The 72,089-nt window shown below is 38.4% G+C and overlaps 2 protein-coding genes across 2 annotated transcripts; both read left to right on the top strand.

The window, feature by feature from the left end:
• The first annotated feature begins 18,721 nt into the window (after positions 1-18,721).
• On the top strand, positions 18,722-48,921 carry LOC147826853 (putative zinc finger protein 705G). Its single transcript, XM_087216725.1, has 6 exons — positions 18,722-18,973; positions 32,719-32,800; positions 34,470-34,596; positions 35,285-35,383; positions 48,682-48,764; positions 48,859-48,921. The coding sequence occupies exons 2-6, from the start codon at positions 32,783-32,785 to the stop codon at positions 48,919-48,921; spliced, it is 390 nt and encodes a 129-aa protein (XP_087072851.1). The 5' UTR covers positions 18,722-18,973; positions 32,719-32,782.
• A 777-nt stretch (positions 48,922-49,698) lies between these two features.
• Positions 49,699-52,292, top strand: LOC147826852 (uncharacterized). Its single transcript, XM_087216736.1, is given in 2 exon segments — positions 49,699-51,293; positions 51,295-52,292. Coding segments are annotated over 2 exon segments (1,749 nt in total). The 5' UTR covers positions 49,699-49,775; the 3' UTR covers positions 51,526-52,292.
• The last annotated feature ends 19,797 nt before the right edge of the window (positions 52,293-72,089 follow it).

The raw sequence follows: 72,089 nt of genomic DNA, 5'->3' as shown, positions 1-72,089 counted from the left end.
AAAATGGCTTTCCACGTGACAGGAATCCAGAAAAAAGCAGGGGTGGCAATCATATTTGCAGAAAGAGTAGATTTTAAGCCAAAACTAATTAAGAGAGACAAAAATGATCATTACATCCTTGTGAAGTTAACAATCCAAGAGGAAAAGATGACAATCTTAAATATATATGCACCAAAAGATGATCATTAAATCCTTGTGAAGGGAACAATCCAAGAGGAAGAGATGACAATCCTAAATATATATGCACCAAATACGAATGCCCTTATTTATACAAAACAAATAGTAATGGATGTGAAAACCCAAATAAGCACTAATACAGTTGTAGGGGGGACCTCAATACCACACTATCACAAATAGACTGATCAACTTGACACAAAGTTAATAACTAAATTCTAGATCTAAACCAAGCTATTGGACAAATGGACTTAATAGATATTTACAGTGTTCCAACTCACAAACTCAGAATACACATTTTTCAGCTGCACACGGGTCATTCTCCAAAATAGATCACATGCTAGCTCATAGAACATATCTAAATAAATGTGAAAGAATCGAAGTTATCTCATGTATATTATCAGACCATAGTGCAATACAATTGGAGATCAATAACATAAGAAACTGCAAAACTCAAACAAATACATGGAAAATGAAAAACACCCTCCTGAATGACCAATTTGTGACACAGGAAATTAAAGAAGAAATTAGACAGCTTCTATAAGTAAATGATAATGCTAGTACAACATGTAGGAATCTATGGGACACAATGAAAGCAGTTCTACATGGTAATTCATAGCAGTGAATGCCCATATTAGGAAAACACAAAGAACTCAGATAAATAACCTAACACAGAAACTCATGTTCCTAGAAAAAGAAGAGAATAGCAAACCTAAAGCCCGCAAAACAGAGGAAATTATACAAATCAGACAGAAATCAATGCAATGGAGACTAAGAGAATGAAACAAAAAATTAATGAATCAAAGGGTTTGTACCTTTAAAAAATAAATAAAATCAATAATCCTTTAGCCAACCTTACCAAAAAAAGGAAAGAGAAGACTCAAATCCATGCAATTAAGAATGAAAAAAGGGAAGTCACAACAGAACCAGCAGACATCCAGAGGATCATCAATACTCTAGAAGTATTAGGTACTTCAAGAACCTGTACTCTAATAAAATGGAAAACACAGAAGAAATGGACAGATTCTTAGATACATATGAATTGACAAAGTTAAATGAAGAAGATTTAAAAATTCTATACACACAAATAAAAATGAGTGAGGTTGAAAATGTAATAAAAAATTTAGAAACAAATAAAAACCCAAGTCCTGATGGCTTCACTGCTGAATTCTACAAGTCATATAAAGAAGAACTAACACCATTCCTCTTTCAACTCATCAAGGAAACTAAAAGCAAAGCAAGGCTTCCAAATTCATTCCTGGAAGCAAGTGTTACTTTGATTTCAAAATCAGGGAAAGACTCAATCCAAAAAGAGAACTACAGGCCAAACTCCCTAATGAACATAGATGCAAAAACTTCAACAAGATACTGGCAAACAGAATACAGAGTGTCATCAAGAAGATCATACACCTGACCAAGTCAGATTTATCCCAGGGATGCAAGGATGGTTCAACATACGTAAATCAATAGATGTAATACACTATATAAACAGAGTCAAGGACAAAAACCATATGATCATCTCAATAGATCCAGAAAGGGCATTTGACAAAATCCAACACCCATTCATGATAAAAACCCTACAGAAAATTGGAATAGAAGGAATTTATCTCAAATGGTTTAAGGCTACCTATGAAAACCAACAGCCAACATCATAGGAAATGGTCAAAATCTTAATACTTTCATGGTAAAATCAGGAACAAGAAAAGAGTGCCCAATATCACAACTTCTGTTCAATATAGTTTTGGAAACATTAGCCACAGCAATTACACAAGAGTAAGAAATAAAAGGAATAAAGATAGAAAAGGAAGAAGTTAAACTCTCATTATTTGCTGATGATATGAACCTTACATAGAAGACCCAAAAATCTCTACCAAAAGACTTCTAGATGTAATTGAAAGATTCAGTAGAGTAGCTGGGTGTAAGGTCAACACTCACAAAACAATAGCCTTCTTAGACAAAAATAGCAGACTCATTGAGAGAGAAATTAGAGAAATGATTCCTTTTACAATAGCATCCAAAAAAAATGAAACATCCAGGAATCAGTCTTACAAAGGAAGCAAAAGACCTCTACACTGAAAACTACAGCACCCTGAAAAAGGAGATCAAGGAGGATATAAGAAAATGGAAAGACATCCCTTGTTCCTGGGTCGGAAGAATCAACATGGTGAAAATGGCCATACTTGCAAAACTGCTATATAGATTCAATACAATGGCAATTGAAATTCCAACAATATACTTCACAGAACTAGAAAAAAAAATCCAAAAATCATTTGAACCAGAAGAGACCTAGAGTAGCTAAAGCAATTCTGGGCAACAGAGACATGGCTGGGGGTATCACAATACCCAACTTGGAGCTATACTACAAAGCTGTTGTGATTAAAACAGCATGGTACTGGCAAAGAAACAGACCCGAGGATCAGTGGAATAGATTGGAAGATGCAGAAACAACTTCAAACATACTCAGCCTCCTCATCTTTGATAAAGAAGCCAACCACCCTCATTGGAGGAAAGATAGCCTATTTAATAAATGGTGTTGGAAAAACTGGATTTCAACCTGCCAAAGATTGAAACTAGACCCATATCTACCACCAGGCACTAAACTAAGATCTAAGTGGATTAAAGATCTAAATATTAAGACAGAAACACTAAACTTGCTGGAAGATAAGTTAGGTAGATCTCTTGAAGATATTGGCAAAGGAAAAGACTTTATGAACAGAACCTCAGTAGCACACGGACCAGCAGAAAGAACCAACAACTGGGATTTCATCTTATTAAAAAGCTTCTGCACTGGAAGAGAAACCACCAACAGAGCTAACAGACAACCTACAATGTGGGAAAAAAATATTTAGCAGCTCTATTTCAGACAAAGTGCTACTATCTCAAATATATAAAGAACTGAGAAAATCAGACCCCCGCAAATTCAAAGATGCAGTTCAAAAATGGGTATCTGAAATGAACAGACATTTCTCAGATGAAGGAGTAAAAGCAGAAAACAAACCTATGAAAAAATGTTCAACATCACTGGTCATTCGAGAGATGCAGATGAAAACACTGTGATACCACCTCACCCCACAAAGAATGGCTGCTATCAAGAAATCCACCCATAACAAATGCTGGTGGGGTTGTGGAGAGAAAGAAACCCTTCTCCATTGTTGGTGGGAATGCAGATTGGTGCAACCACTGTGGAAGTCAGTATGGAGATACCTCAAAGAACTAGGACTACAGTTTCCATTTGACCCAGCTATTCCTCTGCTCGGCATCTTCCCCAAAGATTTAAAAGTATCATACCACAGCAATATATGTGCTCCTATGTTTATAGCAGCACTGTTTGTAATAGCTAAAGCTTGGAAACAGCCCAAGGGCCCATCGACTGGAAACTGGATAAAGAAGATGTGTGGGGTTTTTTTCTAAAATGGAGTACTACTCAGCCATAAAGAATGAGAAACTAGAGACATTTATAGCTAAATGGATGCATATTGAGGCCATCCTCTTAAGTGAAAGAAATAGGACACACGTGTAAATACTGAAAATTTTCTCTAGTGTGAGAAATTGAAAGTGTAAATAAGGATGAAAATGGTTAAAAGGAATAATTGATAATTTTAAATAAGAAAAGATCCAAGGGTTTGGGGCTGTTGGGAGGGGAAGGGGAACGGGAAGAAGGGAAAGGAAAAATTATGAGAAAGAATAAAAACTGGAATCAAACTCTTTGTAAATAGGGAAGGGTGGAGGGGGTGAAGGGTGCCCAGGAAATGGGAGAAAAAATAAGAACTAAGATACATCATGTACAGGTACAAGCACCCAATGATAAATGTAAATGTATTTTTCACCTAAAATGTACCATTAAATATATATATAAATAAAAAAAGAAATATACCTGGAATATTATGAACAACAAGTAATTTTCTTCCAAAAGATAGACTTTTGTCAAAAAGTCCTTCAGGGCCAGGGGTTTAGCTCAGTGGTGCCCCTGCCTGCCTTATAAGTGCAAGGTGTCCAGAGTTTGATCCCTGGTACAAAAAAGAGTCCTCTCAATTGGTGTAATGGAAGATTTTAATCACTGCTTGGCCTTGACTCCTCACTTCTTAATTCTCACTGCAAATAAACATTGCATAACCATACTGTAAGAATAACCTCATAGTCAGTTTTCATACGTGGACACAGAAAACAAAAATTTATCATGGCATAATCATATAACTATTTAATGAGAAATATATTAAAAGCTGGTCACAACTTAGAAAATGTGGTATGATTCAAAGTGCAGAGTGGTGATATGATTTTTATCTATTTGAGAAAGAATCTACTCCAAGTTCTGGTCTCATGAATCATTACCTATACATACTATGTAACAAATATTCTTATGAAATTTATGTGGCAAAGACACTAAAACTTTAAAACTTATACTACAGGAATAGAAAAATATTCAGAAAAAAACATGTGAAAGTCATCTTTATTGCAAAACCTACAACAATGAATCCCCACATAGGAGAAACAAAATGACTGAATCTGGAATACATTCATACAAATGTCATCAAGCTGGTAAAGGCTTTACAAGCTATGATGGACTTAGAGGTCACACTAAAACTAATGTAATAGAAAAGCCACATGGAGGCTGGATGTGCAGAAAAACTTTCAGTCAATCTCTTAAGCTTTATCAGCTTGGGAGAACACAGACACATGAGAAACAGTATGAATGCCAGCAGTGTTGGAAAATTTTCACTCATTCATATAAATTCAGAAGGTTTAATTGAACACACTTGGGAGAGAAACCCTATAGATGTCATTTGTGTGGGAAAGCTTTCACACAATCAAATCACTTGAGTTGACATAAGAGAGCACACACAGGAGAGAACCCATATTAATATCATCTGTGTGGGAAAGCCTTCATTGGATCATTTAACCTTAAACCGCATAAAAGAACACACACAGGAGAGAAACCGTATGAATGCCATCTGTGTCGGAAAGCCTTCACTCAAATCGTGTTGTCTTAAAAAACATAAGAAAATAAACACAGGAGAGAAACTATATGAATGTTAACTGTGTGTTAAAGCCTTCTCTGATCCATCCAACTTTGCACAGCATAAAATAACAAAAACAGGAGAGAAACCATATGAATATTGTCTATGTGGGAAATCCTTCTTTGCTTTGTCTAACCTTAAACAGCATAAAAGAACACACACAGGAGAGAAACCATATGCATGTCTTCTGTATGGAAAAGCTTTCACTCAATCAGTTGCCTTAGTAAACATTAGAGAACACACACTGGAGAGAAACCATATAAATATCAACTGTGTGAGAAAGCCTTCACTCAATTATCTAGCCTTAGGATACATGAGAAAACACACTCTAGAGAGAAATCATGAACATTCTCTGTGTTGGAAATCCTGCAGGAAATTATGTTATTTAGCCTCCCGTAGAGAACTCACATTTGAGAGAAAATATGTGAGTAGCCTATTTGTGGGAAAGACTTCAATCAATGGTATAGACTTAATACTCATTAGAGAACCCAGAGGACAAACCAATCATAGGTCCTCTAATTAGAAAAGTCTTCATTTATTCATCTAACCTTAGTGGGTATATGAGAAAACTCACAGGACAGTAACCGTACTGAGAACATATGTGTGGGAAACAGTCATCTACTCATAACAATGATGAAACAGTTCACATACCAAAGAAAATACATAAATGTGACCTGAGTGGAAAAGCCTTAGGCCAATATTATCTTATACCTGATGGAAAAATCTTACAATGGAGATAAACTCACTATAGAGATAAATCTCTCCTGCATGAAAAAAGATTCTACCAACATTCGGACCTTTGTTGTGACAGACTGCTCAGAAAAGAGAACAATGAATGCTGGCAGCACACAGTCTCCCCTGTTGTATGAAAATATAAATAAAATGAAAAAGAAATCTACCTCAGTGTTATTCCCAAAATCTGAAGCTGAACAAACACACAGCCTTAGTTAATGATGTGGAAAATTTTTCAGTTGACTTGCTCCTCAATCAATATAATTAAGGACTAAGGGAAAGTAATTATATATGTCATGCCATGATGCAACATCTCAGATATTTGTCTGACAAACAAGGCTTCAGATATTTCAGTCTAGAATCTAAAATTTATAGAATACTTCAATCATATATATCATATTAAGACACAGTAGAAAATATGACTGGAAAATTTCTATCTGTAATGAATGTTGCAAAACTTCCATTCATAATTTCTCTTTAAACAATAGTGGAAAACTTCACTTGCAAGAACTTCTAGATCTCCAGTCATCACTAAGGACCATTATTCTAAGTACAATGCTTAGTTTACACAAGAATATGTGGAATAGATAACCGCTTAATAGCTGATAGGTGGTTAAATAGTTTTGAGGACTATCAAATCATTAACCTGAGGAAATGATTTCTTGCAAAATAACGATCATCCCTTGACTCAAACAGCAGCATGTATGGAAATGTGAGCATGCACACTGGACCAGATGCTCGGTGTCATGTATAAAGCAAAGTTCAAAATGAACACTTGCTCACCATCACATGAAGGTTCTCACCAAGAAAAGTTACCTACTTTATAAGCCATTGGAAGAAATATTAGAGAGCTTTTATTTAGAAACACTTTTAAAAATATACGTCCACTCTGAAATACAAAACAAACTACAAGGCAAATGTTTCAGAATACTGACATAATTATTTATGAAAAATGTTGCATATTAATATAGGATAGTGTGATTACCTAGAAATATCAAATATGGATGTGTGGAATAAATTAATTAACTTTCCAAATAACACATTCAATACATCTTATGTACTGAATACAAACTGTGATTTTAATTATTTAACTAAGAAAACATTAGGAAGAATTGTGCGAGGTCTCTTGTAATATTTAATGCAGTTTTGAATGAAGTTATTTAGGCCAAAAAAACTTTAACTTGGAGTTAAATTTTCAGGGTCACTTTCTAGTCTTAATGTTTAGAAAATTTCTTCCACCCAGGTGGCTTCATCTCTCAGCAGCTTCCTAAAAATACAGCAGGTCCCATACATGGCATGGGATGATGTGACAGAGAGCTTGACTTTCCTCTACATTCTTCTCAGGTTACCAAGGCACAAGGTCCAGATGCAATTACTGAAACTACTGTTTGGAGCATTTTTCCTGTCTTGTGACCCTTGCTTTTCCTAAGTGTACACTGTGGAGATTGATGCAGGATCTCGCGCTTTTTATCTAAACATACCTGAGATTTCTCCCAAAAGGTTATAGAGATGAACTGTTTGTTCAAAGTCACATCCACAACCATTTTCATCATATAAATCAAGCCAATTATATAAATCAATTTGATGATTGATATTCAATATCTCACAACATATTCTTTGCTGCAATAAGAGCAAGCTGCAAATAAATAACTTACAAAACTTGTCAGAATGAATATTCAGTGTGTTTTAAAAATGTAAAATAAACATTAATGAATCAATTTTGTGCTTTATAAAACTTCATGTTTATTAGATTTCTGTAAGCAATAATACAACAAATAATAATTTCTTTGGGAGCCTTCATTAAATACATTGTGTGCCTCCTATATTTGAAGAATCCTCATTTTCATCACATTTGAATGTACAAAGGGGAAAGACAATTTTAAGCCATCTGTGAGTGAAAGTAGAATTTAATTTTGTGAAGGAACATCAACTTATCAAATTTTATAATACAGAAAAGCATTTAAAATATACATGGGTATATATTGGCCAGCATTCTGGTTGAGGCAAGAAATAAATACATGAATAATATGAGAGAATTTAAATTTTTCTAATGATTTCAAATATTTCACTTGAAGATCAGCTGGGCTCAAGGAAGAAATTTCACAATGAAAGTGTACGGTGTATCAAATGTGCTCACTTCATGGCAGTAAGGGACAGAAGTGGGGAATAACTCCCATGAGGAATTCTCTACTGAGCTGTGTTTATATTGTTCCACACACACAAGTATGAATCAGCAAGTGCAATACAGTGTGCTGTGTGATTTATTCAGTAACTCCTCTAATCCGGCACACTGAAGCACTGTCATTCTTGCTAAGCTATTACATGAGGCCAGAACAAAAACACAGTAAGTTAATCTAGACCATGAAAAGTTATTTGTCTCTGTATGGGAAAATCTTTCAGGAGAAGCCCAGCAAAGCCTCCACCTCAGGCCTCAGGACAGGAAGCAGAAGCAATTTCTAAGAATAAATGCTGTCCTAAGTAGTCCATAGTTCAAGAGGGAGCTGCCTTCAGAGGGGTCTTGAAGAAATCAAGTTCCTCTTGATACTGGGACACCATGGGCAACTGTATGGCACAGCTGGAAACTTGTGTTTCAGACTGGTCTGAAAGGTAAGGTTTGCCTGACTCCTTCTTTCCATGGTGGGGAAGTACAGGAGAGGGCTCCTGATGTGAGGCAGCTGAGGGTGGGAAGTGACAGGTAAGAGGTCAGAGAAGAGAGGATAGATAGAGTGGTACCTGTGTTAATAGTGCTGGAGACATTGATGTGAAATATTCAGCTACATTCACTGTAAAATAAACAGGTCCACTTCAGTGCATTCCTCTATGTGACTGTCCTGATCTATCTGTATCTGTTGATAGAGATATCTATCACCTGTGATAGTAAAGGGTGTGTACTAAGGTTAGCTTAACTCAGTTTAACTCAATCTCCTGAGTGAGTAGCAGGGAAAACAGTATCCCTTGGGTAGGATGGGCAGTGCTGCATTGCCAATAGCAACATGGTACTGAATGCTCTTCAGATCCGTACTGACGGTCACATTGGCCCTCCATCCCCCTTATGACATCAGTGGTGATGAATATGACACAGACCTGACATTCTCACCCATTGTGGGAGGGGAGGATTTTATCTTCTGTCCTAGAGGATGGTAAGCCCTAGGCAGGCCCATCCATAATGATGCAGCTAATGACTTCACAGAGGGAGGGGAAAATTAAATCCTGATATTTCCCCCTTCAGAGCAGGTACCTGCTTGCTCCATTGTTTCTCTTCTGTGAAATAAGAAATAAAAAAATGTATGGAAGAAACAATAACTTCAAAAACAATAATGATATAAACATGGAGTGGCACTTCTCTAGACAACAAGTAGTTCAGTGGTGGAAATTCTGTAAATCCTCTGAGATCAGAGAGAAAAGCAAGACCTGCCCTCTCTGTCCATTCCACCACAGACAATGTACCCCAGCAGAGATGTCCTGATCCTCCTGAGAGGCAGAATGGCCCCAGCCTGCCCTGGGGGCTCAGTGAGGGGAGCAGTGTGGACTGCTGCTGCCCCTATGTGTCTGCCCTGTGGGGGCTCAGCTCATGAAGCACCTGTCCCAGGGGCCCTAGGAAGGAAACTGTTCAGTCCTCTGCTGCTCACCTCACACCTCATCCCTGTCCCTCATCTGCCCCTGCCAGAGAACCTGAGGCGATACAGGACAAGGGGCATTATTTTATCCTTGATTGTGTTTTAATGTGTTGAAATTATTCATGTTTTGTATTTCTGGTAGATGGATTTTTGTCCCCATATTTTCTTTAACACATTTGCTATATCAAAAATCTTTCCGGTCCTTTCATTTACAATTACTATACAAATAAAACCCAGCTAGTAGCAAGTATTCAAATTTTATTTCCTACCACATGCAGTGCAGTCAGAATTCTTCCATCAGTGCCCACACTCTGCGTATCACCTTGTCAGAATGAAAGGGAAGTGTGTGCCCCTCATTCAGTCCTCTGTCTACAGGCTCAGAGCAGCGATGGAAAAACATTTAGAGACCCAGTGCCCACACTGCAATCCAAAACCCACTTATGGATCACAAAGTGCCAACACTGCAATTGAACCTGAATCCTGATGTCTAGTGTAGGAAAAGCAACTCACACGTTAACATATTTTTACATAAAAGAAAAAGACCCAGTACACAATTCTTAGGTTCTCCATATGGCTCTAGAGTTTTCTGTTAAGGAATCTCTTATGGTACAAGAACATACAGTGGATTACTCATCTGTATTTCTATTCATTTCAGATATTAAGTTGGGCTTGATGATTTATTCAAACTTTACCTCTGGTAAGTTCATTCTTTTTCCCTATAAATTTAAAATGTAGCTGACCATGACAATATTATACATTTTAGTCTTCAAATTTTTAATTAATTTATTTAGGAACAACTTTATTTATAGGAAACAAATGCAAGCAATCCAAAGGAGAGTCTATGGAAATGATTTATGAGAAGAATGTTGTGATTCCACATTTGTGTGATAGAGTCCGGTTCTCCCATGTTTTAGACACCTGTCTCCCTTCTGGACAAAACACGAGACACCCACAACCTCAGAGGAGAAACCTCACAGGAGAGAACGTTTTTCTCATTGACTCAAGAGTTCTGAGGATGCAGCACAGTGGACGCTGCCTTCCAGGCAGGAAGCCCACAGTGGTAGGGTTGGTGGACAGAGCTGATCCCTCCATGGGGGCAGCCTGGAAGCAGAGGACAGGGAAATTCTCCACACTCACTGCACAGCCCACAGAAATACTCACTCTCTTCACTTCTGCTCAGTCTCTGTTCTGGGGTCATTGCTTAGCCCCCTTCTGAGAACTGGGACTTCGTGGTCCTCCTCACCTTACTCCAGATCTTTCAGCTGGACCTGAGCATCCCCTGCCTGGCTCTGCACCTCCACAGCTGGAGTGGTAGGTTGTGCTCTCTCTTCCCCATCTGCCTGTGGTGCCTATAGCCTGCTCTGGACATGAACTCTGTATTGAGAACCCACCATTTCCACCCAGTACACCAGCCTCACCTCTTCACTCTCAGGCTCCTGCCTGGCCTGTTTCAGTCCTAAACTCTCTCACTCTGCCTGGAACTGTAGCTTCTTGGACAAAACTGTTCTTTGTGCCCAGCCTCTGAACTGTCTGGGCTGGAATTCCTTTGCTTAGAATCCCTCTGTTCTGGCCCAACATGGCACCCCCTGGACCACTGTTTCCAGCAGCCCTAGATAGTTTCCCCGCAGTGGCCCTGCTGGGTTTCTGCAAACTCCCTCTTCTTTGCCTGGTGCCATCACTCTGCCAATCTGGTCCCCAACTGCAACCCAGGCCTTGGGTCCCTCTGCATCTGCTCCTGTCCCTCTGGGCCCCACTTTTTCCTGCCTTTGCTCTTTGTTTCCCTTCCCCAGGCTTCAGTTCCCTTCATCTCTCCTTGTCTCCCTTCACCAGCCATGGGATACACCTCTGGTTCCTCCATGGATTCTTGGTATTTCCTGAAATGCTCCTGGCTTTGCTGCCTCATCTGTTGCATCCCCCTCTGCTCAGGACCCTCCAACTCCCTACAATCTTATCCACCAGGTCACAGGTCTCTTCATTCTCACTTCATTTCCTCTGTTCACCTGGGAGTCCCCCACACTCCACCTCTGTCCCTCCATGTATCCTCAGATCCTTCTCTTCCTCTTCACTTCCCTTTATGCCTCCCATGTTCCACCTCTGTCTCTGGCATCCTTTCCACAAAGCATCCCTTCCCTCCACTTGTCTTGGGCTCCTTCATCCATTGAAGTGTCCCCTATTAGGACCAGTACTTTCTGCATCTCTTTGTTCCCTTCAACACTTCCTCTTGTCCCTCTGTATCTCCCTGGGACAATTTTCCAGGCATCAGGTTAATTCCTTGATTCTCCTTGAGTCTCTTCATCTTACTGACAGTCCTTCACTTCAGGCTTGGGTCCCAAGGCCCACTGATAGGACCCTATGTCTGCTGCTAGCTTGTCACATCCCTTTTGGCTGTGTCCTGTCCATCCAAGATCTCCTAATACCTTTGCACTGGGTCTCAGGTGGCTCCATGTCTCCATTGCACCTGCCATTTATCTGCTTGTCCTACACACCAGACTCAGTTCTCTCTTACCCCCTTTGCCTCACTATGCACACAGATGGGTCACTGTGTGACTCCTTGCGACCCCTGCACCTCGGTTTTCAATCCAATTCCCTCCTCCAAGATCCCACCTCCAGGCCTAGGGACAGTGTAAACAGCAGTGCATGGCTCCATTGATTTCCTCCTCCTGCCCCTAGGCAAAGCTTGTTCCCTTTTACCTCTCAAACCTGTCCTGAGAGACTGCATTTTCCCTCACATTCTGAAGAGTATGAAAACTTATTGAAGAAAAAGTATTATTTATTCTCTAAGAATGAGAAAAGGAATTGAATGTTTCAATTCAGATGTTTTCATTTGTAGATGAAGATGAAAATCTTCAATGCATAAATAGCCCTTTCCCTTTTCTGTGTCTATATCTTCTCTGCATTTTCCCACTACTCTGTTTATAATTTTGCCTTTCCTTTGCATGGAAGAAGAATTCAGAGTAGGAATAAGATGGTGTTATGCGGTGAGTGGCCCACATTTTCCTCAGTGTCTCTTGACACTTTGAATCCCTGTATTTGTTCTGGGGTCCTACATTTATTTTTTTAAAAAATCAAATGTTTTAAACACTTTTAGGCTAGCTGAATCAACCTTCTTTCTTATCAGATTGTACCTTATTCTTTACTCCAGAAAAATCTCAGTCATTCTTTCATAAAGCTTTAAAAATATCATCATGACATGAGCTTGAAATATCTCTAGGCATTTTCTTTGACACTCATGACAGGCACTGGTGCCAGTGCAGACAGCAGAGAGCAGGGGCTGTCATGTGACCCAGTTGCACAAGCCCTGGCCTCCTTCTCCCCACAGGAGTGCAGGGAGTGTGAGGGCAGGGATCCTCTCACACCCACCCAGAGCAGAGCTACAGCACACCATGCAGCGCTGCTCATCTGTGGACCGTCGGGTGATTTCCATGTACTGTTTCTCCAGGAGAATCTCAGTAACCCTCTTCATCCTCCTGGCACTGGGAATAAACCTAGCTCTTAACCAGAATCACCTCTCCAAGATGAGCAGTGTTTTTTAAAGCACTTTTTACCATCCTGCTATGAAAAATGGCAGCTAGAGATGCATTTCCAGATCATCCTTGTCACCATTTCTGGTCTGCTTCACTTACATGGTGAAACTTTCTGTATTGATGGAGGAGTTTTTAATTTTGTTCTCTTAATGCTAATTTCATATTCCATGTAGAAAAGGATTCTGCATCAATGACTTCCTTTTTGAATCATGGTGAATCATTTCACACGCAATGATTTGATAGTTTTTGTCTGATCCTCTTTATTCACCTGATTGTGGTTGGAAATCTCTTTGTAGCTGACAGTTTCACTGTTGTTAATGATAAGAAGATCTGCCCTTTGCTAGGTCATAACCATGGCTACATGTGGTTGCCCAGATGGTTCCTTTTAACTTCACCTGTTCAGAGACGATATAACTGTGTCAGTTTCTGTCAACTGAGTTGCTGGCTATAATGTAATTCAAACATCTGTTTTAAAAATATATTTCTTGTGGTATTGCAAATTTAGATAGTGGAGCCTGAGTATTGTGCATGTGCTGTGCAGGAGATCACATGTGTGAGCAAATGCCCAAGACTGTTACTATGTTTTTTCTGATAAAACAATTTGACTTATTTTTGAAATCTGCACTGATGCCACAACTGTATACATCTGATGTGGTTTGCTGGAAAACTCACAATCATAGGCTGCCTGGAATTTATTGGTCCTAGCATCTTCAGAATTATAATACTTAGATAATCCATAAATGAAGCATTTTATCAATATATTTGCATAAAAAGTTGAAAAGCATCATTATCATCCATATATTTGAAAACAGTAGAAAACCTCATCAACTTGTCCTCTTCTTTATTCTCAGTCATCCTTGTACTGTCTTCTTTATGACATCATCATAGTGTTTAGCACACAGCGCGGGTGCTCTGTAGACAGACTTGGGCTCTCTGGATTTACCATGCACATAGGACCTTATGCAATGCACTCATTTAGTGTTGATCATCATTCCAATCAGTGTTCCTAAGCTGAAAAAATTTGGCAGGCACTTCCCAAACTGACTCCACAAACAGTGTTGGTTAACTTTCCTGAATAACATTACTGGTTGCTCCAAACTCTTAATTATGGATATGAGTTTGCAGCTCCTGAATCATATGAGGTAAATGAGGAGAGACGGCATGCAGTAAGATATACATGTTTGCCATTTTTCACTGCTCAAATGATATTATGGTAGCCTAAATGTAAAACCACTAAGTGGTCTGCTGCCTTTTCTTGCTGGAATTCAAGAATTACTCTATTTACAAAGACTTTGTTTCCATTTTCTCATTTTCTCATATTAATTGAAATGAATTTACATTAAGTACATGAACTTGGATGAAAATATTCTTGCCATTGAGTGTACTCAACCCCTAGTCTCCCTGAAGCCCTTTCCATACACTGTGAGCAACTTGATTCTTGAAGTTAATTTGAAGCTTCTTGTATATGACACTCTCTTATATCAGTCAGAAAGGGAGACTCAAGAATTTCTTGACAAAATTTTGAAGGAAATATTTTCTTATACAGTTTCACATGGACAAAGGAGTTAATAACTCCATGAAGTACCTTCTGGTTTGGGTCTTCTGCACCATGATCACTGGTGATTGCTAGGAGCAGTATTTGGATAAGGATGTTCTGAAGGGGCTCAGCCATCCATTTCCTCACAAATTCAGTGCTCTCCTCTTTCTATGAGTTGTGTATCCATATCTAAACCATCATAGCCATAGCAGAAGTCAGCTTCAATCAATTAGTTGTTTTCATAAAGTATTTGCTGAGATACCTGTACACATCCACAGAGTGTGTATCCTTGCTCTATTCTTATCAGCACCTATAATACATAGGAAGTACTTGTTCTTCAGTTGTGCCAACTCTCTGGTGCAAATAACAAATGTGATTTTCCTAAAAACTCTTACTTTCCTTCTAACATCTTCCTCCAATGAACTCAGTAAGGCTACACAGAAGGCACAGAAGACTGATAACAGCCATTTCTCAATGCTCGCTCAGGCTTCTGAATCTTGACAAATGCTTTGGCTGTAGTTAGACTGGTTCCAGGCTTCATCATAATGCACTACTCTTGATTTGAAACATACAGGCACTTTCAGTTTGGAAATAGTGTTAGCGGACCAAGGTGCCACAGAGCCTACTTCCACCTGCCAGAACCTTGCATGGGTTCCTGTCATTATACAGCAAGACACAGGCAGTGTTAACACCTCTGACTGTCTCCTGCCATCTCCCACCAGGCACCTCGGGGCTTCTGTCCACCTTCTGAAACCTCTGGGCCTCCTTGTGTCCTGAGCAACTCTCAGGGTCTCCCAGTCTCCCTGATGTGGTCACAGCTCCTATGTGTGGTGTTCCAGAAGTGCCTTCTCTTGCCCATGCTAGAGCTTCTTTTCATTCAGCTCTCAACCCTGGATGTGGACATGACCTTAACATCCCATTTGGACAAGTACATAAATTTATTGATCTAAAAGAATAGTTTTCCCCTGAGAAATAGAAAAAGGATTAGGCTGTCATACTTCACATGTTTGTATTCAGGCACGAAGTTTGTGTGGTGAGTCACCCACATGTTCCTTCATATCTCTTGCATCTTTGTGTCCTGGCTTTTGTGCTTGGGTTTAATTTATTTTTAAAGCAAGTCATATACTTTATTTTTTGGGACTAATTCAAGGAACCTTCCTTCTCCTGATATTTTAACGAGTGTATTCCCACCTTCGTTTCTGGTTTTCTGTCATTATGACACATGGCCACTGGCTTGAATCACTGATGGTTCCAGTTAACCAGGTGTGAGACCAAAGGCTAAGTTGACCTCTCCTTGGGACTAAAAGGAGGGGATGGAAAGATGTCGCCCCCATCTCAGGTGTGTGCTAACATGCCAGCATCAGCCAGTTTCGAGGAGAGAAACAAGGGCAGCTGAAGTCTAATGAAAGAAAATACACATCAGCCATGGTCTACAAGTTATGAGAGCCTGAGGAAGTTGCCCTGAGCCCTCAATCACATGGTCACTTGCTTCCTGTGTGAGCCTAATAAAACTGGGTAGCATTGTCAATACTGGGCTTTTGTCTGCCTGAGGCCTCTTCTTCCAAATTATTCTTGTGTCTTTTGTCTTTTGTCCTCCCTTGTTCCAGCACTCATAGGCTGGTTGTAGAGATGGAACATGGAGGACAGTTCCATCAGGGAGCTCATGCCCTCTCTTTCTTATCCATGACTCTCCCAGTGAGTGGCAGGTGACCATCCCATAATGAGACACAGGTGGCCCAATGGGAGAGTCCTGCATGTATGGCCTCTCATAATCATGTTAATAAAAACAATGTCATCTTATACATCTTAACTATTAATTGGCAAAATCTGCACTAATATCTTAAATAAAATGATGGAGTAAGAATTAAAATTCTGTGCTTATGATGATATTGAAAGGCTTAGATTCTGCTGATCACTCAGGAGTCTATTCCCCCACACAGCTCATGTTCAAGGACTGTGGGGAATTCAATCACAAAAGCAGCAGCAAAGGGTGTCCACTATGCTGCAGTGGTGAATCCCCCTCCCTACAGTCTTCCACCTAAATAAGGAGGAGAAGTGTGGTCAGGGAAGACCCTAAGTCTTCAGAGCAGACTTCATTGTAGTGACTTGAGAGAGGAAGGAGCAGTGACAATGGGAAGCCCTGGGAAGAAGCTGAACACTTCACTCTGAGGATGAGGAGATTCTCTCTGTGTCTGTGGCCTGTGCCCAGGTCATGTTCAGGAAACCACAGGGAACTGGAGAGAAATTGGCTCCAGTTTCTTCTCCCTCCAGGTCAGCCTGAGAGCTCCTTCCACTCATAGTGTGCCACTTTAGAGGAGGATTCAGGGCCCATCTAGCATCTTTTCACAGGAGAGGAAGGAAAGCAAGGGGTCTGGGTCAAGGTACTGAGGGAGAGAAGAAGGGCTGCTTGGGGCTGGGAAAGGTTGCACTGAGGAGCAGACAGACCCGGACAGGGTCACAGAGCTTCAGGGCCTGCATCATAGCACAGTGGATAGGGTGGGAATCTACACTGTTCTCCAGTTCCAAGCAGGGATCCATGTGTCTTCTTAGCCCTGCCTGTTCTTCAGGCAAGAAGAGCAGCAGAGGAAGGCTCTCTCTCATGCAGGATTATCCCAATAGGGCCCAAGAGGCAGCACTAAACTGCAGGATTTCATAGCCTCTGGTGTCTGTCCCAGGGGGAGGCTTCTCCCTGCTTCACTGCTGCAGTTTACTTCCAGGCTAACCCTTGGCACCTGCTGATCATTACAGTGCTCTGATCAGGTCAGTTCCCTCCTTGAGATGCTGACAAAGCATAGTCACAGGATTTCTCCCTACAATTTCCTCAAACTGTGTCTAAATCCATAACTTGTGACATGTGTCCATTCCTCAAGCACCAGGCAAGAGGTCTACTGGAAACCCACAGCTCTACATGAGCCTATGACACAGAGAATGGGGCAAAACTCAAACCCAGGTTCCAGGAGGCAGGAGGAGACCTGTGCTGGTCCCTGTCCTCACTTGGCTGAATCCCTGAAGAAGAGGAAGCTCAGACACCTCCATGCATTTCAGAGGAGCACTGGGGACCTGAGGGGGGAAATTTCCAGACTCTGCAGGCTGCTCCAAGTAGAAGTGGACTTTTTCCAAAGGTGTCACCCAAATGGCCCAGAATCTCAATACCCCAGATGGCTAGAATTGACCTCCACCATCCACAGGAGAGGTCACACCTCGACTCAGTCCATTCCTGCATGCTCTATGTTTTCCCAGACTGCTCTATTTCATTCCTGATCCATTTTGGACTTAGCCCCAGTTATATTCCATCATCTGCTCCTCACACAGCAATATCATGGTTTATTACACTCATTGCTGCTTACTTAATTACCTTTCATTCCTCTGAAATAATCATTTGAATTGTCATTTTTACATTTCTCTAACTTTCAATATTAACTCACCTTTACTACACACTATTCCAACTCTAGGTCCTTTCAAAAAGGAAATTACCTTAGAACAATGAAATGTAACAGAATTTAAAGGATGTGCGAAAGAAAATTTGAGATTCAGGAACCCCTCATAACCAGAAAAGGTCCAGAGAGATCCTAAAAGGATTGTAATCCTGCATCATGTGTAAAATGGAGACATAGAATACAATTTGATTAAAGAAATAGTAAAGAACCTATGAAGTGGGTGCAGCAGAATGAATTAATGGTTTCCACCTGCAGTTACTCACTAGGTAGTTGGGCTCCAGAAACTAATTACAACTCAGTCCCTGTGATCAACTCTCTATTGACATGGGATGTGGAACTCAGCTCACATGCTCCAAATATGTGCCCTCCCTCAAATTTCATTTACCTGTGCATGTGTTCTTGAGTGTATGATTCTCTACAACTTTTGAATGTACAATCTTTCCTGGAACATAGAAAACAATTGAGATTCTTGGTAAAAATAGCAGGCAGATTGTGCCTTGCTAGTATAACTTTCTACTGGTCTTTCATCTTTGTTCTACATTGTGTGAGGTTATTGCTTTATAAGTGTCTGGAGGATGCAGTCAAAGTGAACCCCATATGCCCAGAAAGGAAGCCTTGATGAGGTGCAGAGTGTGTGCAATCAGGGCGCATCACCTGGCATGTGGCCCTGATTGGGTTTGCTCAGTGGTCTCCACTATATAAGGGGAGCTCAGGCAGAAGAAGCATTTTCCCAGGAAGGAGGAGCTGCAGTGCTCACCACTTTGGGAGAAGAGCGACTTGCTGCCTGCCTGTGAAAACTCCTGAGAAGCTAGAGGGCTTCACTGTCTGCAGCCTTGGCTCCTGGTGAAGTCGCCAGACTATTAGATGTGAGACGTGCTTAAAGCAGATCCTGCCCATTGTTAGATGAATTGCTATCTTCTGATGCTTAAGTTTTATGGTAAATTTATTTTATCAGCAGTTCTTACCAGTCCCATTCCCTATCTGTTTAAATTTTAAAAATGTTTATGAGTCCATGTTTGCAGATCATCATGTTTGGTTCCCTGTGTGGAGTTGGCCATGCACAGCACAGCTGGGTGCCTTTTTCATCCCCTACCCCTTCCTTCCCTCACCCTTCCTCCATCTCTGGAGAGTTTCTCTCTACTTCCCAGTGTCTCCTCTTTCTTTTGCTCTTTTTTTATAGTTACATCTTTAAGTTCATGTGTCTGAGTTATTTTCTTTAGCATAATGGTCTCAAGTTGCATCCATTTTCCTATAAAGGACTCTAATTTAATTTTGATGGTTTTGTCCCTCTTCTATCGCTCTCTCAAATGTATATCAAGGATTTGCTTCCTCCATGATTGTGGATACATTTTCTCCCATAGAGTAATGAATATTCATAAGGTCTCATAATACTTAAATTTTTATGACTAAATTTCAAGCTCTTAATTGGGATGTCCAATTTCAAGGTTTCTTTATGCACACATATCCGGAAGCTGCTGTACTAAATAGCACATACAGAGTCCATTTTCTTTATCATAAAATGTCCTGAGTTTCTGTGATCTACACCTTCTGTTACTTTTCTAATTTGCACTTGCAATAATGTCTTTCCATCTTTACATTCATTATTTTTTATGTGTATTACTGTGATTCTTAATTATTACTTTGCCTTTTTGGTATCCATGCTCCTATAACATATTCAAGGGATTTATTAAAGTTAATATGTTAAAGGGATATACTTTTCCTCAGAACACTGTGTTTTGCTTCATGTAAGTATTAATATAGGTAATACAAAGTGATATTTCTGTTTTGAAATTTAAAAATATTTTCCAAGTTATTTATTATAAAATATACTATTTGACAGTTTTTGTCCTGTATCTCAAAACTCATTTACTAGGGGTGTTTTCTGATATGTTTCTGTATTGCATATCAATATTCTTATGAATATGAGTCTTTCCTCCCAACATGTAACCACTTGTGTTATATAGAGAGGATAATTTAAACATTGAAAACTAGATTTTTTTTTCTAAGTAAGGGAGTTTTGCATGTAAATTTCTGTAATGTAAGCATAATATTGCTCTCACTCGTCATGAATTGCTTTGCAAAATTTGGAATTGAAAATTCATGCCATGTTTGTGTTGATTTGTAATCTATTTTTTTTCTTTTGGTCTCATTTTCCTTTTTTTATCCCCCCCCATTGTTTATTGGTACATTTTAGGTATAAAATACAGTTACATTCATCAGTGTGACCTTGTACCATTACATGAGTATCTTGGTTTTTATTTTTTTCCCCTTCCCCTGCCCTCCCTGCACCCCCTCCACCCTTCCCTATTTTCAAAGACTTTGTTTCCATTTTTTTCCTTTTCTCATAATTTTTCTTTTCCATTGTTTCCTTTCCCTTACCCCTCCCACTTCCCCTACTCCTTTAGAGCATGTCTTCCTATTACACAATATCAATAATACATTTTAAAAATTACAATATCAACATCTAGGAGACATTACCACAGATTTTACAGAATTTAAAAGGATATAGAAAGCATATTACAAAATCTTTCTTGAAATAAATTTGACAACTTCTAAGAAGTACCTTGGAAGACAAATTAATGAAACTGACTCTGGAGGAAATATAATATTTGAATACGACCTTTTAAAGAATGTATATTCCTAGCTTGAAAACCTACCTTATGCAAACAACAGGCTCATACATATTTTAATTGATAAATTATATCAAATATTTAAACCAGAAAAAAAGGAACACTTCTCCCCACATTTTAGCAAATCAACATTGTGCTAATCCTAAAACTGGATAAAGATAATAGAAGAAAATGTATGAACATAGATAGAAATTATTTTAAGAAACCAAACTACTTGAAGTCAGATATGGTAGTATGTAGAAAGTGCTTTTATTATAGGGATGGCAGTGTTGGTTCAGCGTTGGAAGTTCTGCCCCCAAAAGTCATCTTTCTGGCAGAGGAAAGGAAAAAGCCATATGATCCTGTCAGTAGTTGGAGAAAAATTATCGGACTAAATTCTACAGCTGCTCATGGTAAAATCTATCAAGAAATTAGAAGTAGAAAAATACCTTCTCAACAGATCAAAGGCATGTATTCCATACTTCCAGCGAGAATGCCTTATATGAATGGAGAAGATACAATGCTTTCTCCCTAAGGTGGGGAACAAGGGCAGATATGCCTACTCTTCATCTGTCCATTAAATTTTGAAATATAGGCCTAAAGCAAAACAGTCTGGCAATAAAATGACACAATTAGGATAGGTTTGGCAAGGTAAAAGCAAAATTTTTATATGTAGGTAAAAAATCATGTACAGAGAAAATACTAAGAAATCTCTGGGAGGCCCTAGAACTTGTATTTGAATTTAGCAGGATTAGAAAACAAAAGGTATATGTAAAACTTCAGGTCTATATATACTTGCTATAAAATAAGAATTCGATGTTGAAATTGAAGTTATGTAGTAAAAAAAATTAAAGTTATGTAGGAGTATAAAGACCTAGAAAAGTAAAAAGAAAAAGAAACAGTGTTGTAAGACATTTGCTACCTAATTTTAAGACTTCCTGTAAAGCTGCAGTAATCAAGGCAGTGTTGGTGTAATGAAAGACATATATCTCATTGGAATAAGACAGAGAAGCTACAAATAGAACCACGCATGTATGGTCCACTGAGTTTTAAAAGACTATTAAACATTAACATTTTATAGAATATAAACTCAAATCAAGAGCTGAAGAAAAGATAGTGTTTCCAGCAAATGGCACTAGAACACCTGTTATCCATATATACAAAATTACCCTTAACCCTTTATTTCTGTACATAAAAATAATTCAAAAGAATCTATGAACCTAAATATGAAAGACTGAAACTCGAAAACATTAGGGAGAAATTATAAAGGATAGTGTTTATGAATTTAGGGTAGGGAAGAACTTCCTTTGATACAGAAAACATGATATAGAAAAGAAAAAATTGATAAATGAGATTCCATCAAATTTGGAACTTTAAATGACATCATAAAAATGAAAAGTAGTCCTTAAACAGACCATTTTTACAATGCATATAACTTATGACCCGAATATATAAAGGACCCTTACAGCTCATTCATAGACAACCCAATTAAAAAGTAGACACAAGAAGATGTTAAATAGCCAGAACAGCACAAGAAAAGGTGTGCAATGTTAGAATCAGAAAAATACTAATCAGTACAATGACAAGATTGAATTATACACTCATTAGGGAGATGAAGTTAAAAGCTTTAAAAAGCTTTGTCATGACTTTTTCCTTTTGTTGGATTCTCCCGTTTTGCATTTAATTTCTCCAACCCAACAGATTCATTCTTCTGGGCTTAGTGGCATTGGTATCCTCACTGTCTTTTAATAGGATGTTGTCTAACATTTTTTGAAGTACTACTTTCGAATTCATGAAGTTCCTAAGGTGCTCTTTATCATGAAAGTATCTTATTTCTCCATCAATTTTGAAAGATAGTTTTGCAGGATACATCAATCTGGGTTGGAGACTGTTTGCCTTTAGGGCTTGAAATACATCACTCCAAGCTCTTCTTGCCTTGAGGGTTTACATTGAGAAGTCTGCTGTGATTCTGATGGACTTTCCTTTGTATGTGATGTGTTTCTTTTCTCTCACTGCTTGTAGAATATTGTTCTTCTGTTGGGTTTCTGGAATCCTAACTATTATATGCCTAGGTGCAGATTGTTTTTGATCAAGGCCAGTTGGATTCCTATATGCCTCACTTATCTGTATGTTAAGTTCTTTTCCCCTGCTTGGGAACTTTTCTGACAATACTTTTGTGAACATTTTTTTAAGTCACCTGCACACTCTATTGTTTCTTCCTTGGTTCCAATCAATCTTCTGTTATTCTTCTTTGCATCATCTAGCAGCTGCTGGATTGCTTTCTCATGGTCCCTTACAATTATGAAGCAATTTTTCTTTTCCTGATCACTAATTGCAATCTTATCTTCTATATCTGAAATTCTGTCCTCACATTGGCTCATTCTGCTGTGTAGACTTTCAATGGAGTTTTTGATCTCCTGGAAATCTGTTTGTATCTGTTGTATGGATTCCATTTGTTTCCTATGTTGTGATTCCATCTTGTTCCTCAGCTCCTCTCTACATTTATTAATCATATCTAGCACTATGAGCACAATCTCTGCTGTTATCTGACACATTTCTGATTTCATTTTTTCCAGATCCTCTTTTTTTGCCAGTTCTTGGAGGCCAGGTAGTTGAGTATCAGAGTGTTCCATCTCTTTTCCCTTTGGGGTTGCTGAAGGTGATCTGGAAGTTTGGTTTTGAGACTGTTTACAAGTCTTCTCATTTCAACTCTGGAGGGTGAGGGAGTGCTGTTGGCACCTGTGTGGTTCACCTCCTCTGGGCTGGGAGCAAAGAGATGGATGGCAACCGAGAAATCCCTTCCTATGGGATGGGTGTGGTGTGACAGTTGGTGGCCTGGAAGCCCTTTCCTCTGGGCCAGGAGGAGCGAGAGAGATGGCAGGCCAGAAGCCCCTTCCTATGGGCTGGGAGCAGTGGGACAGATAGCTGCTCAGAAGCCCCTTCCCCATGCTCGGATAATACTCCATTTTATTTTTGTAAAAAAACACATTTATTTTCCAGTCTCCAGCTGATGGGCACTTGGGCTAGTCCAAGTTTTAGCTATTACAAATTGGACTTTAATCTACATGGGTCCACATATAGCACTGTGATATGATTCTTTTAATTCTTTGGGATGATACCCAGCAATTGAATACCTGTTTCAAAAGGGGCTTCCAATCCTAGCTCTCTGAGGTACCTCCATCCAGACTTCCACAGTGGTTGCACTAGTGTGCATTCCCAGTAATGGAGAAGGGTTCCTTTCTCCACAGAACCCCACCAGCCTTTGTTATTGGATGATTACTTGATAGCAGCTATACTTCCTGTGGTGTGGTGGAATCTCAGGGTTGTTTAGATTTGCATCTCTCAAATGACAAGTGATGTTGAACATTTTTTCATATGTTTATTTGCTGCTTTTACTTCTTTGTCTGAGAAATGTCTGTTGATTTCAGATGCTCATTTTTGGATTGGGTCTTAAAGTTTGGGTGGTCTGATTATTTTTAGTTCTTTATATACTCTCAATAGTAGATCTTTGTCTGCAATACTGCTGCTGAAAATTTTACCTCCTTGTGCATTGACTCTTGAGAGTGTACTGGATTCTTTTGTTGTTCAGAAGCTTTTTAATAAGAACAGATCCCACTTGTTGATTGTATGTCCTAGCTACAGCAATTAGACAAGAGAAAGAGAAAGAAATGAAAGGAATAAAGAGTTAAATTGTCATTATTTGCAGATGACATGATGCTCTATATAGAAGACCCCTAGAATTCCAGCAAAAGTATTCTAGACTTAATAACCAAATTTAGTGCAGGAGCTGGATACAAGGTCAACACACAGGAATCAATAGCTTTCCTATACATGAACAACAGACTCACAGAGAGAAATGGGGCCAAAAATTGCTTTCACAATAGCATCCAAAACACTGAAATACCTAGGAATCAACCTAAGAAAAGAAATCAAAGACCTCTACTCTGAAAAATATAGCACTCTGAAAAAACAGATTGAAGATGATATCAGAAAATTGAAAGACATAGATTTTGTTCTGTTGAATTATTTTTAATTTTTTCAATATTGATGTCTATTTTGTAAGCATTTTCATATTCTATTTTATAGTTTTAATAACTATTCATGTTAAAATTTGGAAACAGAATTTTAGAAATTTGATTAGAGTAATGGCTTTCTGATCAATCTTCTAAAAGTTTCATATTTTGACCTCATCTTATCAATAGCTATGGCTGTGTTTTTCTTTATGCTCATTTAGTTGACTTCCCTTGAGCCAATGGATCATTTGAAGAAAAATTCATGTATGTATCATGTGAAAAAAGAAGTCTTCCAGGGTCACTAACACCTATAAGAGTTGAATAGGTGTAGGTTTTGGAAGACATATTTGGGTATACCTAGGAAGGAGCAATCCTGCCGGGCTGCCTCACATTCACTCTGAGAAATACTTTGAATCTTAAATTTGGCAATCATGGTTGTGGCAGTATTTTATATAGATATTTCTACAGCTTTCAGGAATAGAATCTTCCTTTCTACTCACCATCTTCTGTGTCACATATATGTAAGGATTCTCAGATTCCAAATAGCCTTATAAATGTCTCCAGTAGCAGACTCTCACATCACTGTTCATCTTCCCATTTTTGCTAAATGAAACATGATAAGTCAACTTTTAATTGTAAAGTGAGGATCAGGAAAGGTAGGGGATATCAATCCCAAGGAATTTCACCTTTAAAACAGAAGAGAATTCATGAGCTTCAATGATTAGAGCATTGAATTTGGAGAGATGGAAAGTCCTAGTAAAGAATCTGTTGTTCCTAATAAATATAAAGATTTCCTAAGTCTGTGGACAAGGGAGACTGTGGAATGACTGTAGATCAATTGCAGAGAAGTAACCCATGGGAATCAATGCAGGGATATTTCTAGATGCTGTATTAAACTGAGTAACTTCATCCCTTTAAAATATTTGTTTCTAATCATTTGGGGGACAATGCCTATGCTCTTATATTTGATATTTGAAATACATGAATAACCACTCCTTTACCCAAATGGTGTTCATAGGATTGACTTTGGGTTGCCATCCTTGAAGAGGTAAAGTGAAATGGAGTCATTAACATGGTCCTAGTCCAGTGTGACTGGTGTCCTTTTGAGAATAGGAGAGGAGAGCACTACCATGTGCTCAGGGAAGGCCACATAGAAACAAAAGGAGAAACCAGCATGCAGGAGCCAGTCCGCCCGTTCCTAGACAAACAAGCCCTGTAGAACTTTTCATCTCAGAATTGTAAACAATAGTTTTCATTTCTATCCACTCACTCAAACACTTTGACATGGCAGCCCTGCTGGCATTTGAATAATTGTATGTTAGAACAAGATTGTTAAAACTATATCGAATTCTCTTTGGTAGCACAAAAGAAAATGTATGAGTATTAAGAGACAAGTTTAAAGTTTGTAATATTTATGGAACAAGGAAGAAATCTCATTGAAAAGGACAGAGACAGAAAAAGACAGAAATTACTCAACACATAGACAGGATCTATCACTAGTGATCATGTAGTTTGACAAAGATCAGCATCATGATCCTGAGCTGGAAGATGCAGGCATCAAGAAAAGGGTTCTTTGGAAGATCCCCCATTCCTGATGTTTAGGAAAATATGTAAAAAATGTCCAAGAAAATAGAAAATGCAAATCTCTATGAGTGTTTGAATTGGTTATTGTGTATTCAAATGGAGGGTAAAATGAGGAGAGGTTTCATGCTTAGGAAATGGGGAGAATACAGAGTTATTTGCCAAATGGTACAAATTTCATGTGCTTAATAATATCTTTTTTCCATTAAATATATTGGTGAATTTTAGGTACAGAATACAGTTGCATTCAGCATTGGGATCTTGTACCTCTACATAATGCATCTTGGTTCTTAATTTTTCCCCATTTCCTAGGCCCCCCTTCACCCCCTCCACCCTTCCATATTTACAAATACTTTGTTTCCATATTTTTCTTTTTCTCATATTTTTTCTTTTCCCTTCTTTCCTTTACCCTAACCCTCTCACTTCCCCTACTTCTTTAGACCTTTTCTTCCTATTTCACAATATCAATTACACATTTTCATTCTTGTTTACATTTTTAGTTTTTCACACCAGAGAAACTATTGAGATAAAGACCATCTATTCCAATTTTCTGTAGGGTTTTTTTCATCATAAATTGGTGTTGAATTTTGTCAAATGATTTTTATTCATCCATTGTGATGATCATATGGTTTTTGTCCTTGTCTCGGTTAATATCGTGTATTACATTTATTGATTTGTGTATGTTGAACCATCCTTGCATCCCTGGAAAAATCCTACTTGATCAGGGTTCATGATCTTCTTGATGACCCCAGGTATTCTGTTTACCCGTATCTTGTTGAGGATTTTTCCATCTATGTCCATTAGGGATATTGACCTGTAGTTTTCTTTTTGGATTGGGTCTTTCCCTGGTTTTGGAATCAAAGTAACACTTGCTTCCAGGAATGAATATGGAAGTATTGCTTTCCTTTCAGTTTCATTGAAGAGTTTAAAGAGTAATGGTGATATTTCTTCTCTAAATGTCTTGTAAAATTCAGCAGTGAAGCCATTAAGACCTGAGCTTTTCTTTGTAGGTAAATTTTTAAGAAAATTTTCAATTTCAATGATTGTAATTGGAGTGTTTAGAATTTTTATCTTCTTCATTTAACTTTGACAATTTGTATATATATAAATCTGTCCATTTTGCATGTGTTTTCCTTTTTATTAGAATACAGGTTCTCGAAGTAGGTATTGATGAACCTCTGGATTATTGCTGGATCTGTTGTGACTTCATGTTTTTTATTCTTAATTTTTTTTTCTAAATTGAGCCTTTTCTTTCTTTTTTTGATAAGGTTGTCTAAAGGTTTATCAATTTTATTTCTTCTTTTGAAAAACCAACTCTGTTTCATTGATTTTTTTGTATCATTCTCTTTGTCTCCATTGCAGTGATTTCTGGTCTAATCTTTATAACTTTTTCCCTTGCACGAGCTTTGGGCTTGTCTTCCTCTGTTGTTTCTAGGAGCTTTAGATTGAGTATTAAGTGTTTATTTGCATTTACTCTGTTTTTCCACTGTGGGCATTCACTGCTATGATTTCCCCTCATAGAATTGCTTTCATTTTTTTTTTTTGGTACCTGGGATCAAACTCAGGTCCTTGTGCTTTTGCAGCATGTGGGGAAGCCATTCACCTAAATCCTCAGCACAAAATTCCTTTCATTTTGTCCCATAGATTCCTGTATATTGTATTGTGATTGTCATTTCTTTGTTAAAACTGTATAATTTGTTCTTTAATTGCCTCTGTGACCCATTGGTTGTTCTAGAGAGTGTTATTCAATTTCCATGTGTTTGTGAAGTTCTTGTGGATTCTTATGGTATTGGTCTCCCGTTTAATTTCACAATGGTCTGATAATATGCATGGGATAACTTCAATTCCTTTGCATTTACTTAAACATGTACTATGAACTAGTATGTGGTCTACTTTGGAGAATGACCTGTGTGCTGGTGGAAAGAATGTATATTTTGATTTTGAGGGCAGAACACTCTGTAGATGTCTATTAAGTCTATTTGTTCAAAAGCTTGGTTCAGTTCTAGAATTTCATTGTTAATTTTTTGTCTAGATGATCTGTCTATTTGAGACACTAGTGTACTGAGTTCCCCCACTAAATTGTATTAGGGGTTATTTGGTTTTTTTCATATCCCTTAATATTTGTTTTATATAATTGATGGCATTAGTAGTTGGTGCATATATATTTATGATTGTTGTCTCTTCCTCTTGAATTGTTCTCTTTACAAGGATGTAGTGACCAACTTTGTCACTCTTAATTAGTTTTGTTTTGAAATTTACTTTGTCTGTGGTAAGATTGCTACCTCTGCTTTTTTCCAGGTTCCTATTATGTGGAGAACTGTTTGCCAACATTTTACTTTCAGTCTATGAGTTTCTTCTTGAACTAGGTGCGTTTCTTGTATACAGCATATTTTTGGATTTTGCTTCTTAAACTTTTCCACCAGTCTGTTTCTTTGGATTGGTGAAATAAGGCCACCAACATTGATGATTGTAACTGATATGTATTGACTTTTCATTGTCATGTTATTTTCCTGTTTTTGGTTCTTTTTTATTTTCCCCCTCACCCTTTGATTTCCTGCCTTGCCTGATGGATTTGCTCTGTTGGGCCTCATGGAGTTGTGACCATCATTATCTATTTCTAGTTTACATTTTAGAATTGTTTAGAGTGCTGGTTTGCTATTCATGAAGATTCTCAGGGATCCTTGTCATGGAATTATCTTATTCTTCCATCAATTTTGCAAGATAGTTTTGCAGGATACATCAGTCTTGGTTGGAGGTTGTTTACATTTAGGGCTTGAAATACCTCACTCTAGGCTCTCTTTGATTTATGGATTGGTTTTGAAATGTCTGTTGTGATTCTACCGGGCTTTCCTTTGCATGTGATTTGTTTCTTTGCTTAACTGCTTGTACTATTTTGTTCTTCTGTTGGGTTTCTGGGATCTTGATCATTATGTGTCTATGTGTAGGGTTTTTTATCATGGCTCATTGGCATCCTCTATGCTGCACTTATCTGTATGTCAAATTGTTTTGCTTGTTTTAGGAAGTTTCCTGTCATTAATTCTGTGAACAATATTTTTTATGTAATTTGTACTTTCTCCTGCTTTTTCCTGGAATTCTTTCAGTTTTATATTATTGTTCATTCCATCACCCAGGAGCTGTTGGATTGATTTCTCAGGGCCCGTTACTATTTTTGAGAGATCTCCATTTTCATGGTCAATAACCACCATCCTGTCTTCTTCTTCTTTTTTTTTTTTTTGGTACTGGGGATTAAACTCAGCTACCTGAGCTTGCACAGCAGGCAGCAAAACCACTGAGCTAAATCTCCTGCCCATCCTGTCTTCTATATCTGACATTCTGTTTTCAGATTGGCTCTGCCTGCTGTGTATACTTTCAATAGAGTTTTGAATCTCCTGGATATTTGTTTGAATCTGTTTCATGGATTCCATTTCTATCCTATGTTGGGCATTCATGATTTCCATTTCTTTTGTATTTTGGGTATTCGTGGCTTCCGTCATGGTCCTGAAGTCATCTTTTTTTAATCTGTTTCTCTTCTAGAGTCTCTGGTTATGTCTGTCACTCTGCTCACCATCTCTGTATTTATCTAGGATATTTTTTCTGTTTTGAATTTTTCTAGAGCCTGCTTCATCTGTTTCATTACTTCCTGTGCTATCAGTTCAAGGTGAATAGGTGGTTGATTATCAGACTTTTCCACCTTGTTTCCCTCCAGAATTTGCCTTTTCTGAGCTGGAAGTGTGGATTTGTGCCTTGCTTAAATATCTTGCCATTCTTACTTTTGTTGTTGTACTGTCCTTGTTTTAATTCCTGAGTTGATACTTCAATATTGCTTATTGTATGTACCTTTATTGATTGTAATTAGAACTGTTATGGAATGATTGCTTCTCAGAGATGTCTTCCAGATATAGCCAGTTGTTATGTTTTGAGTCTCTAATAACTCCTAGGCATTTATATTTTCATTATACTAGGAAGGAAAAATGATTAGATCAATCACAACACCTTAGCCCAAGTGATATACTTAGCAACAAGATGGCATCAAGCACAGGTTAGAAAATGACAATTTGTAAGTTATTAATCTATCACCTTTAACCATGTGAATGAAATGAAAATTGAGGCCCAGCCCAAAATATGTTTATAGTGAATAAATTCATCAATATTCCAAATTTACCCTTAGAAAGAGTTTGGGAGGAAGAGATAAATGTGTAGAAGTATAGGGAAATATTAGCAGTGAAGCCAGAGAACACAGGCAGATCATGCAAACTCTAGGAAAATGTTGAAGACAAGAGGAAAACACAGAATGAAAGAACAAAGACAAGAACAAAACAACTTAACCAATAGGGAGGCTAGAAACTGTATTTACATTCCTTTCAAACTAATGAGAATTGAGAGGAAGAAAAAGAAAAGAAAAGAGAAAGAATAAATCTGAATTAGGGCAGGAAAAAAAGGGAAGATGAAGAACAATGTGGGAGAATGAGAGAGTGAGACAGAGAGTAAAAGAAGAGAGAAACAAAAACAAAAAGCTTGGAAAGAGTAGAAAAAAATGAATATGAGACAAAAGTAATTTAACAAATAAAAAATAAAAATGAAGGGCTTTCTTCAGGGTATGTCTCTGCTGTCACAATAGACAACATGGGCAGCAGTAGGCAGGTCTAAGTCAATTAGGCTCAGGGAGCCAGCAACAGAACCCTTAGATTCAGGCTGATTTTTGGCTGTGTGTCCCAAGTTGAGCTCCCTGACCTCCTTCAGGGTTGAACTCTGCAAGGTTCTACTACAGGTTCCAGCTGCCCTTACCCTGAAAATAGTCCAGGTTTTGATGGGAGATGGTGATCCCTCTGACTTACTAACTAAAGTGTTCTGGAGTGCCTTCATTGCAGAGATTCCCTTCACTTTTCTAACAGACTTTCATTTTTGTCAAGGAGCTTGAGAGTGAGGCCCTCTTCCTGTTTTTCACTTCTGCTCTATTTTCTGGAGCTTGGGACAATGGCCTTTAGGACTCCCTGGGCCCCTGTGGTGATTTTCCAGGTAGTAGGACAGCCAGAAGGCCAAAGACCAGCAAGTTCAGGTTTGGAATGGTGGTGCAGGCTACTCACTCAGAGGCCAATGTAGAGGTGGGGTGGCAGCCCAGCTTCACACAGCTCAGCTCCTCACCCATCCACTCTGTGCTTGGATCCTGGGCTAGAGACTTCTTGATAAAGCCAAAACTAGAAGACATTGTACTTGCAATGTTTCTTTCTATTATTAATATTAGAAATGTCATTCTGAGTTTGAATCATGTCCATTTTATAAAATGTGAATCAAAACCCAGCCAGAACATGTAACAATATTAATATCAAGGTGCAGTACTTGGTTGTATTAAATTTTTGCCTACTTATATTGGTTATGAGACAAATTGGTTAAAGCTCTAAAAGATCAGAGATTTTGTTAAGATTAAACTGATAAAATTCTATGTATGTATATTTGGCAACACAGTTTCATATATTATAATGTCTTATTTTATTCAAATACCTATATAAACAAGTCCATTGATTATACTTTTATTCACAACAAATATTCTTTATAAATGAAATACAGTTGCCTGTACACTTATTATTGAGGGTTTTGGAGACACATTACATTTCCTAAAGTCTTTCTCACATGCAAGCAAAGGTCTGCATATAAATGTAAGGTAGGTGTGTTATGGAAGTGATGAGTAACACAAAACTGAACTGCATGGGCTACAGCAAATCCTTTAATGAAATGTCCCATTGAGCCAGGAATTTTAGTTAATGATCCTCATAATTTATATGTGCACTACTTCGGGGCAGTACTGGCTTAAGTAATGGTGGGAGTAAATGCCAGCAGACTGAAAAATGTGTAATCCTGTTACTTTCTGAAGCAGAAGATTTTAAGGGTCACTTATGTAGGGTGGGTGATGGTGAATGAGCCCCCAGATGAATGAGTGTCTGTGTCAATTCTTCCCTTTATACAACATCTAACCAAGATTGGCATCCATTCCTGGAGAGCAAGGTTCAACTTCATGGCTGAGAATGCAGGGTGGCATCTAGGAAATGTGGCGGAGGTTGAGGGATCATTTCTACCAAATGATGCAAATCTAGTGTAGTTTGAAAAATTCTACCATATTTATCTAAAGATGGAAACTAAGCTCCACATGGGGATGGCTCATAGCTATCTCTCTTTTGCAATCAGAGAAGGAATTCCTTACATTTAAAGTAAAAGGCTGAATAGGCTAATGAATAATAGACGCAATGCTTTTCATGTTCCTATCTATGAGATGACTGCATTTGTGCCTTATTTTTTAACCAGAACTACACACTCAAATTTTACTTGGGAAGAGTTGAGACCCTTGTGCTTTTGTCCAAGTTCACTGCATTTTCTGCTGCTTGGCAGTAGGCTCATATTTCCTTGAAGATCTGTGACTTCCTAACAGATGAGTTTAAATCCTCAGCACAGACTGCCATCTTAATAACATTTTTCTCTATCCACAGATTCATTGCTTAGTTGTTATCCTGTGACAGAATCTGTACTGGAAAGCAACTGACAACTCTGTGAATGGCATTGAATGAGCAGGTGAGTAAGAATGGGTTTTTCTACTGGTATTACAAGCTCATTGAGAGCAGATAGTAAGTCTTAAATCCAAGTAGGAGGGATTAAGGAATCTATATTTCAGGGAGGATTTTATTCACACTAAGGTAATTTTAATGGTTGTAAATGTATAATGTCTTATTTACTATATAATATGTATACAATGCTTTAATATAAAAATATTTGCCTATGAGTTTCAGTATCTTTGCGTATGTGAATCTACACTATGGCTTTGTACTTATAGAAGAAATGTAAGATATTTTCTCCCTCATTGAGTTCCTTGTTCTTTTTATAGAAACACTGACCTCCTTGCCTGTGCTGCTAACTCTAGTGCTGTTAGAATTGTGCTGGATGCAGGGCATAGCTGTCTGTGAGATGTAGAGCACTGCAGCCCATGGCAGTGAGGGAGTTAAATATTTCACCAGGTGAATTCGATCAATAGGGAGGCAAACATTTTCATATCAAGTCTGTAAGCTCTGGAAGAATAATGAAAGATATTTAGGAAGATTTGCAATTGCCAATCATTTAATTAATTTTACACTTAATAAATTGAATAGTACCTCCTTCAATGTGGAAAAGGCTTCAAAGTATAACCGAAAATACTTTATTGTTCTGGACCAAAGTCATAGTACTTTCATGTCAATAATTCAGATATTTTTATATTTGATGGATGCATGTTACTATTGTATATTATTATTAATTAATTGGTTGTAATCTTAACTCAAGAGTGTAGTAAGGGAATTCATATAACAAAACTAGAAGGCTCTGGAAATTTTTTGAAGAACTGAACATGTGGTACCTCATCTAAAGCTTCTTGAACATGTGAATATAGTGACAACATTCATAAAGGAGACCTTCAAGAATAATATTGGGAGTTTTCTGAGAAGATTGAGAATCCTCAGAGCTCAGGAAAGTTCATCTAGAACAAAGCCCAATACCCCAATTAGAAAGATTTGTGATGAGTCCTGCTTGGCATTTGTTCTGAGCCTCACTCTGCAAATTTGATTCCATTCCAGTACAGACAGAACACAGCCACAGATGGTGACAGTCATGCAATTCAGCCAGTGATCAGGGATGGTGGTTAATCCTTTCACTGTCTTTGGCCTCCTTATGAATAATACAAACAACAATTATAATAAATGTCTTTGAGATAGGAAAATCATCCTTTGGATTGTTCCACATTCACATCAGTATAAAATTGGTTAAATAGATGAGGGATGTGAGGTATATGAATGAAAATGAAACAACCATAGTCATTCTCACTAATGGAAACCAAAACAGTGATAACAATAATTCAATTCTTTATGTAAGAATGTTAATCAAAATGATCAGGGCAGATATTTTTCTGTGAAATTGTGAAAATGAATATTTCATAGCAACCTTCATAAAAGTTATAACTACCATTCTATTGACAAATTTCAAAGGTTTTCAATACCACATATGTAAAATTTCTCATAATGTAATTATTATCCTTCATAACAATGAATTTATGAGTTCAGAGTGGGTTTGTAAAGAGAAACAATACTGTTGCCCTAAACAATTCAATTTCTCTGTATCCAGGCTTTCCTCTGCCTCTGGGCTATAATCTGAGTTTTCATGGAAAGAACTTTGTCACTATTCCTCTATCTAAAGTGTAGTGTCTATGATCTTCTAGAAGTTACTGACCATTGAAGATGTGAGCATAAAATTCACCCCAGAGGAGTGGGCCCTACTGGATACACCTCAGAGAGAGCTGTACAGAACTGTGATGGTGGAAAACATTAATCATCTCCTATCCCTTGGTGAGTCCACCATTGTCTCTATCTATATTCAGTCATGCAAGTTTTCTAGCATTAGTTTTCTAGAATGTGTGATGCATACCCAAATAACTCTCTGTCTGAATTTGTTTATAAACCATACACCTTCATGAAAGAAAGTTTTCAATCACATTCATTTACAAGATGTTTTTAACAACCTTGAATGTTGATTTGATCAATATTTCATGCCTTTATTGCAAGCAAATCTGCAAAACCCAGAGTAAAACTGTGTATTAAATGAATGTTTTCAAAATTAGAAATTCACTAAATTATTGGAAAAGTATTATTTTAAACTCAGCATGTTAAGTTTTGAGCCGGACATGAAAATAAATGTAATGTGAGTATTCTTGAAATGTTTGTGTCAGATTCTATTTAAATAGTATTCATTTTAACCATGGACATATGTATTTTATTATTTTTGAAATATTGATAATTCTGCATTTTATTTAAAAACGGGAATGAATATAAGAATCCTGACAGAGAATCCTTTTTTGGTACACATTCTAGATTTCCATTTAATATTCACAAATTCACTCAGTGATGTTTTCTGAATATATTTCCTAGGTCTAACTTCTACCTCCTTATTTCTTCTCAATTGCATCCCATGTACTTGATCAAAATATTTTTGTTGCCACAAAAATAAAAACGTGCTTGCTTCCTTTTCCCTGAACAGGATACCAGCTCTGCGAATCAGATCTAAATTTTCTTTCAGTGGACAAAGAAATGCTGTGGAGGGTGGAAGGAAGAGTTATTCCTCAACTTCAGAGTCCAGGTAGGGACCCCTGAGTGGTGCTTCAGTACAGATCAGAGTGTGGTCAGTATGTAAAGTGAAGGCTTTTAAAGTGAGTGATGCTGTGTACAATGTGGGAGAGGACATGGGTGAATTTTTCAAGATTTCTCAGGATTTCTTTTACATGACCATCTTCAGCATGTGTATTTATCTTTGCTTTTGCTGGGGTTGGATAGAAGATTTATGTATACACTGGAGTTACCATTTCATATAGGGGCTATTGTCCTCAGAGATTCCATTAAGGATCTTTCTCTCTATACCTGAACAGGCTGTCACCATTTTAATTTTCCATAATTTAATCTTTACAAACTTCTATAATATCCAGTGCTCTATATTTGTACAACTTCTCATTGAACCTCTCTTAACATATGTATGTGGTTTAAGTGACAGTATTTGTTATCACTTGTTTCTTTGTACTTGACTTGTATTACTCATACAGAAAGTAATGTTTCATTTAACCCAATTTGTAAATGCATATATCACGCATTGGTCCTTCTCATGCCCCTCATTTCCTCCTTAACATTTCCTCTCTCCTTCCCCTCAACCTCCTCTTCTCCAATATTCTCCCAAATCCCTTTCATAGAATCTCTCTTGCTGTGGGTGATGGGATGAGAAAGGTTTGCCCAAATTTGCAGTCCAGATGAGAACCACAGACTGATGCTTCAATGCAGATGGGAGCCTGGCTATGGCATATGTGAGATGTGGCTTCAGAGAAGGGAATGATGTTTCCTAAAATGTAGCTGAGGACCCTGGGAAAGTGTCACAAGTGTTATCATTTAATTTAGTGGAACATCACAAGTCATGTGTTTTCTTATCATTGTGTCAGATTTGGGAGAGAACAATATGTACGTATTGAAATTAATTTTGTCTATATCTGTTTTCTTCATAGGAGTACTAAATGTTCTCCCTGAGTATCAGCACAGACTTTTGTTTTCATTTTAATTTGTGTGATTAATTTTTACCAAATTCTACAATATCAAATGCCTACAACCTATAATTGAACAAATGCCTAGAACATATAATTTGACACTTGCCAATTTTACTCAATTTGAGTGACAATTTTGGTGTTTTCTGTTAGTTGTATGGTAATTTGAGGGACTAATACATTTCATTTTATAAAACCTGCACATGCACACAACATACTTTGATTCTTTTCTCTTTCCCCTTAGATTTTTGCCTTTTCCTCTCTCCTTCCTCTCATCCTCTACTTCTCTAATGTTTTTCCCTTTACTAACATGCCAATCCAATCACAGATTTTCTTCCACTTTCTGCTTATGAGACAAAACATGATATTTTACCTTACTAATCTGACTCATTTTATGCAACATGACCTCAAGTTTAATCATATCATATTTTGTTTTGTTTAGTTTGTGTGTCTTTGCACATAAATACACATTCTCTGCCTTCATCCGTTTTCTTATGTGCACCTAAGAAGTTTTCATAGCTAGGAAGACATGTGTTTTGCTAGAATAAAGATAGTTAAAGAGTAAAAATACTTTAGGAATTGTTTAGGAAATGTATCAACTTTTTAAGAAGTAGGGAAAAATGATAGGTCAAAATTTACTCAAAAGATTTACTCTTTGAGGAAACTTCACAGTGATTTTAATAATGAATTTAATCATTTAAAAGAGAAATTATATCTAGTTTTACCTCAAATCCTCAAGAGAATTTATTAGTACTTGTATGTGATCCTCATTCTCATTGGTGAGATGAAATCTCAAGGTAGTTTAGATTTGTAATTCCCAGAATAGTAATGATGTGGAAATTATTTTCATTTAATTTCTTCTCTTTTCATTTCTTCTTTGGAGAAGTAACTATGTACCTCGTTTTCTTTTCTATTGATGCATATGTATTTTATTTTAATTTTGCTTATGTATTCATGTGTATATAGATATATGATCATACTGCTCTGTACTAAGGATTGATCTCAAAGAGTTTCTTCTGTTGTATAGTTCGTGTCTTCATTTGGCATTCTTTTTATTGCAGTGCAATAGCTTTCTGTTTGATATTATCCCATTTGTTGATTATTTCTCCTGTTTATTTTCTAATGGAGTCCTGTTCAGAAAACTTTTACATTTGCTGGCAGAGTGAAACATTTCCTTCTCCTATCTTCTTGTTCAAATAAATTTGGTAATATCCCTGGGTATTTGATACACTTTATGTGGACACTATTTACATTGTGAAAGTTTGGAATCCACTTCTAATTATCTATTTATGAAGGTCCAGTTTTCTGAAAATATTTATCAGACTAGATTTTATTCAATGCATATGGTTGTCTTCTTTTCAGGAAAATGATGGCTGTTAGTATGTCACTTTCTTTCAGTGTCCTGCAGTCTATTGCTTCTGTCTCTGTTTATGCCAATATTGTGTCAATTTTTGTACTTTTATTTTAATACATGGATATTTAATGTTGCACTGATTTTTAGCTTTCCTCAACTTTCTGATGATTGTTTTGCTTAGGCTTGCTTCTGGCTGTGTGTGTGCATGTGTCTTTTGCTGATGAATTGTAGGATTGGTTTTCTCATCTTTCAAAGAACTGTATTTAATATCATCATTGGAATTCACTGAATATACAGATCTGTTTCATAACAAGATCATGAAAACAATATCAATTCTGTAAGCTCCTGAACATGAGAGATGGCATTAGTCACTGTTCCTCTTCCAAAATATTTAAGGCCAATACTTTAGAGAAAGAAGATTTTTGCTGTAATACACAATTTCTGAGGTTGCACCTTATTATTGGCCAACTCCAATGCAGAAAAGCAGAAGAGACTGGCCTGAGAAGCTACACGGGTAGTGGAAGGTGGGGTTCAAAAGAGAAAAAGAGGTGAGAAGAGAGGGTCAGGTGGAGACGAGAGCTTTCCCAGTCATGTCCACATGGCCTCCACATTCCAACCAGGTCCTGTCCCCAAACTCCTATTCAACAAAGAACGTGTCAATGACCTAATCTCATAATGTCTACTTTGATGCTGTTATAACTTCTCTTTTCCATATTCAACTCTCTTTCCATATGTGAATAGTAGGTGACATTTCAGTCTGAGATATAATAGAGGTCTTTCTATCTTATAATATCTGTTTCAATCCCTATATCATGTGGCATAATTCTAAATGTAGAAATAACTTAATGTTTGTTTGAACTTATATTTTGATAGTTTTTGGAAAATATTGTGTGAGAGAGAAAATCCCTGAGTTCACGACAGAACCAGATAAAAGTCTTTGAAAGTATTTCAGCAAAGCTTGACTTCTCCAGAGGGGGGAATAGCTAGGATAGACACTGCCAGGCAGCACACCAGGCAGTCACTCCACATGGCTTTATTTCTTGACTCACTGTTGTCATTTTTTATGCTCTATTAGTGGCAACATTGCCTCACACGTTCACCTGATTTCATAGTACTTAAGGAGTTATAGTGCTGAGCAGAACAGTTGCTGTGACCCAGAGGAATCTTTGTTACAAAGTTTTACTGCAGGTGGACTAGCATATGGCCATGTTGCCCCAAGTTATTCTTGTAAGGATTGGGAAAATAACCATGTGCACATTTTACAAAAAGAGAATTTTGGCATAATAAATTCTTTTTTTTTTTTTGGTACTGGGGATTGAACTCGATTCCTTGTGCTTGCAAGGCAGGCAGTGGAACCACTGAGCTAAATCCCTGGCAAGCATAATAAATTCTTATAAATGGAGTTATTCCAAATATCCCCCTTCATAAAAAAGTTTACTTTTTACACAAAATTTACCCTTCTTTGTGACACACTGTTTTACTTTTCTTCAAACTGAATAAAGAATTATTGACTTTTGGCATCTCGGTCTGAGGTTTATAATACTAGCAGTTTGATTTTGTAGGCAAGCAAGAATGGCTTAATAAGGGCTATCTATATCAGGCTTTGCACATCCCTGTTACCCAGGGAATGATGCAGCATCCAACTAGAGCCACTGCCACAAACACTGTGATAACAGGACTCACGATGGAGGTAGTTATTCCCTTCCATGACATAAAGCATTGATCCGTTCCATTAAAGAAAGGGTCACCTATTCCTGGGTTTGCTACTAACTCATTAGCAAGTGTTGTTACACCCTCCAGCACCTTGATAATAATACCATCTGGAGCTGTATTATTGGAATGAAAGTACAACATTGGCTGCCTGTCACTACACAGGCTCCTCCTTTTTTTCCCAAATCATGTCTAAAGTCAGACTATTTGCCCAGGCCATTTTGCTGCAGGGGCCTAACTGTTCTGCTATTCCTTTAATAGATTCTCTAATACAGTTTACAGTCCTCAGTTAGTTACAGTATTTCTCATTTGGACCATTTTGTGGATGGTGGACCAACAAAGGGTACTGAATCCAGTCCTGCTGCTATTTTATTTCTAGCCTGAAATTCTGTGGGTACTCCCTTAGGGATTGATCTAGGGTCAATATAAACATGAGAATCAGATGATCCCCCTTGTGATAAGTTTTCTCCCTGGTGCAGAATAGATTTGGGGGTGGATTAGGGTTTCTAAGTGTAAGGGGGAAAGGGGTGGCCAATTGCACCAAAGCACAAGTCCCACTCCAGGTGGCCACTAAGTTCTTGAGTAACGGAGCCCCAAATACCACCAGAGCACTGCCTGAGACAGAGCCCGTGCTGCCTGATTGCCCAGATCCTCACAGGGCCTAACTTCAGTAGATCTCCATGCACTACCCTGGAGTTCTCACTGCCCCCACTTTATACATGTGTTGTAATTAGTTTTCCAGGACTTGGGGCTTATGTATATTGTCATCGTATATCTATGATCTCTCATCATTTTCAGCAAAAGTGACAAAATCTGGCAGGAATCACTACCCCTGGCTACCTGGTCTTGAAAGATGATTGTCATGGATTCCACCATGACTGAGGTCTGTCCTATGGGAAATCAGACTACCTGAGCCTCTGGCTGACAGGCTCTGCCTGCACAACAATCATTTTTATACTTGAGATTTTGAAGGAGATAGTTAATCCATTTCTGGGAAATATGTGTTTTCTTGAATAAAGTCTAAATTGCCAAACGGGGTTGAAAGTCTTTAACTTCTACCACCATGACATTAGCAGGGTCATTGGTAGACCATAGATGTGCCATTAAGCTAGTCTGGAGGGTGACAGCCATGGCGGTGGAAGTAGAGTGTGTGTTGGGGGTGTTTTTGCCCAGCTTGAAAGCAAAGGAACTGAGCAGGTCATATCCTGAGCTTTCTGTACCCAATCCATAAGTTCTAATAACTCCAGGTTCTTGATTCATGGTTTGAGGATCATCAGTAAGCAGGAGTAGGAGATTACACTTCAGGGACTGGCAGTGGTAAGAAGCATTTCCTCCTATTATCCGTATTTTTAAAGGCTCGCAGAGAATTTGAAGATGGTAAGTTATCAGTCCAAACCTTATACTGAGTAGTCCACCAGATGTCATCCCTGTCATTACAGAGACCTTTTAAAACACTATAGTTATATCCTTTTTGCTACAAGGGTAGAGATTTTTTCAGCTCCAGACCGCTGCTTTTGGTTGTGCAAGTTTCTACAGGAAGGGACAAAACATGCATGAATTGTGCTATTCTAAGGAGAGGGAACCACAGTTACATTGATAGTGAAGATATGATGGGAAACCTCAGCTAAATATAAAAGTCCCATTATAATACTTGAAAGTGTACCTTGGTATCTGTGGAATTCAGAATTGGCCTCCATTTTCCCTCAGTTTCAGATGAAAGTAACATTTAAACTGTAGTGTAAGGAGTCAAAAATTTATCAGTCTGTGCATGGTGCTGTCAATTGTAAGTAACAGCTGAGAATATCTTTCCCAAGTTGGTTGGAGGTTTTCTTCTCTCCACATCTTGATCAGGGTATAATCAGTAGGGCAGTGGGATGTGGTGTACAGGAAGTTGAGAGGTGAAGTCTGTACAAGCAAACCTTGTGTCTGAGAGAAAGCAGAGTAGGGAGGCTGGGTACATAGTTTCTATGAAATGGGTCTTTTGTTTCAAAATGAGGAAGTCAGTACCCTGGTCTAGGAAGGGAGGCCATAGAGCATCTCACAGGGGGACAGACTAATATCAATTCTTGAAGCAGCTCTGATTCTGAAGAATGCAGTGGGAAGCCACTTTTCCAGGGTAGGCTAGTTTCTAGTATTACAGTAGCTAAATAACTTTTTAGGGATTGATTCATCCTGTGTTCTTTTCCAGAGCATGTAGGATGTCATGGTATATACAATTTTCAGAAGTTTATAGGTCCCTCTGTGTACTCTAAGGATGTTACCAGTAAAATGGCTCCCATTGTCTGAATCTATATTTTCCGTTTGCAGGAATAAGGGAATAATTTTAAAGTGAGAATAAGATGAGGTGGAATACAGGGGCTTCTGATTGGAGGGCTGACTGTTTTGCAGTCTCATCTGCTAGCATGGTTCCCAGGCTTCCACTGAACTCCCTCCCCCTCTGGAGTCCTGGGACCTGTACTACAGCTATGTCTTCAAGCAACATGAAACTTTCTTAAACCTGCATGATCAATTCTGTATAGGGGAGGACTAGTTATTTGCTATTAATCAGGCATCATTCAACCCTGATGTTTCAAACTATGGAGCACACCAAAAGCACATTTGGAGTCAGTATAAACAGTTGTTGACCCTCTCTCTAAGAACTTTGTTTCCCGTTTATAACAGAGTACTGTTATGTCTCTTTCTTTTGAGGAACCACATATGAAAAGCTTTATATGGTAGCAAATGAAGTTTCTCTAAGTTTGGTCAAACCTTGTCTGTTCATCTCTGAGATCCATACATCATGATCCACAGCACTTTTTGTGTTATCCTTGAAGAAGAATTCAGCAGGCTTCAGGAAGCTATGAGAGGAAAGACTGATATCACCTCTCAAAAAAAGGTGTCTTTATGCTTTAATATTCTGGTAGTCAGTTAGCATTCTTCCCCCATTATTGTGAAGAATTGCCTGGACTTGATGTTGTTTTCCAACCATAAAGGCCCCATCAAAGTAAGTTTTTTGTTTTCTTAGTCATCATGGTGACTGTGGTAAAGGACTGGATACACTCTGGCCAACCCCAGGTTAATGAGTCCAGTAACTTGGAAGAGTAAGCCACTGGTTGCCTTTTACCTTCATGTTCCCAAGTTAGGATGCTGAGGGCCCTTCTCTTTTATGATTTGACAAATAGAGTAATGGACTTTTAATCAAGGGCAATGCCAGGACTGGGTCAGTGATGAGAGGTTATTTAAGGTTTTCTACCTGTTGGGTTTTCTTTGAATTCTGAAGATGAAGGCCAGGTTCCTACTGTAATAGAGTAAGATTTAAGCCTTTGTTTTTTCAGGGCATATGAAATTATCCATAGAGAGAAATTCTCAGATAGTCCCTGAAACTCTGTTATATTATAGAGCAGGGTGGAGGCATGTTGATATTCACCTGCACTCACTCAGGACGTAGCTTCCATCTCCCCTCACTAATGAAGTGTCCCAGTCATTCAACTTCATTTTCAAGAATTTGTAATTTAGTTCTAGTTACTGTGACATCCTGCCAAGCTAGGATATTAAGTAGGCTGATAGTGGCATGTGTCACTTCCCCTTTGAGAACCCTGGAAAGCAATACGTCATCCACATATTGAATCAACTTAATCTGGGGAGGGAGAGTGAATTTTTCAAGAAATTGTTCTAAGATTTTTCCAAACAAGGTAGATGTGTCAGTGAATCCCTGTGGGAAGACAGTATACTGATATTTTTATTTCTTCCCCTACAGGGATCCTGAAATTAAAAAGCCAATATGTCTCTACTATCTTCAGCCAAGGGGAAACCCAAAAGGCAGCTTTAATATCTCTAACCCTGAGTCACTTGTGGTGATAGAGAATTGTGCTAAGGAGAGGACAGGGGTTTCAGAGCATAGAATGCCTGTTCTGGATCATCTAGCTTACTGTTCCCTAGTCCTGTGCTAGTTGATAAGAGCTGTCCAGTGTCTTTGTTGTTGTGGTTTGTGCAGTGTTGGAGTTTTAAGACATGACTTGCAAGATTCCAGGAGCCTGTGTTTTATGGGTCCTTCTCTGATGGGGTTGAGTTAAAGACCCCCTTCTAGGGATATTGGGTAGTACTTTCTCCTCACTCATTCTCTCCTGTTCTTTAATTCAGCTGGCATCGGGGAATTGTTTAATCCACTTGGATTCCCATCTATATTAAAGAATTCAGGAAAATGTTGTATTCAGACTGGGGAATCAAGAGTTTAAGGGAGACGTTGGTCTTCTTTTTCATAATATTTAGGCCTGTCTCTAACTTAGACATGAAATCTCTGCCTAGGATATTTGTTCCTGCCTCAGGGACAAAGAGACATTTTCCATGAGCTGTTCAATTTTGAAATTTGACCTATATTGCTTCAAAAATAGAAGCCATAAATCCTTCTCTTTTTAGTCCTCATATTTAAGGGCTCTCTGATTACAGTGTAATCTAGGAGGTTGATCATAAAATGAGATTTGGAGCACTCCAAAGTCTACTAAGAATCGAATAAATCTCCATTTTAGATCCTATATCTGGATTTATCAGAGTCTCTTGGTAGGACTCATCAACATGAAAGATCTCCTGACCCCCCTGTTCTTTGTCATTATCATGTTTATCACTTCCCTTCCCTCTTCCATTCTGTGCAATGTGTTTAAAAGTGTCTCCTTTTCTCACATTTATAAGAGTTGTTTCACCATTTTCCTTTTGAAGTCCTTGGCCCTGGATGCCTTCAGATGGCCTCGCTTCACTTTTGACCTACTGGATTTGCCAGTTCCTTTTCCATTTGTTCTATGGCAGAGAACACTCTCCTGGCTTTTTTTTTAAATCCCACTTTACATATATTTTTGTGCTTCTCCTTTAACTTCACTAGTTACTTATCATTGAAATCCTGAATATACTGAAATTCTTTGAGATATCTGGCCAGCTGTGTGTAACAATGTGGAGCTTTGCCTTGAGTTAGGGGGTCCTCAAGATTTAGTCCAGACCATTTTCTTCTTTGGTATTTTCCTCTGTTATGAAAGTTAGTTCCTCACTATTTTCCCAGGTGGATGTTAAAAGCTCTAGTTCTTGTTCAGGATCAGGGAACTGACTCCCTTATTCCTTTTACAGTCCAGTTTCTGAGGTTTCTCATGTGCTCCCATTGGGTCACATTACTATCCCACCATGGTTCCTGATTAGGAAAGTAAACATCTGCAGCTAGGATGTCAGGGGAAGCCAGAGGTTCTCAGTCCCAAAGGCCTTCTCCACTCTCCTGACCATATTCTCTCACAAGGGAATAGAATTCCTAGTACAGAGAGTACTTAATGCAGGTGTACAATTGTGGGTCCAATCACTGTTGTAATTGTTGAGCCACCATTGGGGATCTTCTGGTATGGGCTTTAGTTCCCCTTTAAAGTCCTTACTTTAGAACTGGATACAGCAGCAGTGAGGAGTCTTACCCCCACATCAGTGAAACCTCCATGAGGTGTAAAATAGCTATGGTTTCTCTTCAACTAGAGAAGGAAAGGGTCAGTTTGAACATCCTTTTCTCCTTGCTCCAGCTCCTCTTTCAGTCCAGGGACAGATGGGTAATGAGACAGGTGGGGCGTGAGGTTGCTGACAGTGGCTCAGATTGTGGTGCAGACAATGAGAGCTGAGTGGCTATGTCATCTAAGGGCTCAAACGGGAAAGGAGAGGGAATGAAGCTGCAAACACTGACTGAGAACTTGGCAGATAGAATGACATGCTACCAGCTGTGTCATCTTTTGGGTGTGAATATGAAGAGGGGGAAGAAAGCAGCTGCTGCTGTGGTGGACTGCTCCACCTCATTTAGAGCTTAATCTGTCCTGCTTGACTTGTCTGCTCTGGTAGGCTTGGCCCCTGGTTATAAGACAGAATTAAGCAGGTTTGGGAGCATCACATTACTTACTCTTTTTCCTCTCCCTTTTCTCAGTTTTTATGGGATACACACTCACTGAGCCCCACATCCAACCTCAGACATAATCAACCTCTTTTCAGGACACACAAGTTTTATCATTAATGTGATCATTCTATCAAATGTTGAGTGACCCAATCTACATTGGACCTTAACCTGAAGAGGATGTGAGTAGGTTCTTGGATCTATTTGAAACCACAGCTTTTCATTTCTGATGTATTTGTATTATTAGTTCTCTCACTGTTGTTTCAGTATGGGACCACTTCCCCCAAGGGACGACTTGGAGGAAATTTACTTTTAGTTTCTTTTTCTTTAAAGTGGTTTAAGTTTGATTATTATACATCCTGCATTTTCTAAGTATAAGATGTTCCCTAGAAGATTAAGCTCCTCAAACCTGGAGATTTTATGCTCTCTAGCCTAAACACCATGTCTGTCTCAAATGACTTTCTTGGGGGAACTGCACATGTATCAGGATTCTCCATTAGTTTTGTGTCTGAGACATGTCTTAATCACACACAACCTGCCCTCAGAATGACTCAACCACCAAGAAATAATTTTTACCCATTCTTGAATTTTTGACCTTGACCTGTGCACAGGGCTGCCTGCTCTGCTGTAGCAGTTTTTTTTTTTTCTGAGCCCTTCCCTGCATTTCTGAGAACTATCCTACCCTGGGGTGCTTGCAGAAATGAGGCACTGAACATCTAGGATCTTGGAATCCACTACAACTAGGCAGGCCACATCTCCTACCAAGGGGAGGGTGCAGGCGCCATTTCCAAGTGCATTGAGGGCTCTATGCTGGTTGCCAAGTTGTGAGACAAAAATTTTCCAGTATGGCTAATGGACTTTGAAACTATCTCAGTAAGGCTTTCCATGTTCAGAAGGGTGTGTTCCTAGGCTACACAAAGCCAGCCATGCCCCAAGCAGTCAAGTAGCCCAACTTTTATTTCTTGATTCACTGTCATCACTGTGCCATGCTCTAAAAGTGGGGGCATGACCTCTCCTTCTATCCCAATTGGCAAGTTGTTAAGAAGTCATTGTTGCTGGGCAGAACAGATGCTGTTACCAAGAAATATTTCTGTTACAGTGTTTTATTGCAAGTATACTGGAGGATGCTGAGACCACCAATCACCTGACCAAGGGTACAGTGGCAGGATGAAAGAAAGACAATACAATAAGTTAATGCATAAATAGAGGGCCCAGGACAGACAAAGCTCTTATCTGCCTAAGACACCTTCTCCTTGAGCTTGGCACTATTTATTGAATACACAGCTTCTAGAAGGAATAAGGGGCAGTGCAGGGAATACTGAAGTAGAGACCACTGACATGAGCAGTCTCCTGGCAACCAGGGAACAAGATACTCTAGTAAGCTCATATCATTGATTAATGGGAATTTTGGTTTTTACCCTGGATTAATTTTGCCCCTCAAAAATAGAGATTCATATAAAATGGATGTATGGTCAATATGCCCTTTAAGAGAAAAGACAACCTTTCACCTCATTTTGTAAAGATTCATTACCTGGGCCAGGTGTGTTTGTGCCCACCAGTAAACCCAGCATACTGGAGGCTGAGGAAGGCTGATTGGGAGGGTTCAGAGCCAGCTTGGGATGCATAGTGATTTCAACGACAGCCTCAGCTTCATTGTAAGAGCGTGTCTTAAAATAACAGAATAATTTTCTGAATTATTTTCAGTTAATTGTTTGTGATTAGAAAAATTAAGATATTTTAATATTTGGATCCTGTTGTTTTGTTTTTGTTTTTGTTTTTGTTTTTGTTTTGGTCCCAGGGATCAAACTCAGCTCCTTGCTTTTGCAGGGCAGGCAGCAGAACCACTGAGCTAAATCCCCAGCCCCTGGATCCTGTTGTTTAGATAAATTGGTTTTTCAATCCAAAAGTTTTCTGTTTTTGATGGGTCTTCTAATGAAAGAATCAAAGCATTTTCACATAGGAATAATCAGACTTCATTTGATATATTACAACTTAAATTATTCCTATTTCTATTACTTTCAGTTACCTAATTACTTTGATAAATATACCACTAAAATACTGAGCAGAAGTTTTGGGGAAAAGCAAGCTTTTTGCTACTGATTATACCATAAATGTTTTTTTTTCCCATTCAGTTTAATTTTCTGAGTTTACTGAAATTAACTGCTATTAATATAGACTTTTGGTCTTCTTTATGGAGTTACTACACATGTTTTGATCATTAAAAGATATTTACTATTGGAAAGGCTTTCTGTGCATCAAATGACATCATTTTGGGATTTTCATTATTGAATCTATTCATGTGGTGAATTATGAATTTTTATTTGTGGAAGTTTGCACCATTCTTGCATACCATGAATGATTGAGTGGCTATGGAATATCTGTGTTCTTGAATTTAGATTCTAAGAAAAAGTAAAAATAATCTTACATGTATATTTCCAAATATATTGCCCTATAATTTTCTATTCTTCAGTTGCTATGTCCTCTGTTGTTAGTTTGATACTAGCTCTAGAAAATGAATGAAGAAGCATTCCTTCCTTTCCCATTTTGTGCAAACCTTTAGCAACATTATTGTCCAAAATTCTGGTGCAATCTGCTAAATTTCAGCAGATATTTCATGTTATTGGTCTTTCTTTGAGGAGAGAGAATTGTCTGATACTTCAAGCTCATTGTTTGTCTTGGATTTGTTTATATTTTCCATATAAGGCAGATCCAGTTTTGGTAGATCACATGTGTTGAGACTTGTATGAATTTTTATCAAGAATTACAGTGTTTTATGTCTGTTTTTAAAATATATCATTGTGATCCTTGGTGTTTCAAAGACTTCAGTTCTAATATTTACTTGTTCATGTAAGCGTGAGTAAATCAGGCTCAAGAATTCTTTATGTATGTCATTGTTTCACAGTCTAACTTTTCTAAATAAATTACATTAAATGATTATTTATTGCTATTTGTATCTCTAATTAATTTCAGCTCAGCAGCTTATTATGTATTTTCTACTTTTGGGATCTGCCTTTTCTTTGTTTTTGTTATTTCAAGGCATTGGACATATACACCTGCAGTGTTTGTTGAGATCCTTGAATGGTTAATCCAGTCAGTTATATCTATGGATTTCTGTTTACAACCTCCTTCAAAATGTCCTGCATTTTGAAATATTTTGTCTCAGTTTCCATTTGATTCCAGGTATATTTAGGTTTCCTCATTATAACTTTTATAATCCACTGATCAATCAATACTTTATATTTCAATCTTCATAAGTTTTTGTAAGATTTTAGAATTGTCTCTTTGGTGAAATTTAATTTTATTACACTGAACTACCTGTCATTTCAAGATCAACATATACTGTGCCTTGGTGCATTTGATCATTTCCATTTTCCTAAAATACTATTAATTCTTTATTTTAAACACCACAGAAAGAAAAGGTGCTCAAAAAATACTAGAAAGGATAAGGACTCAGCTCATTGGAAGAAATGACACACCCACCATCAAGGTAATGGTAAGTTTATATACAATAACACTTATTATCTAAATGAAAGAAGTTTTACTGGGATAAATTAAAAATTGAGCTTAGTCGCCTTACTGAAATTTAGATGAGATTAACCCCCTCTGAGATAGAGGCTCTGAGAATTTGGCACTTAGCTAAATTGAGTTGAGAACCACTTTGTGAACTCAGAAAAAAGTAAAAATATTATAGATGCACTTGCAAATGTATCCAAGATCCAAAATGAAATAAAAATGTCATGGGATTTGATATTACAAATAAAATAATAATTTACATAACTGATAGAAATGTCACATGCCTCTGTAAGGAAAAATAAAAACCCATATCTCTAGATTTCAGTATTTATTTGGGAATTCTCATATGGATAAAATACCATAGAAATATACCTGGGTATATTATGAACAACAAGTGATTTTCTTCCAAAATATAAGCTTTTGTCCAAAAGTCTTTTCAGGGCCAGGGGTTTAGCTCAGTGGTGCCTGGCCTGCCTTGCAAGTGCAAGGTCTTGAGTTTGATCCCTGGAACAAAAAAATCCTCTCAATTTGTGTAAAGGAAGACTTTAATCACTGCTTGGCCTTGACTCCTCACTTCTTAGTTCTCACTGCAAATAAACTTTGCACAAACATACCGTAAGTATAACCTCATAGTCAGTCCTCATACATGGACACAGAAAACAAAATTTCATCATGCCATATTCATATGAATGTCTAATGAGAAATATATTAAAAGCTGGTCACACCTTAGAAAATGTGGTATGATTCACAGTGCAGCGTAGTGATATGATTTTTATCTAATTGAGAAAGTATTTCCTCCAAGTTCTGGTCTCATGAATCATAAGCTATACACACTAGATTACAAATGTTCTTATGAAATTTATGTGGCAAAGGCATTAATCAAACTTTAAAACTTATACTATAGGATTGGAAAAATATTCAGGAAAAAACCTGTGAAAATCATCAGTGTTGCAAAACCTACAACCACGAGTCCCTGCATAGAAGAAACAAAATGACTGAATCTGGAATACATTCAAACAAATGTCATCAAGGTGGTAAAGGCTTTCCAAGTTATGCTGAACTTAGAGGTCACACTAAAACTAACATAGTAGAGAAGCCATATGAAGGTTGCATGTGCAGAAAAACTTTCAGTCCAACTTCTAAGTTTAATCAGCAGGAGAGAAAACAGACACATGAGAAACAGTATGAATGCCAGCAGTGTGGGAAAACTTTTAATCATTCATCTAAACTCAGAAGACATAATCGAACACACACAGGAGAGAAACCATATGAATGCCATCTGTGTGGGAAAGCTTCACTCAATCATGTACCCTTAAACAGCATAAAAGAACACACACAGGAGAGAAACCATATGGATGTCTTCTACGGGGGAAATCCTTCTCTGCACTGTCTAACCTTAAACAGCATAAAGGAACACACACAGGAGAGAAAACATATGAATGTCATCTGTGTGGGAAATCCTTTACTAGAATCTTCCCTTGCCAAGCATAAAAGAACACACACAGGAGAAAAACAATTTGAATATCATCTGTGTGAGAAAGCCTTCTCTGATTCATCTTCCCTTCTAGAGCATAAAAGAACACACACCAGAGAGAAACCTTATGAATGTCATCTGTGTGGGAAAGCCTTTACTAAACCATCTTCCCTTGCCCAGCATAAAAGAACACACACAGGAGAAAAACCATATGAATGTCATCTGTGTGAGAAAGCCTTCTCTGATTCATCTACCCTTCTACAGCATAAAAGAACACACACCAGAGAAAAACCGTATGAATGCCATCTGTGTGGGAAAGCCTTTACTAGATCATCTTCCCTTGCCAAGCATAAAAGAACACACACAGGAGAAAAACCATATGAATGTCATCTGTGTGAGAAAGCCTTCTCTGATTCATCTACCCTTCTACAGCATAAAAGAACACACACTGGAGAGAAACCTTATGAATGTCATCTGTGTGGGAAAGCCTTCACTCAATCATCTTCCCTTGCCCAGCATAAAAGAACACACACAGGAGAAAAACCATACAAATGCCATCTGTGTGGGAAAGCCTTCTCTGATCCATCTACGCTTCTACAACATAAAAGAAGACACACAGGAGAGAAACCATATGAATGTCATCTGTGTGGGAAAGCCTTTACTACATCATCTTCCCTTGCCAAGCATAAAAGAACACACACAGGAGAGAAACCATGTGAATGTCATCTGTGTGAGAAAGCCTTCTCTGATTCATCTACCCTTCTACAGCATAAAAGAACACACACCGGAGAGAAACCATATGAATGTCATCTGTGTTGGAAAGCCTTCACTAAATCATCTGGCCTTGCCCAGCATAAAAGAACACACACAGGAGAAAAACCATATGAATGCCATCTGTGTGGGAAAGCCTTCACTCAATCATGTGCCCTTAAAAAGCACAAAAGAACACACACAGGAGAGAAACCATATAGATGTGATTTGTGTGGGAAAGTTTTCACACAATCAAGTCACTTGAGTCAACATAAGAGAACACACACAGGAGAGAAACCATATGAATGTCATCTCTGTGGGAAAGCCTTCACTCAATCCAGTCACCTTAGTGAACATGAGAGAACACACACTGGAGAAAAACCATATAAATGTCAACTGTGTGAGAAAGCCTTCACTCAATCATGTAGCCTTAGGAAACATGAGAAAACACACTCTAGAGAGAAATCATGAACATTCTCCTGTTTTTGGAAACCCTTCAGTAAATTATGTTACTTAGTCTTCCAGAGAGAACTCACACAAGAGAGAATACATGTGAGTATCCTATGTGTGGGAAAAACTTCAATCAATGCTATAGACTTAATACTCATTAGAGAACACAGTAGACAAACCAATCATGTGTCCTCTAATTAGAAAAGTCTTCATGTATTCATCTAACCTTAGTGGGCATCAGAGAAAACTCACAGCACACAAATCATACTGAGAATATGTCTGGGGAACAGTCATCTACTCGTAATAATGATGAGACAGTTCATATACCAAAGAAAATACATAAATGTCATCTGAGTGGAAAAGCCTTAGGCCAATCTTATACCTGATGGAAAAATCTTACAATGGAGATAAACTCACCATACACATAAGAATCTCACCTGCAGGAAAAAGATTCTCCCATCATTCTGACCTTTGTTGTTGTGACAGACTGCTCACAAAGTACTACAATGAGTGCGTGCAGCACACAGTCTCCCCTGTTGTGCAAAAATATAAATAAAATGAATAAGATATCTGCTTCAGTGTTACCTGCAAAATGTGAAACTGAACAAACACACAACCTCAGTTAATGATATGGAAAATTGTTCAGTGGATGTGCTCCTCAATCAGCATAACTAAGCACTTGGGGAAAGTAATTATATATGTCATGCCATGATGCAACATCTCAGATATTTTTCTGACAAGGCTTCAGATATTTCAGTCTAGAATCTAACATTTATAGAATACTTCAATCATATATATCAGTTTAAGGCCCAGTAGAAAATATGACTGAAAAATTTCTATCTGTAATAAATGTTGCTAAAGTTCCGTTCATAATTTCTCTTTATACGATAGTGGAAAACTTCACTTGCAAGAACTTCTAAATCTCCAGCCATCACTAAGGACCATTATTCTAAGTACAATGCTTAGTTGACACAAGAATATGTGTGACTAGATAACAACTTAATAGCTGATAGGTGGTTAAATAGTTTTGAGGACTATCAAATCATTAACCTGAGGAACTGATTTCTTGCAAAATAATGATCATCTCTTTACTCAAACAGCAGCATGTATGGAAATGTGAGCACACACACTGGACTAGATGCTCCATGTCAAGTATAAAGCAAAGTTCAAAATGAACACTTGCTCACCATCACATGAAGGTTCTCACCAAGAAAAGTTTCCCACTTTATGAGGCACTGGAAGAATATTAGAGAGCTTTTACTTAGGAACTCCATGAAAATATACGTCCAGTCTGAAATACAAAAAAAAAACTACTAGGCAGATATTTCAGAATACTCACATAATTATTTATGAAAAATGTTGCATATTATTATAGGGCAGTGTGATTACATAGAAATATCAAATATGGATGTGTGGGAGAAAGTAATTAACTTTCCAAAACACAAATTCAATACAGCTTCTATGCAGAGTAAAAAACTGTGATTTTAATTATTTCACTAATAAAACATTAGAAAGAAATTTGAGAGTTCTTTTGTAATATTGAATGCAGGTTCAAATGAATGGATTTCAGCCCCCAAACCTTGTCATGGCCATAGATATTGAGGGGCACTTACTAGTCTTAATATTTAGAGAATTTCTTCCACCCAGGTGGCTTCACCACTCCATGGCTTCCTACCAATTTCAGCAGGTCACATACACAGCATGTGATGATATGACAGACAGCTTGACTTTCCTTTCCATTTTCCTCAGGTTACCAAGGCACAAGGTCCAGGGGCAATTACTGAAACTACTGATTGGAGCATTTTTGCTGTCCTGTGACCCTAGATTTTCCTATAAATTCCCTGGGGGGCTAGATGCAGGATCTCTCACTTTTTATCTAAAAATACCTGTGATTTCTCCCAAAAGGTACAGAGTTGAATTAGTTTGTTCAAAGTCACATGCACAAGCATTTTATCATATAAATTGAGCCAATTTTTTGATTATTGATAGTCAATATCTTACAACATATTCTTTGCTACAATAAGAGCAAGCTGCAAATAAATAACTTACAAAACTTGTGAGAGTGAATATTCGGTATAATATTTTGAAAAAATGGAAAATAAGGTCTTTAATGAATCAATTTTGTGTTTTATAAAACTTCATGTTTAGGAGATTTCTGTAACCAATCTTACAACAAATAATTAATATGGAAGCTTTAATTAAATGCATTGTATGCCTCCTATATTTGAAGAATCCTTATTTTCATCACATTTGAATGTACAAATGGGAAAGACAATTTTAAGCCATCTGTGAATGAAAGAATTGAATTTTGTGAAAGGACATCTAGTTATGAAATTTTATAATACAGAAAAGAATTTAAAATATATATGAGTATATATTGGCCAGGATTCTGGTTGAGGCAACAAACAATACAAGAACGGTATGAGAGAATTTCAATTTTTCTAATGATTTCAAATATTTCACATGAAGATCAGCTGGGCTCAAGGAAGAAATCTCAAATCAAATGTGCTCGTTTCATGGCAGTAGGGGACAGAAGTGGGGAATAATTCCCATAAGGAATTCTCTACTGAGCTGTAACCATATTGCTCCACACACAAGTATGAACTAGCAACTGCAATAGAGTATGCTGTGTGTTTTATTCAGTAACTCCTCTAATCAGGCACACTGAAGCACTGCAATTCTTGCTATACTATTACATGAGGCCAGAACAAAAACACAGTAAGTTAATCTAGACTATGAAAAGTTATTTCACTCTGCATGGGAAAATCTTTCAGGAGAAGCCCAGAAAAGCCTCCACCTCAGGTCTTAGGACAGGAAGCAGAAGCAATTTCTAAGTATGAATGCTGTCCTAAGTCGCCCACAGTTCAAGAGGGAGCCGCCTTCAGAGGGGTCTTGTAGAAATCAAGTTCCTGTTTTCCCTAGGTCACCATGGCCCACTTACTGGCCCAGCTCCAAGCTTGTGGTTCAGAATGGTCTGAAAAGTGAAATTCGCCTGTCCCCTGCTGTCCACCTTGGGGAAGTGCAGGAGAGGGCTCCTGATGTGAGGGAGCTGAGGCTGGAAAGTGACAGGTGAGAGGTCAGACAAGAGAGGATAGAGTGGTCCATGTGTTAATAGAGTTGGGGACATTGGTGTGAAATATTCAGCTACATTCACCGTAAAATAAACTGGTCCACTTCAGTGGATTCGTCTGTGACTGAATTGATGTATGTCTATCTGTTGATAGAGATATCTGTCATCTGTGATAGCAAAGTGTGCATACTAAGGTTAGTTTAACTCAGTCTCCTGAGTATCAGGGAAAACAGTCCCCCTTTGTTAATGGTAGGATGGGCAGTGCTGCATTGCCAACAGGAACATGGTACTGAATGCTCTTCTGATGCATATTGGCAAGCACATTGGCCCTCCATCCCTCTTATGACATCCGTGGTGATGAATAGGACACAGTCTTGATATTCTCACCCATTGTGGGAGGGGAGGATTTTAACATCTGTCCTAGAGGACGGTAACTCCTTGGCAGGCCCATTCATCCCAATGCAGCCAAATGGCTTCACAGAGGGAGGGGAAAATAAAATCCTTACAGTACCCCATTCAGATTAGGCACCAGCTTGCTCCATTGTTCCTCTTCTGTGAAATAATAAATAAACCAGCTACCAGGACAGGCTGGCCACCAGAACAGGGTGAGGAGGAGCCCCCTGGGAAGGCCCACCAGCTGATTGCCTGGATATGCGGGTGCCTCCAATATCACTCCCCCACCTGGCCTCTAGCATTTTGGCTGTGCAACTACCTGGTTGCACACTACAGAGGCACAGGGGGACATAAAAACCATTGTCCTATGCACCAGAAGTGAACAACAGAGAGAGCACCTGTCTCAGGCTCCCTGATGAAAACAAGCCCACTGGAAAAGTGAAGAGAATCTGTGCAATAAATGTACACCAGACCACAATGATTGGTAATTTGGAGGGCTCCTCAGCTCCCATCGGAAACTGGACTTTGGTCAGGGGAAAGGCAGCTGAAACCTGTAGTAGAATCTTGCAGCATGCAATCCTGCAAAAGGACAGGGATGTCAACTTGTGACTTGCAACCAAAACTCTGCCTGAATCTCACGGGTCTGGGACTAGCTTACTGAGACTTATTGACTTATAACCGCACACTGCTGCCCACCTTGTCTATTGACACAGCAGAGACAAACCTTCAGGGAGGCCCATTATTTTTGAAAGGTGATAGATTTATAACTACCACAAATTGTCATTTTCTAAGTGGTATTTGATGCTATGTTGTTGCTGATTGCATGACTTCAGCTGAGGTGTCATGACTGATCTAAACAATTTTCCTTCCTGGTATAATGAAAATGAGATAGAGGATTCAGAGGCATTAGAGACTCAAAACCTGAAGACCAGCTATATCTGGAAGACACCTCTGAGAAGCAACCATTCCATGAGGGCTTTAAATACATCAACAAAGATACTTACAATAAACTTCATAACATCAACCCAGGAAATAAACCCAGGACAGTACCAAAAACAAAAATGAGAAAGCATTTAAGCAAATCACAAACCCAGACTTCCACCCCACAAAAGGCAATTTCTGGGGGAAATGAGGTGCAAACTTCTGATAATCAACCACCTGGACACCCTGAACTGATAGCACAGGAAGTAACAAAACAGATGAATGAGGCTCTAGAAAAATTCAAAGCAGAAATTATCTCCCAGATATCTACAGAGATGGTGAGCAGAGGGAAGACATGATTAGAGGCTCTAGAACAGAAACTTAAAAAAAAAATTGATGATCTCAGAAACATGCTGGAAGCCAGGAATGCCAACCATAAGAAAGAAATGGAATCCATGAAACAGATTCAAACAGATATAAAGGAGATGAAAAACTCCATCAAAGCATACAGAGCTGATTAAGAGACTCTGAAGATAGAATATCAGATATAAAAGACAGGATTACGGTGAAGGAACGTGAAAACAGAGATTTCTGAAAAATAGTAAAGGAACATTAGAAATCAATTCAACAGCTGCTAGATGATGCAAAGAAGAATAACATAAGACTGATAGGAGTCCACAAAAAAACAGCAGAAAGTACAATTGACATAAAAAAACTGTTCACAGAAGTAATAGTAGAAAACATCCCAGACAGAGGTGGAGAATTGGACATAGAGATAAGTGGAGCATAGAGAACTCCACCCAGGCATTATAAAAAAAAACTGCACCTATACATATAATTGTCAAGATCCCAGGAACCCAACAGAAGAATAAAATACTACAGGCAGTAAGAGAAAAGAAACAAATCACTTATAAAGGAAAGCCCATCACAATCACGGCAGACTTCCCAACACAAACCCTCAAATCAAGGAGACCCTAGAGTGAAGCATTTCAATCCTTGAAAGAAAATAACTTCCAACCTAGACTGTTGTATACTGCAAAATTATCTTTAGAACTCAATGGGGAAACTAGATACTTCCATGACAAAGAACACCTGAGAAATTTCATGAACACCAAACCAGCACTCCAAACAGTTCTAAGCAATATCATAGGAAAAGGCAATGAAGCTTGCAACTCCATGGGTCTCTACAGAGGGAAGCCACCAGACAAGGTAAGAAACTAAAGGGAAAGGGGAAAAAGAAATAAGAGTCCGCAACAGTAAATCATCATCACAATGATCACTCAATATCTCTCAATTATAACTATCAATGTTAATGGCCTCAATTCACCCATCAAAAGAAACAGACTGACAGAATGGATTAAGAAGCAAAATCCAACAATATGCTGTATACAAGAAACACACCTAACTCAAAAAGAAATTCATACACTGAAAGTAAAACGATGGAAAATGGCTTTCCACGTGACAGGAATCCAGAAAAAAGCAGGGGTAGCAATCATATTTGAAGAAAGAGTAGATTTTAAGCCAAAACTAATTAAGAGAGACAAAAATGATCATAACATCCTTGTGAAGTTAACAATCCAAGAGGAAAAGATAACAGTCCTAAATATCTATGAACCAAAAGATGATCATTAAATCCTTGTGAAGGGAACAATCCAAGAGGAAGAGATGACAATCCTAAATATATATGCACCAAATACGAATGCCCCCATCTATACAAAACAAATAGTAATGGATGTGAAAACCCAAATGAGCACTAATACAGTTGTAGTGGGGGACCTCAATACCCCACTATCACAAATAGGCAGATCATCTTGACAAAAGTTATCTAAATTCTAGATCTAAACCAAGCTATTGGACAAATGGTCTTAAAAGATATTTACAGAGTGTTCCAACTCACAAACACAGAATACACCTTTTTTTCAGCTGCACACGGGTCAGTCTCCAAAATAGGTCACATGCTAGCTCATAAGACATATCTAAGTAAATGTGAAAGAATCGAAGTTATCTCATGTATATTATCAGACCATAGTGCAATACAATTGGAGAGCAATAACATAAGAAACTGCAAAACTCCCACAAATACATGGAAATTGAACAACACCCTCCTGAACGAACAATTTGTGACACAGGAAATTAAAGAAGAAATTAGACAGCTTCTACAAGTAAATGATAATGCTTGTACAACATATAGGAATCTATGGGACACAATGAAAGCAGTTCTACATGGGAATTCATAGCAGTGAATGCCCATATTAGGAAAACACAAAGAACTCAGATAAATAAACTAACGCAGAAACTCAAATTCCTAGAAAAAGAAGAGAATAGCAAACCTAAAGCCCGCAAAACAGAGGAAATTATACAAATCAGACAGAAATCAATGCAATGGAGACTAAGAGAATGAAACAAAAAATTAATAAATCAAAGGGTTTGTCTTTTAAAAGAATAAATAAAATTGATAAACCGTTAGCCAACCTTATCAAAAAAAGGAAAGAAAAGACTCAAATCAAAGCAATTAAGAATGAAAAAGGGGAAGTCACAACAGAACCAGCAGACATCCAGAGGATCATCAATGCTCTTGAAGTATTAGGTACTTCAAGAACCTGTACTCTAATAAAATGGAAAACACAGAAGAAATGGACAGATTCCTAGATACATATGAATTGACAAACTTGAAGATGATATAAAAATTCTATACACACCAATAAAAATGAGGGAGATTGAAAATGTAATAAAAAAATTTGCCAACAAAGAAAAGCCCTAGTCCTGATGGCTTCACTGCTGAATTCTACAAGACATTTAAAGAAGAACTAACACCATTACTCTTTAAATACATTAAGGAAACTGAAAGCAAAGCAAGACTTCCAAATTCATTACTGGAAGCAAGTGTTACTTTGATTTCAAAATCAGGGAAGGACGCAACCCAAAAAGAGAACTACAGGCCAAACTCCCTGATGAACATAGATGCAAAAATCTTCAACAAGTTAGCGGCAAACAGAATACAGAGTGTCATCAGGAAGATCATACACCTGACCAAGTCGGATTTATCCCAGGGATGCAAGGATGGTTCAACATACATAAATCAATAGATGTAATACACTATATAAACAGAGTCAAGAACAAAAACCATATGATCATCTCAATAGATCCAGAAAGGGCATTTGACAAAATCCAACACCCATTCATGATAAAAACCCTACAGAAAATTGGAATAGAAGGAATTTATCTCAAATGGTTTAAGGCTACCTATGAAAACCAACAGCCAACATCATAGGAAATGGTCAAAATCTTAATACTTTCATGGTAAAATCAGGAACAAGAAAAGAGTGCCCAATATCACAACTTCTGTTCAATATAGTTTTGGAAACATTAGCCACAGCAATTACACAAGAGTAAGAAATAAAAGGAATAAAGATAGAAAAGGAAGAAGTTAAACTCTCATTATTTGCTGATGATATGAACCTTACATAGAAGACCCAAAAATCTCTACCAAAAGACTTCTAGATGTAATTGAAAGATTCAGTAGAGTAGCTGGGTGTAAGGTCAACACTCACAAAACAATAGCCTTCTTAGACAAAAATAGCAGACTCATTGAGAGAGAAATTAGAGAAATGATTCCTTTTACAATAGCATCCAAAAAAATGAAACATCCAGGAATCAGTCTTACAAAGGAAGCAAAAGACCTCTACACTGAAAACTACAGCACCCTGAAAAAGGAGATCAAGGAGGATATAAGAAAATGGAAAGACATCCCTTGTTCCTGGGTCGGAAGAATCAACATAGTGAAAATGGCCATACTTGCAAAACTGCTATATAGATTCAATGCAATGGCAATTGAAATTCCAACAATATACTTCACAGAACTAGAGAAAAAAAATCCAAAAATTCATTTGAAACCAGAAGAGACCTAGAGTAGCTAAAGCAATTCTGGGCAACAGAGACATGGCTGGGGGTATCACAATACCCAACTTGGAGCTATACTACAAAGCTGTTGTGATTAAAACAGCATGGTACTGGCAAAGAAACAGACCCGAGGATCAGTGGAATAGATTGGAAGATGCAGAAACAACTTCAAACATACTCAGCCTCCTCATCTTTGATAAAGAAGCCAACCACCCTCATTGGAGGAAAGATAGCCTATTTAATAAATGGTGTTGGAAAAACTGGATTTCAACCTGCCAAAGATTGAAACTAGACCCATATCTACCACCAGGCACTAAACTAAGATCTAAGTGGATTAAAGATCTAAATATTAAGACAGAAACACTAAACTTGCTGGAAGATAAGTTAGGTAGACCTCTTGAAGATATTGGCAAAGGAAAAGACTTTATGAACAGAACCTCAGTAGCACAGGAACCAGCAGAAAGAACCAACAACTGGGATTTCATCTTATTAAAAAGCTTCTGCACTGGAAGAGAAACCACCAACAGAGCTAACAGACAACCTACAATGTGGGAAAAAAATATTTAGCAGCTCTATTTCAGACAAAGTGCTACTATCTCAAATATATACAGAACTGAGAAAATCAGACCCCCGCAAATTCAAAGATGCAGTTCGAAAATGGGTATCTGAAATGAACAGACATTTCTCAGATGAAGGAGTAAAAGCAGAAAACAAACCTATGAAAAAATGTTCAACATCACTGGTCATTCGAGAGATGCAGATGAAAACACTGTGATACCACTTCACCCCACCAAGAATGGCTGCTATCAAGAAATCCACCCATAACAAATGCTGGTGGGGTTGTGGAGAGAAAGAAACCCTTCTCCATTGTTGGTGGGAATGCAGATTGGTGCAACCACTGTGGAAGTCAGTATGGAGATACCTCAAAGAACTAGGACTACAGTTTCCATTTGACCCAGCTATTCCTCTGCTCGGCATCTTCCCCAAAGATTTAAAAGTATCATACCACAGCAATATATGTGCTCCTATGTTTATAGCGGCTACTGTTTGTAATAGCTGAAGCTTGGAAACAGCCCAAGGGCCCATCGACTGGAAACTGGATAAAGAAGATGTGTGGTTTTTTGTTCTAAAATGGAGTACTACTCAGCCATAAAGAATGAGAAACTAGAGACATTTATAGCTAAATGGATGCATATTGAGGCCATCCTCTTAAGTGAAAGAAATAGGACACACGTGTAAATACTGAAAATTTTCTCTAGTGTGAGAAATTGAAAGTGTAAATAAGGATGAAAATGGTTAAAAGGAATAATTGATAATTTTAAATAAGAAAAGATCCAAGGGTTTGGGGCTGTTGGGAGGGGAAGGGGAACGGGAAGAAGGGAAAGGAAAAATTATGAGAAAGAATAAAAAATGGAATCAAACTCTGTGTAAATAGGGAAGGGTGGAGGGGGTGAAGGGTGCCCAGGAAATGGGAGAAAAAATAAGAAGTAAGATACATTATGTACAGGTACAAGCACCCAATGATAAAGGTAAAAGTATTTTTCACCTAAAATGTACCATTAAATATATATATAAATAAAAAAAGAAATATACCTGGAATATTATGAACAACAAGTAATTTTCTTCCAAAAGATAGACTTTTGTCCAAAAGTCCTTCAGGGCCAGGGGTTTAGCTCAGTGGTGCCCCTGCCTGCCTTATAAGTGCAAGGTGTCCAGAGTTTGATCCCCGGTACAAAAAAGAGTCCTCTCAATTTGTGTAATGGGAGATTTTAATCACTGCTTGGCCTTGACTCCTCACTTCTTAATTCTCACTGCAAATAAACATTGCATAACCATACTGTAAGAATAACCTCATAGTCAGTTTTCATACGTGGACACAGAAAACAAAAATTTATCATGGCATACTCATATGACTATCTAATGAGAAATATATTAAAAGCTGGTCACAACTTAGAAAATGTGGTATGATTCAAAATGCAGAGTGGTGATATGATTTTTATCTATTTGAGAAAGAATCTACTCCAAGTTCTGGTCTCATGAATCATTACCTATACATACTATGTAACAAATATTCTTATGAAATTTATGTGGCAAAGACACTAAAACTTCAAAACTTATACTACAGGAATAGAAAAATATTCAGAGAAAAACATGTGAAAGTCATCTTTATTGCAAAACCTACAACAATGAATCCCCACATAGGAGAAACAAAATGACTGAATCTGGAATACATTCATACAAATGTCATCAAGCTGGTAAAGGCTTTACAAGCTATGATGGACTTAGAGGTCACACTAAAACTAATGTAATAGAAAAGCCACATGGAGGCTGGATGTGCAGAAAAACTTTCAGTCAATCTCTTAAGCTTTATCAGCTTGGGAGAACACAGACACATGAGAAACAGTATGAATGCCAGCAGTGTTGGAAAATTTTCACTCATTCATATAAATTCAGAAGGCTTAATTGAACACACTCGGGAGAGAAACCCTATAGATGTCATTTGTGTGGGAAAGCTTTCACACATTCAAATCACTTGAGTTGACATAAGAGAACACACACAGGAGAGAACCCATATTAATATCATCTGTGTGGGAAAGCCTTCATTGGGTCATTTAACCTTAAACAGCATAAAAGAACACACACAGGAGAGAAACCATATGAATGCCATCTGTGTGGGAAAGCCTTCACTCAATCATGTTCCCTTAAAAATCATAAGAGAATACACACAGGAGAGAAATTATATGAATGCCATCTGTGTGGGAAAGCCTTCTCTGATCCATCTAACTTTACACACGCAGGAGATAAACCATATGAATATTGTCTATGTGGGAAATCCTTCTTTGCTTTGTCTAACCTTAAACAGCATAAAAGAACACACACAGGAGAGAAACCATATGCATGTCTTCTGTGTGGAAAAGCTTTCATTCAATCAGTCACCTTAGTAAACATGAGAGAACACACACTGGAGAGAAACCATATAAATATCAACTGTGTGAGAAAGCCTTCACTCAATTATCTAGCCTTAGGATACATGAGAAAACACACTCTAGAGAGAAATCATGAACATTCTCTGTGTTGGAAATCCTGCAGGAAATTATGTTATTTAGCCTCCCGTAGAGAACTCACATTTGAGAGAAAATATGTGAGTAGCCTATTTGTGGGAAAGACTTCAATCAATGGTATAGACTTAATACTCATTAGAGAACCCAGAGGACAAACCAATCATAGGTCCTCTAATTAGAAAAGTCTTCATTTATTCATCTAACCTTAGGGGGAATACGAGAAAACTCACAGGACATTAACCGTACTGAGAACATATGTGTGGGAAACAGTCATCTACTCATAACAATGATGAAACAGTTCACATACCAAAGAAAATACATAAATGTGACCTGAGTGGAAAAGCCTTAGGCCAATATTATCTTATACCTGATGGAAAAATCTTACAATGGAGATAAACTCACTATAGAGATAAATCTCTCCTGCATGAAAAAAGATTCTACCAACATTCGGACCTTTGTTGTGACAGACTGCTCAGAAAAGAGAACAATGAATGCTGGCAGCACACAGTCTCCCCTCTTGTATGAAAACATAAGTAAAATGGAAAGGAAATCTACGTCAGTGTCACTCCCAAAATTTGAAGCTGAACAAACACACAACCTTAGTTAATGATGTGGAAAATTTTTCAGTTGACTTGCTCCTCAATCAATATAATTAAGGACTAAGGGAAAGTAATTATATATGTCATGCCATGATGCAACATCTCAGATATTTGTCTGACAAACAAGGCTTCAGATATTTCAGTCTAGAATCTAAAATTTATAGAATACTTCAATCATGTATATCATATTAAGACAGTAGAAAATATGACTGGAAAATTTCTATCTGTAATGAATGTTGCAAAACTTCCATTCATCATTTCTCTTTAAACAATAGTGGAAAACTTCACTTGCAAGAACTTCTAGATCTCCAGTCATCACTAAGGACCATTATTCTAAGTACAATGCTTAGTTTACACAAGAATATGTGGAATAGATAACCACTTAATAGCTGATAGGTGGTTAAATAGTTTTGAGGACTATCAAATCATTAACCTGAGGAAATGATTTCTTGCAAAATAACGATCATCCCTTGACTCAAACAGCAGCATGTATGGAAATGTGAGCATGCACACTGGACCAGATGCTCGGTGTCATGTATAAAGCAAAGTTCAAAATGAACACTTGCTCACCATCACATGAAGGTTCTCACCAAGAAAAGTTACCTACTTTATAAGCCATTGGAAGAAATATTAGAGAGCTTTTATTTAGAAACACTTTTAAAAATATACATCCACTCTGAAATACAAAACAAACTACAAGGCAAATGTTTCAGAATACTGACATAATTATTTATGAAAAATGTTGCATATTAATATAGGATAGTGTGATTACCTAGAAATATCAAATATGGATGTGTGGGATAAATTAATTAACTTTCCAAATAACACATTCAATACATCTTATGTACTGAATACAAACTGTGATTTTAATTATTTAACTAAGAAAACATTAGGAAGAATTGTGCGAGGTCTCTTGTAATATTTAATGCAGTTTTGAATGAAGTTATTTAGGCCAAAAAAACTTTAACTTGGAGTTAAATTTTCAGGGTCACTTTCTAGTCTTAATGTTTAGAAAATTTCTTCCACCCAGGTGGCTTCATCTCTCAGCAGCTTCCTAAAAATACAGCAGGTCCCATACATGGCATGGGATGATGTGACAGAGAGCTTGACTTTCCTCTACATTCTTCTCAGGTTACCAAGGCACAAGGTCCAGATGCAATTACTGAAACTACTGTTTGGAGCATTTTTCCTGTCTTGTGACCCTTGCTTTTCCTAAGTGTACACTGTGGAGATTGATGCAGGATCTCGCGCTTTTTATCTAAACATACCTGAGATTTCTCCCAAAAGGTTATAGAGATGAACTGTTTGTTCAAAGTCACATCCACAACCATTTTCATCATATAAATCAAGCCAATTATATAAATCAATTTGATGATTGATATTCAATATCTCACAACATATTCTTTGCTGCAATAAGAGCAAGCTGCAAATAAATAACTTACAAAACTTGTCAGAATGAATATTCAGTGTGTTTTAAAAATGTAAAATAAACATTAATGAATCAATTTTGTGCTTTATAAAACTTCATGTTTATTAGATTTCTGTAAGCAATAATACAACAAATAATAATTTCTTTGGGAGCCTTCATTAAATACATTGTGTGCCTCCTATATTTGAAGAATCCTCATTTTCATCACATTTGAATGTACAAAGGGGAAAGACAATTTTAAGCCATCTGTGAGTGAAAGTAGAATTTAATTTTGTGAAGGAACATCAACTTATCAAATTTTATAATACAGAAAAGCATTTAAAATATACATGGGTATATATTGGCCAGCATTCTGGTTGAGGCAAGAAATAAATACATGAATAATATGAGAGAATTTAAATTTTTCTAATGATTTCAAATACTTCACTTGAAGATCAGCTGGGCTCAAGGAAGAAATTTCACAATGAAAGTGTACGGTGTATCAAATGTGCTCACTTCATGGCAGTAAGGGACAGAAGTGGGGAATAACTCCCATGAGGAATTCTCTACTGAGCTGTGTTTATATTGTTCCACACACACAAGTATGAATCAGCAAGTGCAATACAGTGTGCTGTGTGATTTATTCAGTAACTCCTCTAATCCAGCACACTGAAGCACTGTCATTCTTGCTAAGCTATTACATGAGGCCAGAACAAAAACACAGTAAGTTAATCTAGACCATGAAAAGTTATTTGTCTCTGTATGGGAAAATCTTTCAGGAGAAGCCCAGCAAAGCCTCCACCTCAGGCCTCAGGACAGGAAGCAGAAGCAATTTCTAAGAATAAATGCTGTCCTAAGTAGTCCATAGTTCAAGAGGGAGCTGCCTTCAGAGGGGTCTTGAAGAAATCAAGTTCCTCTTGATACTGGGACACCATGGGCAACTGTATGGCACAGCTGGAAACTTGTGTTTCAGACTGGTCTGAAAGGTAAGGTTTGCCTGACTCCTTCTTTCCATGGTGGGGAAGTACAGGAGAGGGCTCCTGATGTGAGGCAGCTGAGGGTGGGAAGTGACACGTAAGAGGTCAGAGAAGAGAGGATAGATAGAGTGGTACCTGTGTTAATAGTGCTGGAGACATTGATGTGAAATATTCAGCTACATTCACTGTAAAATAAACAGGTCCACTTCAGTGCATTCCTCTATGTGACTGTCCTGATCTATCTGTATCTGTTGATAGAGATATCTATCACCTGTGATAGTAAAGGGTGTGTACTAAGGTTAGCTTAACTCAGTTTAACTCAATCTCCTGAGTGAGTAGCAGGGAAAACAGTATCCCTTGGGAATGGTAGGATGGGCAGTGCTGCATTGCCAATAGGAACATGGTACCGAATGCTCTTCAGATCCGTACTGACGGTCACATTGGCCCTCCATCCCCCTTATGACATCAGTGGTGACGAATATGACACAGACCTGACATTCTCACCCATTGTGGGAGGGGAGGATTTTATCTTCTGTCCTAGAGGATGGTAAGCCCTAGGCAGGCCCATCCATAATGATGCAGCTAAATGACTTCACAGAGGGAGGGGAAAATTAAATCCTGATATTTCCCCCTTCAGAGCAGGTACCTGCTAGCTCCATTGTTTCTCTTCTGTGAAATAAGAAATAAAAAAATGTATGGAAGAAACAATAACTTCAAAAACAATAATGATATAAACATGGAGTGGCACTTCTCTAGACAACAAGTAGTTCAGTGGTGGAAATTCTGTAAATCCTCTGAGATCAGAGAGAAAAGCAAGACCTGCCCTCTCTGTCCATTCCACCACAGACAATGTACCCCAGCAGAGATGTCCTGATCCTCCTGAGAGGCAGAATGGCCCCAGCCTGCCCTGGGGGCTCAGTGAGGGGAGCAGTGTGGACTGCTGCTGCCCCTATGTGTCTGCCCTGTGGGGGCTCAGCTCATGAAGCACCTGTCCCAGGGGCCCTAGGAAGGAAACTGTTCAGTCCTCTGCTGCTCACCTCACACCTCATCCCTGTCCCTCATCTGCCCCTGCCAGAGTACCTGAGGGGAAACAGGACAAGGGGCACTATTTTATCCTTGATTGTGTTTTAGTGTGTTGAAATTATTCATGTTTTGTATTTCTGGTAGATGGATTTTGGCCCCCTTATTTTCTTTAACACATTTGCTATATCAAAAATCTTTCCTGTCCTTTCATTTACATTTACTATACAAATAAAACCCAGCTAGTAGCAAGTATTCAAATTTTATTTCCTACCACATGCAGTGCAGTCAGAATTCTTCCATCAGTGCCCACACTCTGTGTATCACCTTGTCAGAACGAAAGGGAAGTGTGTGCCCCTCATTCAGTCCTCTGTCTACAGGCTCAGAGCAGTGATGGAGAAACATTTAGAGACCCAGTGCCACACTGTAATCCAAAACCCACTTATGGATCACAAAGTGCCAACACTGCAATTGAACCTGAATCCTGATGTCTAGTGTAGGAAAAGCAACTCACACGTTAACATATTTTTACATAAAAGAAAAAGACCCAGTACACAATTCTTAGGATCTCCATATGGCTCTAGAGTTTTCTGTTAAGGAATCTCTTATGGTACAAGAACATACAGTGGATTACTCATCTGTATTTCTATTCATTTCAGATATTAAGTTGGGCTTGATGATTTATTCAAACTTTACCTCTGGTAAGTTCATTCTTTTTCCCTATAAATTTAAAATGTAGCAGACCATGACAATATTATACATTTTAGTCTTCAAATTTTTAATTAATTTATTTAGGAACAACTTTATTTATAGGAAACAAATGCAAGCAATCCAAAGGAGAGTCTATGGAAATGATTTATGAGAAGAATGTTGTGATTCCACATTTGTGTGATAGAGTCCGGTTCTCCCATGTTTTAGACACCTGTCTCCCTTCTGGACAAAACACGAGACACCCACAACCTCAGAGGAGAAACCTCACAGGAGAGAACGTTTTTCTCATTGACTCAAGAGTTCTGAGGATGCAGCACAGTGGACACTGCCTTCCAGGCAGGAAGCCCACAGTGGTAGGGTTGGTGGACAGAGCTGATCCCTCCATGGGGGCAGCCTGGAAGCAGAGGACAGGGAAATTCTCCACACTCACTGCACAGCCCACAGAAATACTCACTCTCTTCACTTCTGCTCAGTCTCTGTTCTGGGGTCATTGCTTAGCTCCCTTCTGAGAACTGGGACTTCGTGGTCCTCCTCACCTTACTCCAGATCTTTCAGCTGGACCTGAGCATCCCCTGCCTGGCTCTGCACCTCCACAGCTGGAGTGGTAGGTTGTGCTCTCTCTTCCCCATCTGCCTGTGGTGCCCATAGCCTGCTCTGGACCTGAACTCTGTATTGAGAACCCACCATTTCCACCCAGTACACCAGCCTCACCTCTTCACTCTCAGGCTCCTGCCTGGCCTGTTTCAGTCCTAAACTCTCTCACTCTGCCTGGAACTGTAGCTTCTTGGACAAAAGTGTTCTTTGTGCCCAGCCTCTGAACTGTCTGGGCTGGAATTCCTTTGCTTAGAATCCCTCTGTTCTGGCCCAACATGGCACCCCCTGGACCACTGTTTCCAGCAGCCCTAGATAGTTTCCCCGCAGTGGCCCTGCTGGGTTTCTGCAAACTCCCTCTTCTTTGCCTGGTGCCATCACTCTGCCAATCTGGTCCCCAACTGCAACCCAGGCCTTGGGTCCCTCTGCATCTGCTCCTGTCCCTCTGGGCCCCACTTTTTCCTGCCTTTGCTCTTTGTTTCCCTTCCCCAGGCTTCAGTTCCCTTCATCTCTCCTTGTCTCCCTTCACCAGCCATGGGATACACCTCTGGTTCCTCCATGGATTCTTGGTATTTCCTGAAATGCTCCTGGCTTTGCTGCCTCATCTGTTGCATCCCCCTCTGCTCAGGACCCTCCAACTCCCTACAATCTTATCCACCAGGTCACAGGTCTCTTCATTCTCACTTCATTTCCTCTGTTCACCTGGGAGTCCCCCACACTCCACCTCTGTCCCTCCATGTATCCTCAGATCCTTCTCTTCCTCTTCACTTCCCTTTATGCCTCCCATGTTCCACCTCTGTCTCTGGCATCCTTTCCACAAAGCATCCCTTCCCTCCACTTGTCTTGGGCTCCTTCATCCATTGAAGTGTCCCCTATTAGGACCAGTACTTTCTGCATCTCTTTGTTCCCTTCAACACTTCCTCTTGTCCCTCTGTATCTCTCTGGAACAATTTTCCAGGCATCAGGTTAATTCCTTGATTCTCCTTGAGTCTCTTCATCTTACTGACAGTCCTTCACTTCAGGCTTGGGTCCCAAGGCCCACTGATAGGACCCTATGTCTGCTGCTAGCTTGTCACATCCCTTTTGGCTGTGTCCTGTCCATCCAAGATCTCCTAATACCTTTGCACTGGGTCTCAGGTGGCTCCATGTCTCCATTGCACCTGCCAATTATCTACTTGTCCTACACACCAGACTCAGTTCTCTCTTACCCCCTTTGCCTCACTATGCACACAGATGGGTCACTGTGTGACTCCTTGCGACCCCTGCACCTCGGTTTTCAATCCAATTCCCTCCTCCAAGATCCCACCTCCAGGCCTAGGGACAGTGTAAACAGCAGTGCATGGCTCCATTGATTTCCTCCTCCTGCCCCTAGGCAAAGCTTGTTCCCATTTACCTCTCAAACCTGTCCTGAGAGACTGCATTTTCCCTCACATTCTGAAGAGTATGAAAACTTATTGAAGAAAAAGTATTATTTATTCTCTAAGAATGGGAAAAGGAATTGGATGTTTCAATTCAGATGTTTTCATTTGTAGATGAAGATGAAAATCTTCAATGCATAAACAGCCCTTTCCCTTTTCTGTGTCTATATCTTCTCAGCATTTTCCCACTACTCTCTTTATAATTTTGCCTTTCCTTTGCATGGAAGAAGAATTCAGAGTAGGAATAAGATGGTGTTATGCGGTGAGTGGCCCACATTTTCCTCAGTGTCTCTTGAATCTTTGCACCCCTGTATTTGTTCTGGGGTCCTACATTTATTTTTTTAAAAATCAAATGTTTTAAACACTTTTAGGCTAGCTGAATCAACCTTCTTTCTTATCAGATTGTACCTTATTCTTTACTCCAGAAAAATCTCAGTCATTCTTTCATAAAGCTTTAAAAATATCATCATGACATGAGCTTGAAATATCTCTAGGCATTTTCTTTGACACTCATGACAGGCACTGGTGCCAGTGCAGACAGCAGAGAGCAGGGGCTGTCATGTGACCCAGTTGCACAAGCCCTGGCCTCCTTCTCCCCACAGGAGTGCAGGGAGTGTGAGGGCAGGGATCCTCTCACACCCACCCAGAGCAGAGCTACAGCACACCATGCAGCGCTGCTCATCTGTGGACCGTCGGGTGATTTCCATGTACTGTTTCTCAAGGAGAATCTCAGTAACCCTCTTCATCCTCCTGGCACTGGGAATAAACCTAGCTCTTAACCAGAATCACCTCTCCAAGATGAGCAGTGTTTTTTAAAGCACTTTTTACCATCCTGCTATGAAAAATGGCAGCTAGAGATGCATTTTCAGATCCTCCTTGTCACCATTTCTGGTCTGCTTCACTTACATGGTGAAACTTTCTGTATTGATGGAGGAGTTTTTAATTTTGTTCTCTTAATGCTAATTTCATATTCCATGCAGAAAAGGATTCTGCATCAATGACTTCCTTTTTGAATCATGGTGAATCATTTCACACGCAATGATTTGATAGTTTTTGTCAGATCCTCTTTATTCATCTGATTGTGGTTGGAAATCTCTTTGTAGCTGACAATTTCACTGTTGTTAAAGACAAGAAGATCTGCCCTTTGCTAGGGCATAACCATGGCTACATGCGGTTGCCCAGATGGTTCCTTTTAACTTCACCTGATCAGAGACGATATAACAGTGTCAGTTTCTGTCAACTGAGTTGCTGGCTATAATGTAATTCAAACATCTGTTTAAAAAAATATTTTTCTTGTGGTATTGCAAATTTAGATAGTGGAGCCTGAGTATTGTGCATGTGCTGTGCTGGAGATCACATGTGTGAGCAAATGCCCAAGACTGTTACTATGTTTTTTCTGATAAAACAATTTGACTTATTTTTGAAATCTGCACTGATGCCACAACTGTATACATCTGATGTGGTTTGCTGGAAAACTCACAATCATAGGCTGCCTGGAATTTATTGGTCCTAGCATCTTCAGAATTATAATACTTAGATAATCCATAAATGAAGCATTTTATCAATATATTTGCATAAAAAGTTGAAAAGCATCATTATCATCCATATATTTGAAAACAGTAGAAAACCTCATCAACTTGTCCTCTTCTTTATTCTCAGTCATCCTTGTACTGTCTTCTTTATGACATCATCATAGTGTTTAGCACACAGCGCGGGTGCTCTGTAGACAGACTTGGGCTCTCTGGATTTACCATGCACATAGGACCTTATGCAATGCACTCATTTAGTGTTGATCATCATTCCAATCAGTGTTCCTAAGCTGAAAAAATTTGGCAGGCACTTCCCAAACTGACTCCACAAACAGTTTTGGTTGATTTTCCTGAATAACATTACTGGTTGCTCCAAATTCTTAATTATGCATATGAGTTTGCAGCTCCTGAATCATATGAGGTAACTGAGGAGAGATGGCATGCAGTAAGACATACATATTTGCCATTTTTCACTGCTCAAATGATATTATGGTAGCCTAAATGTAAAACCACTAAGTGGTCTGCTGCCTTTTCTTGCTGGAATTCAAGAATTACTCTATTTACAAAGACTTTGTTTCCATTTTCTCATTTTCTCATATTAATTGAAATGAATTTACATTAAGTACATGAACTTGGATGAAAATATTCTTGCCATTGAGTGTACTCAACCCCTAGTCTCCCTGAAACCCTTTCCATACACTGTGAGCAACTTGATTCTTGAAGTTAATTTGAAGCTTCTTGTATATGATACTTTCTTATATCAGTCAGAAAGGGAGACTCAAGAATTTCTTGACAAAATTTTGAAGGAAATATTTTCTTATACAGTTTCACATGGACAAAGGAGTTAATAACTCCACGGAGTACCTTCTGGTTTGGGTCTTCTGCACCATGATCACTGGTGATTGCTAGGAGCAGCATTTGGATAAGGATGTTCTGAAGGGGCTCGGCCATCCATTTAATCACAAATTCAGTGCTCTCCTCTTTCCATGAGTTGTGTATCCATACCTAAACCATCATAGCCATAGCAGAAGT

Source organism: Heterocephalus glaber, unplaced genomic scaffold (genome assembly GCF_053883595.1).
Source record: "Heterocephalus glaber isolate CG9 unplaced genomic scaffold, H.glaber_assembly_v1.0 deba00001460, whole genome shotgun sequence".
NCBI lineage: Eukaryota > Metazoa > Chordata > Mammalia > Rodentia > Bathyergidae > Heterocephalus > Heterocephalus glaber.
Note: the sequence above shows the minus strand (reverse complement) of the source record. Positions and strands in the feature narration are given on the sequence as shown.

Excerpts from the sequence above, each read along its gene's own strand:
- LOC147826853 (XM_087216725.1), top strand. Across the intron at positions 34,597-35,284 it reads TAATCATCTCCTATCCCTTG|GATACCAGCTCTGCGAATCA; the intron begins GTGAGTCCACCA and ends TTCCCTGAACAG. Across the intron at positions 48,765-48,858 it reads CACCCACCATCAAGGTAATG|ATGAGATTAACCCCCTCTGA; the intron begins GTAAGTTTATAT and ends ACTGAAATTTAG.